This window comes from Sinohyriopsis cumingii, unplaced genomic scaffold, assembly GCF_028554795.1.
Source record: "Sinohyriopsis cumingii isolate HCF-2022 unplaced genomic scaffold, ASM2855479v2 utg002988l, whole genome shotgun sequence".
NCBI lineage: Eukaryota > Metazoa > Mollusca > Bivalvia > Unionida > Unionidae > Sinohyriopsis > Sinohyriopsis cumingii.
In genome coordinates this window covers 88705-160793 of record NW_028316359.1, presented here as the reverse complement: position 1 = coordinate 160793, position 72089 = coordinate 88705, and the positions used below count along the sequence as shown (strand labels likewise).

The 72089-nt window shown below is 36.8% G+C and overlaps 2 protein-coding genes and 1 non-coding gene across 4 annotated transcripts; 2 read left to right on the top strand and 1 right to left on the bottom strand.

Moving 5' to 3' along the window:
• Nucleotides 1-17515: 17515 nt before the first annotated feature.
• Trnai-aau (transfer RNA isoleucine (anticodon AAU)) lies at nt 17516-17589 on the bottom strand. The gene has a single exon. It is a non-coding gene; the product is annotated as a tRNA-Ile (tRNA).
• A 4442-nt stretch (nt 17590-22031) lies between these two features.
• On the top strand, nt 22032-34837 carry LOC149769939 (uncharacterized). Of its 2 annotated transcripts, none has more exons than XM_089949641.1 (3): nt 22032-22342; nt 30951-31041; nt 34098-34837. In XM_089949641.1, exons 1-3 carry the CDS (start codon nt 22324-22326, stop codon nt 34387-34389), a joined length of 402 nt encoding a protein of 133 aa, XP_089805767.1. In that variant the 5' UTR covers nt 22032-22323; the 3' UTR covers nt 34390-34837. The 2 variants fall into 2 exon arrangements, with proteins under 2 accessions (XP_089805767.1, XP_089805766.1); XM_089949640.1 differs by lacking the exon at nt 22032-22342 and adding an exon at nt 29755-29976.
• An 11060-nt stretch (nt 34838-45897) lies between these two features.
• On the top strand, nt 45898-58498 carry LOC149769938 (rho GTPase-activating protein 19-like). Its single transcript, XM_089949638.1, has 12 exons — nt 45898-46021; nt 46471-46560; nt 47705-47914; nt 48461-48681; nt 49454-49540; nt 50070-50345; nt 52067-52219; nt 52823-52897; nt 53382-53495; nt 55009-55092; nt 56314-56577; nt 58421-58498. Exons 1-12 carry the CDS (start codon nt 45898-45900, stop codon nt 58496-58498), a joined length of 1776 nt encoding a protein of 591 aa, XP_089805764.1.
• The last annotated feature ends 13591 nt before the right edge of the window (nt 58499-72089 follow it).

The window sequence follows — 72089 nt, the reverse complement described above, 5'->3', positions numbered from 1 at the left end:
GTACAAGTCCACTAAACTGAACAAGGAATGCATGAAATTGTTGACGGGAGCTACTGCTTCATCGTCTATAGCACCTCCAGTCTTATCTAGAATTTTGACTTTCAGGTACAAGTAACTGCTATTCAGATCGATGTAATCTTCGGGCTGTCCTTTGATTTCAAACTCGATGGGAGCGGAATCGGTAAGTGAGGAGACGGGGTGAAATTCCACCCACTGGGATTCTTGCATCGTCATCATCGTGGGGGGCATGGCAAACAGGTCCAGTTCCGTCTTGGAACAAGCGCAAGATTCTCGGTGCATCATTTTTTTGTCTCTTTTCTCAATAATCGAAAACGTCTAAGTCTCGAACGGTTCTTCTTTTCTTGGCCTTTCTCGCTTGAAGTCTGGTGAAAGGGTGTTTTCTTCGTCGTCTCTTTCTGCCTTGTCCTTGCTGAATGCCTGACTCGGTAGCGTGCAGGGCATTTATAGGTGTTTCTCGTTGGCCTAAAATGTCTTTGCCCGTTTGCAGCAAGACATTTTTGCCTGCCCTCATGAAGGCTTCTTTAGGGTTTTGTTTGTCGATGATGACATTTTGGAGAAATTCTTTGCCTTGCGTCAGTGCCGCATCTTTCAAGGCGTGCAATCCGCGTGTCACCATCGGTTTCAACACCGGGGCCACCGAACGAAAGGCCGATTTTAACATATCTCCTAAGCCGTGTCCTCGCTGTCGAGCAACCCCTCGGTACACTGGATACATGACTTACTTACGAGTCGTGAGAGAACCGTTTTCGAAAATGGAGTTTCACCGTGACTTTTCCTTTGGTGAATGGAATATTTTGTCCCAGATCTCCTTTTATAGCAATGTTGACCGTGTCCAAATACGACTTACTGACAGGCAAATAGTGAGGATGTACAAATTCGCGGTGGACGTGGTAAGTGTTTCCACCTTCCTCGTCAGCGCCCGTGGCAGAATCTACTTTGAAAGGAATGACACGCAGTAACGGTACGGAGGTGTGTCCCACCACGTTATACTCCACCACATCGGAGTACACAAACATCAAATTCAGTCCTTGGTTCAGTTCTACCGGGGCACGAAATAACTTGCTAAAAGACTCGTTGTCGTAAACGATGGGTAATTCGTTTTTCTTCATCATGGTCTTTCTCATGTCCATGTCTCCGCCCAACATGTCAAACAATTCAGGACAAAATAAAATGGACATGATTTTACTTCGTTCAAATTTCATCAAGAAGCGACGAGCTGCTTTGTGGTACTCCATGGTGACACTTTTGTTGACATGCTCCAAAGCTTTCAGAAACACGACATTAAACCTGGAGGTTATGGTGCTGACCAAATGTTGACCACTAAAATAATAGCCTGGGGGAATGAACAAGTGATAGGTGGTGTACTTTTGATTTTGTGTACGGGTTTTCTTGTCATATTTGACATTGCTATCCATCCACTGTTGCATTTGCTCGTCATGAACTTCCACATCAAAAAAAGTTTGATTGGGAAGGACATTGAGGACTTGGGTCGGGTGAATCATTTCTACTAAAGCCACTTCCCAATGGGCTTCGTGATCTAACTGGATGGCTTGAGGTAATTTGGCCGTGTAACAGCACAACGTGTTCTTGGGAAACACCTCCATGGAACTGTCACTGGGTAAGGTTAAGTAAAATTGGTTTTGGTGACTCATAATTCCAGAGTTATGTGGCTGTCCGAGGGGATATTACTGGACGTCAGAGGCGTGTCTCCGTCTAAAATGGGGTTCTGGTTGTGGTTGAAGTGGTGACTGGCACTGGCACTGGACACAAGGTTCCCGGGGTTCCCGTTCGAGGTGAATTTCAGGGAGGGATTGGGAAGCAGGTAACCGATGCAACTGCTCAATAAAATGGTCCACAATTGTTTGTCTCCTTGTTGCAAACTCAAATTGGCGATGGCTGCCCCGATGACACAATACACCACGAAGATTTGGCAGAAAAAGACGATTTGCGTTTTAGGCACACGTTCTCCACACCACACCCACAAGGGTTGTTTTTGTAAATCTTGCACAGAAGAACTAGGTGAAGGAGGAGTGGTCGACGTAGCTGCGTCTGCTGTGTGAAAGGGCATGATGGTCACTTCTTTTTATAGTCGATGACTTGCGAAGCGTCGATCCAAGAATCGAAACTGGGTGGATATCCTTTCCAACGTACTTTGACTTCTTTGACACGTCGTTTGCCCACTTTACGGGTTCTGCGTTCGAGAATGCTTTCGATGTCGTACACGTCGTCTTCTTTTTTGGTGACACGTTGTAACTCGGGCAAATAAAACGTTCCTTTGAGCACTTCTCCGTTCATGTCTTCCAATTTATAGACGGCAGGATGACGGCCATGCACTCGTCCAGTGACGCGAAACAATTCGGTCGTCCAGTTAGGTAAGTAACCTTTGTCGAAAGTGCGTTTGGTTTTGCCAATGCGCACCCAATGTCCTACGGCCAACATTCCACTTTTCTCGGGGACAGCCCTCGTCGGGGACGTACCAAACAGACGCTCAAACACCAACACTTCGTTGTCGGGAGTCACGTCTTGCGGGGCACGTCCGATGCTTCGATGGCAAGATTGGTTGTACGCTTGCACCAGGTGCGGTAAGATGTCGATGTACTTCAGAGTGTGGTGATGCGTAAAATATTTCCACATGCGTTCTTTCAAAGTGCGTTGAAAACGTTCCACGATGCTGGCTTTGGTTTCGGGATTCTCGGTGGTAAAAAAATGAATGTCATGTTTCTTTAATTCTTTTTGGAAAGCTTGGTTCAGAAATTCGGTGCCTTTGTCCGTTTGCCATCGAAGAGGGTGACGACCGCTTTGTTTCAACACCCGTTGCAGGGCTCGCACTAACTCGCTGCTCGATTTGGAAGTCAAGGACACGACCCAGGCAAATTTGGAAAAGACGTCGATGACACAAAACAAATATTTGTAGCCACGATTGTAGCTGGCCAAATGAGAGACATCGGCTAAATCGGCTTGCCATTGATGATCGATGCCTTCCACTCGGGTGCGACTTCTGGCAAACTTGCGTCGAATGGGTTTGTGTAAAGTGTAGGTAGCTTGTTCTTGTAACCATCGTTGCACTTGAGGTAAACGGAGACTTTTCAGTCGCGTTTTGGCAGCACGATACAATTTTTGAACTCCTGCGTAACCTGCAGGATGGGAGGGATCGTAGTAAATGCTGGCTAAGACTTTTTCCATTTTTGGTGTGTTGGTTGGTGTGTTAATAAGACACCCACTCTTGGAGGAGGCTACTCTTTTTCTCTTGGGGTATTTTCTTGGATTGCAATGCTTTGCGTGTGCGGCCAGCAATAGGTGTCGAAGAGGAGAAGGATGTCTGAGCGGGGGATATCGGTTCTTGTTTCACTTCTGTCTTCACTTCTGTCTTCACTTTCTTTTTCTCTTGTGAGGAAGAAGGGGTGGCCATCATCTTTTTAATCCATCCAATTCTGGAGGTAGGTGGTGTTGTTAACTTGCGTACTTTTTCTGGTGGAGTTTGAAACCCTTCCTCTTCTTCTCCTTTTTCTGTCTTGGTCACGGGTACTGGTGGTACTGGTACTGGTACTGGTGATGGTGCTGGACTTTTCATCAAGGTCTTAAAATCTTTCAGAGTGGGTAGAGCTGTTTCGTCTAAAGCTTTCTGGTGAAAGAGTTGCAGTCGTTGCAAGAGTTGACCGTACTTTTGCGATTTTTCTGTTTCGGACAAATCTTGGCGATCCATCAAGGACTGCAATTCGTGTTGTAACTGGGACATCTCGCTCAAATGGGGATTGGGAGGTAAATGCGGGGTGTGTTGTTCTTGCCACCGATGGTATTCCATCCATCGTTTGTAAGGTACTAAAGCTAGTTTTCGTCCTTCCATGGGGTTGTCAGGGGTCGATTCTGAGATCTTGGAACTTCCGAGGCCTTTTTATCTTGCTCCCACCAGTCCTCCCAACATGGTTCCCAAGACTCCTTTCAGTATGGGGCCTAACAAGAGAGGTAAAATACCTCCACGTTGCACTAACATCTTCTTTTTTTGACGAATGGGAATTTTCTTTTGAACCATTTGGCGAAGAACGTGACGATGTTTGCCTAAGCATTGTTTCTGGTGTTTAGACAAAGGGATCGTGCCTTTCAAAACGTTCAAACAACATTCGCACACGGTATCGATGACCTCTTTGGAGGCTGTTTGAATGAGTTTTTTTCGTAGGGGTGGAGAAGCTTTGGACAGGACAGATAACATGTCCCCATGTTTGGCTAAACGTGGTGGCAGTCCTTTCCTTTTCTTTCCTTGGGGTTTTCTGGAGGGTGACATCTTTGAGTCTTCAGGAGCACCAAAAAAAAAACACTGATACCCGACTTGGTCACAGGCCTTTTTTATACTGGAACGCGTCGCCACTGATTGTCTTTACGTCGTATTAGTTTGAGGACAGGCATGACACGTCGTGCAGGGGTACGTAACGGACTCAATCGAGCCAGTTCTTGCTTGGACAAATCCAGCAAACTTTGTAACATGCCCGATCTTTCTTGAACTTTGATTTTGGGAGAAGGTACTTTGTGAGCAGCAGCCACTGCCACTAAATTGGAAGGTCCTGCCACTGGGGAAGTTCTTTTGGGGGTCATCAACGGAGAAGTTCTTGGTGTGATCAACGTCTCCAAGTACTCTTCAGTTCTTGGTGTCATTAACGGAGAAGTGGACAAACGTGAAGCTGCCGGAGACGCAGTCACCGCCGTGGCAGGTCGTGGTTTGCGAGTGTAAGGTTGCGTCCTGGCCGAAGTGCCTCTCTTGCGACTAGTTTTCTGTGGACTTTTCTTTTTCTGGGGGCTTCCTTTCTTTTTCCGGGGTGGTGGTGGTGTCTGGTCAGAGGAGGGTCCTGCCACTGGAGAAGTTCTCCTTGGGGACCTGGTCTTTTTCTTCTTGGGGCTTCGTTGGACTTTTGTCTTGGGGATAACTTTGGGGGCATTAGGATCCCATCTTAAGAGTGAGCGAATGATGACCCCTCCTAGAGTACCGCTCCCTCCAGGTTTCAAAATGATTTGTTTTTTGGTTTGAGTGTCGATGCGGGGATCGGCCAGTTGGACCAAAGCGACTTTGTTTCGATCGAAAAAGCGTTTGGTTTGATGAGGAATCTGAATGATTCCTTGGACTAATTGACGTGCTGTCACCGTGAACCATCGTAAGACTTCTTTGAGACTAGCTTCTAAGACACGAGCTCGTGTTTGTGGATCTTTTTCTCGACTGATGCCATACAAGGCACGAATCAATTTGACGGGAAGATGCGACTGAAGGGACGTCATGTTCGCACTGAGAGTGAGACAGACGAAAAAAGGGTCTGAGGTTTTTATAGATTTTTTTATGGGGAGTGAAATGAAGTCGAGGACGGAGACGTGTACAGGACAGGCCCTCCGTCTTGGCACCAGTGGTGAAATAAGTGGGTACGAAATCGCAAATCCTCGGGAGTCGTAGGTTTCAAATCGACGAGTAAATAGGCGTGTGGAGTTTGAGTGGCATCGTCGTACGCCTGAGTCAGCCAAGGCGTTCCTAACTGTTTGGCTAAGACTTGCACTTGCGATTTATCTCGAGGGCTTTTAAACAAGACCACGTAATGCGCATTGAGACTAATGGTGCGATGGGCTTTACTTTGTTGAAACAAATTTTGGGTGATGTAAACGACACTGGCATTACGGTGATGCCCTTTGCGCGTGAACCACAGTTTAATTTCTTCTTCGTCTTCTCCTAACATGTCGTCGAAAATGACCAAATGGGTTAGACGGGAGTCAGAGACGATGCCGTCGTCTTCTTTAGGAATGCCTTCCACAAACACGATGGAATCGCCTTGACTTTCTCGCAAGAGGCTGTACGCCGATTGCCACTCTTTGTAACACCACACGATTCGTTGAGGTGGTCGATCGATCAAATGATGTTTATGTTCGATCAAACGTTTGACGAATTCGGTTTTGCCTGAACCGCTAGGTCCAGCAATGAGCATGTTAAAGGGATGGCGAAGATACAAAGCCTCCCAACTGGCACGATCTAAGTGTTCGTCGATGACTTTGACAGTAGAGGAAGAGGGAGCAGAGACAGCAGAGGTAGCCATGGTGTGAGAAATGTCACTTGTGACACGAAAAAACAAACAAGACAAGAGTTTATATACTTTTTCAGAACACGTTTATTGAATGTTTCAAACATGAATACGAAAGACAAAAATGCATAAAAGCCAAAGGCTTAAGTACAAGAATAAAAGGCACATGATAACCATGAACGTGGAATAAACACAAGTGTCTGTACAACATGTTTTGGGTAAAGTTCTAACCAGTTCTATAGTAGGGGTAAGGTCACACAAGTGTCCTCCCGAAAGGGTCTTTCAGGCCTGTCCACGACAGTCCTGTCCTGGGTGACGGGTTCTTCTGGCACCGTCACTAACACAGGTTGAAAAGTAACTTTTTTCCTTGAATAACTCTCGTGCATACTGGGCCACCTCTTGTGTCCAAGCCTCAAAACCCTGGTCTCGGTGATGTCCAACATTTGACTCCTAACCAATCTGGTTTCTTCTCCGTCAACGACATGGTAAGTTACTTCAATGAACAATGAACTATCGATCTTGCCTAGGGTTCCTTTTCATATACAGACCAATACCGACGTGACCGTACGGTAAGGTGAAGTGATTGGGAAGTCGCACTCGCTTCTGGTATACAATTTGATAGACTTTTTCCAAGGGTCGACTGACGATGTGGTGAGTGGGTAAACGTACAATCTTGTTCGGTTGATAGGTGGTCACTTTAAAGTTTCCATCCTCTCTCGATTGCAAGGCTTCTTTCAATACCCCAAAGTTGACCACTCGACTGGTACGATGATTCAGAGTCAGTCCTTTCACTTTGCACGTCGTGTGCACTTCTCCTTGTTTGTCCCGGTATTCGTAGCCGTAATTTTTGGGACCACCACTGACGAAACTTAGAATCTTGTCGTCGGGATGCTCGTCTGTCCAGGCTCCTAAACGGTCTCCTTCGATGTCAGGGTGCTGTTGAATCGGGTGATGGATGTAAATGCAACTGTCCGTGTCAAAGTACAGGACGCGTTCTTCTAACAGTTCTAAAGCTTCGTACAATTTTAAGCGAGCATGAGCTGTCACGTAAGCCGCAATGATGACATTTCCAAAAGGGTCGTCTTGTACAAAGTCCAGATCTTCTTCGTAATTGACCAAGATCAAATCCTCTCGAACGACGTCCACGTGTTTCATGTATTTGGTTTTTGTCGTGAATCATCTGGAAGTAGCGGGAAGGTTCTGTCAAATATTCCGTCTTGGGTAAACACGGTCGTTGTGCCATTTTACCCCACAAGCAATTTAACATCACTTTGGCAAACGATCGCCTGCCTTCGTTTTTTTCGATGTGGTCTAAAGAGATGCCTTCTTGTGCGTAGTATTTCTCTTTGAATTGTATTTGGTCTTCGGGAGTGTCACACCAGGAAGGATAGCCGCTGGCTTCTTGTTTCAGTTTCAAAAAGGCATCCACGTAGTCGGCGAAAATGCCTTTCTGAGTAGGGTCACCCTTGTGGTACTGTTGTGTCTTGGGAAAGTGGCAAATTTCGTACACTTCTAACAGTTGGTATCCCATGTCCAGGGCTTTGAACAATTCCACGCTGACCCAGGTTCCCGTCAAGGCACGTTCTTCCTGGCTGTGATGGCAAGGTTGGTCCTGGTTGCACGTTTCGGCACAAGTACGGCACAATGGAAACATCAGTTTGCCTTGACAATGGTGAGGTAAGACGGGATGGTATAGGTTCGTGGGAGGCAAAACTTTACACTTGATCAAGCCTTCGTATTGTCGAATGTTTTTCAGGTCGATGTGTTCCGTGAACAATTGCGGGTGCCCTACAGGAAAGCGACAATATTTGCACACGTAGGGATACAGCGAACACACGTCCAAGTATTTGATTTCTTCTCCTTTCTCTTCGTCGGCTTGGTACAGCAAACAGGTGGCATTGGTCCTTCCTCCGTACAAACTATCCCTCGGGTTCAGCGGGTCCATGAACTGGTAACTTTCCACGAGGCGTTTAAACTCGGGATCGGTTTTCAAACGGTGATCGTACTCGTGTTCCCACATTTCCACCACTTGGTATCCTTGCTGTTCTAACTTTAGGCGTCGCTGACAAGTGTCCTGGTACAAGTCTTCCATGGTTCGTTGCAAAAACTGATTTTTAGTGCGACGGTCAGGGTAACAGACGGGACATCCGTGAAATAAGCAACCGTTAAACTCGTACACGATCTTGGGGCTTTCTAAGTCCCAGCCATCGACCGAATACGTTCCGATGGTCTTTTCGCCTCCTCCGTTGCGGGCATGCTCAATCCATTTGTCTTCCTTGTCGCACAAGTAATGTAACCAACGTAGGGCTTTGACCGAGTATTGACGCTTGACATAGTGGGTTGTTTGAGGACTGATGACAGCCACGGTGTTTTCAGGCATGAATCGTTGGCGGTACACTAAGGAACACGCTTTGGCAATGGTGCAAGCTTCTTTCAAAGGATCGACCCCTCCGTGTTCCATGAACAGTTCTCGAAATTTTCCACAGCAACGCCGTAAAATGTCCACGTCGGAACGACAATACTTTAACATTTCTTCCTGAAAGTCGAAAGGGTCCGAGGCGTGAGCTTGGTACCAAGCGTAGAAAGCTTCTCGTTGTTCGGTACGCATGTTGTCAGGGTCGTAATAGTGAGCCTCAGGCAAATGGGGTAGAACAGCATGTTGATTGGCTTCCGTATTGAAAAAGTGTGGAAAGTACCCTTTAGCCATTTCTGTCATTCCAAACGTTTTAGGCATTCGGCTCAAAGGCATGGCCAAGTAACTCATCGAATCTTTAAACTGTACTTGTCCCACTTGCATGAAAATGATTTTGGCTCCGTTCAAAATCACTTTAGGACGTTCGGTGCCATATTCCGTATAGTACCTCAAAAGAAACTGTCCATCGTATCCGGAGAAATTGTGAGCCATCACCGTGGCATGACGATGACAATCTCCGTAACGTTCGATGTCCTCTTTGCTCCACGTCTTGTCGATGGGGTCTAAGACCCATTGGGCAAAATCGGCTAACGTGTTTGGTCCCCGAAAGATTTTTTCACGCCCTCCAGGAATCTTGCTGCAGTGAGGGCAATGACTGAAGATAGGTTCTTGAATGCACTTCTCGCACGCTCGATGAGCCACGCAGAAATTAGGGATGTGAATGCCAGTCTCTTGCATGCATTCGAAATCGAAAAAGATGAAATTGCCTTTCTTCTTGTGACCGTCCTCTTTCTCTGGTGGGGGTTGGTATTTTTGCACGTAGCATTCGTGTTCCAAGTCCACGATGTGGTGACAAACGTGACATTTTTTCTTTCCTCGACATACGTGTGCCTTGGCATTGTTGGTAAGTATGCCTTGTCCACAGGTTGGGCACAATCTCAAGAGCTGACAAGCACATTTCTGCTGTGAACCTTGCGTCTTCAGATGTTGCTGGTAACAGGCAGGGCTGACAAACGTACGCAGACAAGTTGAACAAGGCACTGGTTCTTCGCTCAGACAGGGTGGAGAGGCCAAACATCCTGGGCATTTCAATCCACAATGCTTGTGTTGCTCTCGATTGTTATAACCATAATCACATTTCTCACAATAATAACCGTATCCCAGGAATCCAGTGATACTGGTAATGGTATCGAAATGGTCATCGTGATGATAGACATGAATGTATTTTCCGTCCTTAAAGTCTTGGCCTCGAAACAACAGAGACCCGCGCATTTCTTGAGGGTGCACTTTCAAGGTGTAGCGTGGAGCTAGGGCATCTTGCAATTTTTGCATCTCAGGAATGCCACAGGGTGTGTCTTTGGACAGGCCAGCTTGTTGCAACAGGAGTTCTGCTTCGTTTTGTTGTTTGGTTCGGTTCGATTTTCGAATGTTCTCCCAGGTTCTTTTCCATTCTACCGTGTCGTTCTTGTTGGCATAGGTTCGTCCCACCACGATGGCACGGGCTAAGCACATCTGGTCTTGAGGGTTGTTAATTCGGACGAGACTTGTTTTGGTGTTGCGAAGGTCGTCCACCAATAACATCTTTTTGCGTCCTGTCCCTTGAGGAAGAGAGACGTGAGCCATTTTCAGTGTGGCTTTACCATCGGTGATGTCAAACTGGTCATTAGATTGTTGTACGTGTTGAATCTTGTCCATGACTTTGGAAGGGGTTAGTTCTGCGGGTCTGCTAAACTCGATCCAAACAGGGGATTTCAAACCGTCGTGTTGTATGGATAGTGTCAAGCGATCGTCTTCTTTGGGTTGACATTGTCGCTTGAGTGAGGTGAGCAAAGAATCCCACATCTCGGTGATAAACCCTTCTGCTTTCTCCAAGGGTACGTCGGCCTTGAAATCTTTAAACTTCACCGTGTAGGTGTAAGCCGTGGTTCTAAATTTTCTAGAGGAGCGCTTTTCCGTCTCTCGAATGGAATAGTACTTTTCAGGGTTGACTAAGGGTGGTGAACTTGGTTTAGAGGGTTCGGATTCTGGTTCACTCATGTCCTCTTCAAAATCACTGGCATGAATTTGTGCCAAGATTTTAGCCCTGGTACGAGGCGATAGATCATGTTTCTGCCTCTTACTTTCTTCTTCTTCTTTCTTCTCGAATGAATGGGATCGTTTCATCTTGAGTGCAAAACGTCAAATGACTCAAGTTTAAACACCACAGACTAATTTATAGTCTTGGCAAACCAGCGTATATAAAAAGGGTGTGTGTCTTGTCCTTTCACTATTCATTTCACTCTCAAGCCGAGTACAACGATGGAAGAGACTACCCAGATGGAACGTTTCGTCAGAGCTTTGCGAGGGGTCATTAGAAAATTCTCTTCAGACCAGCCGACGGACTACTCTCCTTCCTTTCGAGATAAAGTCAAGATACTTGCTATATCTGTCAGAAGAAAGGGCATTGGTCTTCAGAGTGTCCAGACCGTCAAAAAAGAACAAAAACAGGGACTAAAAGAGACAAAAGTCAAGATACCTGTTATTATTGTAAAGAAAAAGGACATTGGTCTCCAGATTGCCCAAAAAAGAAACAAGAGGAGTCAGAAGAAAAGAAGGATTCTTCAGAAGAAGAGAGGGATTCTTCGGAAGAAGAGAGGGATTCTTCAGAGGAAGAAGAGGAAGAAAGAAGACAGGTGAAGAAAAAGAAACAGGAGAAGAAAAGAAGAAGGGAAGAAAATGAGGTAAAAACGGTGAAGAAATTCAAAAAACAGAGAGACTAAACAAGGAGAAAGAAGAAGTCAATGAACTTTTAATTAAAGTGTTCTGTGGTGAATTGTGAATTGGATTGTAAAAAAATGGATAAAAGAATACATGAATGATATAAGGTAAGTGTCTTTGAGTTTTGATTTTAAAATAAGAAGCTACACTCACGCACTCATACACAGACACGTACTATAAGGGTAAAATGGGTGGGGTTTATTTTTGAGTTATTGGCAAATTGAAATTGTATTTCTTTTCGAGAAATGTGGGTGGCCCTGAAAAGGGCCTTTTTATTTTGGTGTAGGGGTGAGTTTAACCAATCAACTTTAACTGCCTTAAGCCTTTGCCACGGCCAAGGCCTACTTCTGATGATTGGGTTGAAATCACGAAGGGTGGTACGACAGGCTTAGTCACAGGGTTGGCGTGTTTAGCTCGGGAAGGTCGTATTCTCTTCGGTCGTGATAAAGAAGTCTGATACATTTGTTTCAGACTTCTTAACTCCGCTAAAATGTCCAACAGTACCGTAGCCGTTTGATTTTCACCCTCTTGTTTCTTTGCTGCTACTTCTTCTTGCTGTTGTTGCTGTTGTTTTTTTCTTACCTCTTCTTGTTGCTGTTGCTGTTGCTGTGCATTATGTCAGGTCCAAGTGGACTGTTGTTGATAGGACAGATACTAGTCAATGGATGAGGAGAGTTTACATAGAAAGACAAGGATGTCTCAAGAGGGTACTTGTGTATGGACCGGTAGTTAGAAGGAGTTTAAGAAGAAGAAGAAGAAGAAGATGTGACAGATGCCATCTATGTTAATATTAATATTAACATAAACCCAAAGGCCCTTTTCAGGGCCAGCCATATTTCTCGAAAAGAGATAGCCTTTCCATTGCCTACCCCTTTTCTAAATTTAAATTTAAATTTAAATTTAAAAAAAACTTTAAAAAAAAAATTTAAAAAAATCCCATATTCAATTCCCCTTGTCCCTAGACAAACCCAAACTCTACTCCCATGTTAATTTCCCTTGTCCCTAGACAGACCCAAACTCTATGTTAAATTCCCATTGTCCCTAGAGTGACTCACGATTTTTCTCCATGTTAAATTTCCATTGTCCCTAGAGTGTCCCAGGGGTCTTTTTAATGCTAAGTCCCATTGTCCCTAGGGTATCCCACTTAACTACTGACTAGGTTTGTTAATGGTCTGCGATGTTTAGCTTACCAGATAGCCTTGGTATCTGTCTGAATTCCGATAGATCGATATCTGACCATAACGAGAGGGGAGTAATGATCGATACCCAGTAGAATAACCGACAGAAAATTTAGGTTGCTTCTCTGTTTTAAAAAGGGAAATAGCTCACTGACGTATACAGTGACGTATCCACGTACCTACTGATACAAATATCTACGTATCTACATGCTTACGTATCCACCTACCCACACAACGTTTGAAGGCCGGAAAGAGGCGAGACAGAGGGAGGTTGGAGGAGAAAGTTGTACAAGGCAATGACATCGATTGTTCACTTAATTCTATTTATGAACCAATTCTATCATTTAAACTGATCGGCTATTTATATAAATATGTTTATGTTTGAAATTCGGTGAAAGATTTAGTTCAAAAAGAAGTGTATCTTCCTAATGTAATGTGTTATCACAATTGTTTATGTAACTGATTAAATTGTTTTCGTAAACGGGGGCTCGTGTCATTCTGTTCTATACATCTGCTCAGATCTCTATTTATTCCACCTATAAGTTCCACACTTTATATTAATATTTACTCGATCCGAGGGCGATCATCTCCTAGATAACGAGATCCGAATAAAGAGGACATCTTGTAAGAAGGTACAATCCGCCAATTAACCCACCCCCACAAGGTGGGCTACAAAACAATTATCGAAAGTGCCCAAAAAAGCCTCAAATTTCGGATCACACACTTATGACATTTTTTTAAATGAATATTAATGCAAATGGATTGGATTGTGAACGCAAATCGATCAACTTTCTGGAATGTTCGTGTTCCAGTGTTTGGAGAAACAGCAAAATCTGATTTCTTAACTAGATCGAGGAGGTATAGGCAAATCTAAACGAACGTCGTATACATAAATAAGTTATCAGGTCGAGGAAGGAAGGCAAATCTAACCGAACATCAAATTCAAAGAGATTGTAAAGGACGTTATCAGCTCGAAGATGGAAAGGTAAATCCAATAGGCAACAACACTTGATATATTAGATTCTGTGCAGACGTTTGGGTATTAATGCCGTCAGCAGACTATGAAGCTTTCATGTATATTGGTTTATTTTCATGATTGGTAACCATGGGGTTCCATATACGTCTGGTGAAACAGCCATGAAGGATGTATACACATCAAGAAGAGTTTTTCAAAACGGGTCTGTAACAAGCAACATTTACGTTACTTAACAGGCAATTATGTAATAGTTATGTAACCTTATATTAAGTGCAACATATAACATGCATTCCTTTATGTACCAAATAATAAAGTTATTTATAATATACCTAAGTGTGAAATATAGAAATTATTGGCGAAATAATTTTCAAATTTTTATGCCCATATTTTCACATGTGACAAACACATCTTATATACTGAAGGCCTACAAAAGATGTACTTGCAGCAACCCCCCCCCCCCAAAAAAAAATAAAATAAAACCCAACCTAAAAACAACACCAAAAGAGGGAGCGAGAACAAACAACAAAACTGCCTTATATTTTAGACATGGACATTAGTACTAGATAAAGAAATTTTGTTCTTCTTACATCCTGACGAGAAAATAAACCCGCTGTGCTGCATTGCTGAATCTAAGATGCTTTGTTTCCAGATAAAGTCAAATAGTTTACAAAATGTCAAAAGTGTAATTTGCTGCAACAGGTCAGGTCAATCCAGTCCTACCGCTCTCTCAAGTCACGTCAGCCTATGAAAAAGTAAAGTGAATTTAGGAAATGGGTGCCGAGGTGAAGTTATTATGTCGAAGGGTGATATTTTAAACTTCCTTTAAAATATCACATTTTATTTCACCGCATGATGAAATATATCCGGTATCAATGTAGGAGAAGAAACTATCCTCTGTTTATTATATATATATATATATATATATATATATATATATATATATATATATATATATATATATATATATATATATATATATATATATTAACACATTACAAAGGAAGTAAACTGAACCAATTTAATTATCTGTTCCTGGATAGCGAGAGAGTGCAATCAGATTCGTATGCTCGTTCTCTGTTTTGGAAGTCATAACTCATGATAAAAAGTCTGAAAGAAGGAAATAGAAACATGTATCATATGCTATATTCGGGACATTGAAGGGTGAGTTCTGTTTATTGAGATTTAAAAAAGCCAGTCAAACTTTAATGTTGTGTAAAAGGTTTCTATCCATTATATAGCGAGAAAAAATACTAATTCAAAAAGAAGAATCGAAAACTTTCATTATGAAGGCACTGCATTTCGAATCCATCCACCTGATAAGGCTCGGTTGGCTGCACCACTGCCATTGGAAAAGGCACATTGCTCCAATTTCCTTGACACTAAATAACATATTTGTATTGCTATGCGGTAAAACACAACAACCAAACTAAACAGGGAAACAAGATTACACTTAACACACACCAATATGCCAGCAATGATAAATTTACTTGGTTTAAACTGGTTAACCCTTCAGCAGCATACGTTGAGTTAACGTACCAAACATACCTTACGATCTGAGATGATCTAGCAACTCTCAAACCAATCACAGAGTCAAACGAATAAAATAACAATAATAATAATAATAATAATAATAATAAAAATAATAATAATAACATAAATAATAATAAGTATTATCCACATTTACAGTAATAATAGGGAGTAGAATTTATTTGTCAAAGATATCTAGAATTGTTGGGAGATAAGGATCTTTGTTATATAATCACTGTGCTTAGAGTGGGGAACTTGCCAATCAGGAATAATATAAAAGCATCTACTATGAGGAAAGACTGTCAAACTGGTAACGTTAAGATCAAAAATGAATTCCATGTTATTAATGCTTGTCCGCTATACGGAGAAATACGAAGAAAATATGTATCCACCCTTGTTTATACAAATCCAACTCTAGAAAGACATAGGTCCTTTAGACACAGTGATACTAGTAAATTTATGATGACTAATTTTGCAATGCTTACTATAAAAGACTTAAAGATTGAAGAAACCGTTTTCTCAACGACTCCTGCAACATAAGACTTTATATCAATATCACAAATCTTGCTCCATACAAGTTTTAGAGTTACCCTTTAATCCATTTGATTGATTACTGTGTACTATATACTTGTATCTCACCCAATTCGAAAAATGCAATAATGATTACTTTCATGTATAGGCCTATTACTTCTTATAGATACGATGTTCTTTTGTTAATAATAATAATAATAATAATAATAATAACCTAGTGTAGCTCAGTCACCACTATTGAATGTTAGTTGGTGGTGGATTTTACGAAGCACTAGCACTGTAAGGCTATATAGCGTAACACGAACGGTTATATGAGTTTAAAAAAAAAAACGCAAATATGTATTAAAAAATTCCCTCTCCAAATAGTGATAAAAGTGTCAAACCAGAAGGTTCCCGATAGTAACTTAGTGGCAAGAATGAGATTTCCAGATTGGCTTCTCTGTTGAATTTGCAGGATAAGATGTAAAGGTTGGTTCAGAAATTTGCAAAAAAAAGAATGAAATGGAGAAGAAGTAGTTCAACTTTGTTCCGCGACGTGAATATTAAAAGCCTGAAGTAACGATGACTTTGTTGTTGTTGTTGTTGTTGTAGGGTTTAACGCCATTTTCAGCACACGATAGGCTATACATGACGGCCAGTATTAATGGTGGAGGAAGAACCCGGGAAATCTCCGGAAAGAACCACCGACCCTCGAGAAGCTACTGACAAGCTTTCTCACGTACCCACCCACATTGGCCGAATTCGAGACTCGAACCTACGCAGACAGAGGTGAGATGGCAGTGATCCGTAACGGAGAGCGCTTTAGATCACTCGGCCACTCGGGGCCCCTAACGATGACTTTAAGAAGGCATTTTACGTTTTTGTTGCCTTCACAGTTCCTGTGCTAAATTTGCAAACTATTTCACTAAAATACCCAATTGGGCCGAACCTGAGACTCGAGCCCACGCGGACGGAAGCGAGATGGTGGTGATCGGTAAAGCCGAGCGCTTAAGACTACTCGGGTCCCCGCCCCACCTTTAATAAGAATAATAACAATATTTATAAGTTGTAATACCTTATGGAATATGGTATAAAAAGTTTCAAGTATAAAGCATATTAGCTGTTATACCCCAATGGAAAATGGTATAAACAGTTTCAGGTGTGCAGCATATAAGGTGTGGTACCCCCTATACGTAGTGGTATAAAAGTTTCAGTTATGCAGCGTATAAGCTGTGGTACTCCTACGAGGTATGGTTCAAATATTTTCAGCTATGCAGTACAGTAGAACAGCAGTATTCCTTCATGGAGCGAGACCGAGACCATGACGGATATGAGAATAGATGGATAATAGAATATGTACATTAAAAGTATTATACAGTATACCGGGTAATCAAAAAATCATAATATCTACATATATCCATAAATGCACATGTTTTTAATATTTTGACGTACAATGCCCTGACGGTTAAAAGAGACTGATGGTTAATCGGGTGCCGGATAATCGAAGTTTTACTGTATATAAGCTGTGGTACCCCTGTGAGGTGTGGTATAAATAGTTTCAGCTATGCAGCAGATAAATTGTGAAATACCCATTGAGATGATGCAGACATAAAAGCAGTTGTTTTATGACTACAAAAGATTTTATTAATATTTTGAAAATGCTTAGCTTGTACAATTATTGAGAGGAATGCCACGATCTCGATGTCTGCATAGCTGATGTTCGGTATTGATTTTCATCATATTGTATTTCTTGTTTGCTAATATAATTAAATTTCTTGTTATGTTTTATTGCAACAGTAATTTCCTCGTTGTAGCTTTCTGGTTTAGGTTTTAATTAGGATTCGAAATTACTATTTGTGGACTTTTAATTGATAGGTGCTGTTTAAGAACAGTTTTATTCATTATGATCTGTGTATTTCCTCTCTAGTGTCACTGTTACTGTTTGCGTGTGTGTATGTATGCATCAAGTGCGTGCGTAGTGTACATGTATTTATGCAAGTATGAATGTGTATGTATTAATTAATATGTATGTATGGAAATTGTGAAATTTGTTATGTAAAAAAAAATGATTAGAAAAAGAAAAATATGGCCACAGGGGGGATCGAACCCACGACCTTCGCGTTATTAGCACGACGCTCTAACCAACTGAGCTATGCGGCCAGTTGAAAGACTCTTCGATTGATAATTAATAAAACCTAGAATAGTATGTTTACAGCATTTATGTATAGTTCCATATAAAACTATTCATTTTAGAAAGATGTTTGCTCGAAACTCATTATTATACCACTGATAATACAAATATTAATGTAAGTATATTTGAAGATAATTGTAATAACAAACTTAGACATATTTTTAGTTTTTATTGGTGATGAACACACATCTGGTACATACTGTTACAAGAGTCTGATTTTTGTCGGTAAATTACGAAGAAAATTTGTGACAACACTAAATCACCATATCTGCACTATAGCTATTTTTTTCTAGGACATATAGGCCCTAAGGCTTTTTTGTGTTCACAAATAACTAGTTCAGAAAAGATCGCCGTCTACTTCCCCATTGTCTATCTATCGGACACATACATGGCCTACCCACTCTCAACCTAATCCATTTCGTAAACAAAATGAAATCATTTTCGCCCATTATCAATCACTCTGTCACGTACCACGTTTGCTCATCCCTCCCCCTGAAAAAAGTCTTAATAAAAGGTGGATGTAAATAACGCAGGAGCACTACTCTCTCTCTCTCTCTCTCTCTCGTAATGTCTGAATACATCTTACTGTATTTAATGCAAATCACCACACCTCAATAAGAAAATTACGGGAGTCTATAAGGTCATTTGCACGTTCTTGAAATAACAAAATATATTTCATCTAGGGCAAATAATATCCTTAGTTCCGTTTTCTTCTTTGTTATGTTCTTCTCAGACTTTATGTATTGAGACACAGCGGTTGTCGTCCAACATATTTATATACCGTACATATAAAAAGAACATGATGTCTAGCAATGGTATCTTCATTATATTAATAATACTGGTTGTTGTTGTTGTAGGGTTTGACGCCATTTTTCAGCACAAGATAAGCTATACATGGCGGCCAGTATTAATGGGGGAAGAAACCAGGAAAACCGAGAAAACCCCGGAAAGATCCACCGACCCACGAGAAGCTACTGGCAATCTTTCTCACATATCCATATTGGCCGAACCCGAGACTCGAACCCACGCACACAGAGGTGATCCGTAACGCTGAGTGCTTTAGACCACTCGGCCACTCGAGGTCCCTAAAGTAGTAGTATTATGTGGTATAAGTTAGACATGATACTTTATTACAGTTAGTCGTTACAGAAAAAAACTGCATTTGTCTAGTATGTCTCCTCAAAATACTCAAATTGACATGAAAGAAAAAAGTAGTAGACCACTGAGTCTTTTGAAAGTTCTTGAACACAAAAGAGACAACGGCCTTAAGTTTGTATGCAGGGTCTTGTACTTACGAGGCATCACTTCTAAAACACAAAAACACCTCATATGTGCACGCGTTGGTTTGTATTTATGATACATCACATTATTAAACTTAACACATGTCATAAGTTTGGGCACTGGGCTTTGTATTTAGGATACATCATAGTGTTAAAACTAACACAGAGGCCTTAAGTTTGAACACCGGATCTGTATTTACGATAGATCTAAGTGTTAAACAGAACACAGAAGAGATCAGAGAATCTGAGTTTTACACGGGGTGGGTGGGGGTGTATTTAGGATACATCATAGTGTTAAAAATAGCACAGATACCTTATGTTTTGAACACTCGGCTTTGTATTAAGGATATATCACAGTGTTAAAAAGCTCACAAAGATCTTAAAGTTGAATAATGGACTTTGTATTTAGGATCCATCCTAAATAGAGCAGAGCAGAGGTAATAGGTCCTGAGCTTAGCACGGTGTGTGTGTGTGTCTGTGTGTATGTGTGTGAGAGAGAGAGAGAGAGGGGGGATCTTTAACGTAGCAGTTTAAAGTGATGTCTAGCACTGGGGCATCATGTCGCAGACATGTAGCATGATGTCCCACCCAGTCACACTATCCTGACACTAGGCCGACCAGTCATAACACTAACCTCTTAATGCTGAGCGCCAAGCGAGGCAGATGTCTGTACCATTTTTGTAAGTCTCTGATATGACTAAGCCGGGGATCAAACCCACGACCTTCCGCATCTGAGGCAGACGCTCTAACCACTAGGCCACAGGGGTGGGGTTGTATTTAGGATACATAATAGTGTTAAAAAGAACACATAGACCTTAAGATTCAATACTGGACTTTGCACTTAGGATACATGAAAGCACTAAATATAACAGAGATCCTGGGGTTTACACGGTGGTTTTTATTTAGGATACATCAGTGTTAAAAAGAAAACAAAAAGCCTTACGTTTGTCATCGGGGATTTCTGTTTATGATACATTACATCATTAAGTTGAACAGGGGCCTTAAGGTTTTACACGGAGAGCTTGTACTTAGAATACATTACAATGTTATTTAGGGCACAATGATCTAATGTCTGTACACGGAGTTTATACGCAGAATACATTACAGGCGTACAATATTACATAACGGCCTTAAGGTTTACATCAGGATAGGTACCTATGATACATTTTAGCGTAATTTAAAACAAAAAGGCCTCAAGTTTTTTTCTACTTGGTTGTTTGTATTTAGGATACATTACACAGTTAAAAAATGCCATCCGTTCCTTAACTTTATATACGTGCGTGTTTGCAATTAAGACACATTACGGCTACTGCTGCTGTTGTGGGTTTAATACCATTTTTCAGCGAACGATATCCTATGCATGGAAGCCGGGAAAATCAGGTAAGAACCACTCACTTACGGCTAGTTTTCTCACATAACCAAATTTTCCGCGGATAGAGGTGAGATGGCAGTGATACAAAAGGCTAGTTCTCTGGATCACTCGATCAAACGGGGGCACCGGATACATTACAGAGTTATATATGACTCAGCACAGGGGCTCGTATCGTTGCTTACAATTGATCTGTCATACATGTACTATATTATAACTAGTTATTATATAGTACATGTATAACAGACAGGTCAATTTTAAGCAAGGATATGAGCCCCTGTGAGACACAGCTGCCGAAAGTTTGTTCTCGGCTTTTATTTTTTAGGATACATTACAGTGTTAAATAGAACACGACGACCTTAGGTTTGCACATACAGGTTTGCAGTTAGGATACGTTACAATGTTATGTAAGATACAGGGTCCTTAAGTTTGTATAAACGGGTTTGTGCTTCGGATACATTTAAGATTACTGTGAAATATAGCACAGGTGTCTGAGTCTGATAAATCAGTTGATTAAAACTTGTTGTTTAATGTATTATTTTTGGTGAATCCAGTATCATATTAAAATAATTTGCAGGACATATGCCAAGTTGCACACGTGATACTACTTTACAATCCTGAACTTGGGTTCATTACAAGGCGCCAGAGACGTTGTTTATTTTTAGAGTACAATGCAGATAAAAGGCTACTTTTTGTTTTTATTCATATTGATTTTGCTTGCTTTTTGTAAAAAGATTTATCCATATTTCTACAAAATTTATAATCGTCAAGTGATTCACGCGTGCCTTTTAACCTGAACTGTTAAGGCGTTGCTTCGGACGGTTGTGCAGACTGTGTCAAACCATGGCTGGCATTTAACAATTCTTCTTTGAGATGTCACATATATGTTTTGCTTTCTCTTGATTGTCTTCATAGTGCTTCCTGCATCGTGATATATATATATATATATATATATATATATATATATATATATATATATATATATAATAATAATAATAATAATAATTTTCAGAACATTTTGTTTTTTAAAGAACGCCTTTATATGCCTCTTAAGGGTTGAGGCACGTGCGCAATTGCCCCTGACCCACCCATCTCACCCCCGATTTGGACGGCTTGGTAGAGAGGCATTCAATATAGAGATCAATCATTTCTTTGCATATTTCTATCTCTCTGACTGAGTACCATGTATTTGAGCAACAATGCATGTCTCATTTCTTTATTCAGAAGGAAAAAAAAAAAAACATCTCTTATGTGCGACCGATGGGTGGACAAGGAACACCTACACCATGAACACTTTTAGATATAAACAGGGTGTCACTTCTAAGTCCTAACCAGCTGTATGTGCTGGAATGGGGCTAAGGAGTGTCAACAACAAGCAGGAAACTGGATTGCGTGTTTTCAGTCAAAACGCACACAGTGCATATTCAAGAATCACTTGGTTTAAGGCGAGGCTTGCAAAAAGAAAGGACATGTCCGAAATCACATCAAGGAAACATAAGCGTGAAATATATATGACCACAATGATACACCTTTTCCAACAATGCACCGCGCGCATTTTAATGTAAGATTTTAGGGATTGCGCATCATTCATTTTTATATATTTTTTTATTTTTCTAAGCACGATGTATTGATAGATTTTTTTTTCTTCAGTGCACAGAGAGTAATAAGTCATTTTGTTTATGTCTAGTAAGTGAATTTGTGATCCATGGCACGTAGCTATGTTTACAGCCAGCCTCTCTAAATACTGCCATTAAGGCTGTGACAGCAGCTTGACTGTGTTTGTCTTGTAAGACATTGGTGATCAAGATACACGGAAAAGTTTAGCACAGAGAACACACACGGACGATTGTGCCGATTTATTAACCATGCTGCTATATCAAAGCAAATGGTGACATGTTTATATAAATCTTGCTAACAACACTATCATAAGAATATATTCAAACACTATATTTCTAAAACGTGATTACGCCCTGGCGCCGAAATAGCTCGCATAAAACAGGGGAGAGAATCCTCCAAGGTAGAACACGGAGTCTTTATGGAGGCGCATTCTCTTTATGAAAGCACGGAGCCAATGTAAGTACTTCACTAAACAAACGACCGTCTTGTTTCGCATTATTTTAAGGATAAATCTTACTCAGTATGACATACTAAGAGGTTCTTATATACCGGTTCAAAGTAATCTTTGAGCTATTTGCTTTTGGACAAATCACGCATACAAAATCCATTTTTTTCCCTTCTCAATACATGCAAATTGACTGGAGAAATATAACTAAAAAATTAGCATGTTGCCAGAATCATGTGGTGCATAATATTTTGGGACAGAAGGCATGGATGGTTTATGAAAATAACTACTTCTCTGACGTGAAACTGAAGCATGAGACATGAGAGAGAGAGAGAGAGAGAGAGAGAGAGAATTGCGTCTGTATGAACAAAACTATCCCCCTAAAGACATTAACGCAAGTCAATTGGCTCGTCTTCCAAATAATGCCGATACTAATATAATAACAATACCACACAATGGTATATGGAGACCATATCATCCTACATGGAAAGCATATCATCCCACATGGAAACCATATCATCCCACATGGAAACCATATCATCCCGCATGGAAAGCATATCATCCCACAGGAAACCATATCATCCCACATGGAAACCATATCATCCCACATGGAAACCATGTCATCCCACACGGAAACCATATAATCCTTTATGGAAACCTGATTTAATATTTTTGTGTCGCTTTGATTTTATGCAGTTTGAATGCTTTAGGCTTACAATAGCACTTACAATTGCAGATACTAATGATGTATATTCTTATTTATTTTGATACATGATTGACAGTTCCTCTGGGACACAAACAATAAATCTATTTTCGCTATCAAAGGTACATTCGAAAGCATTAACTTAGGATTTGCTTTGTTCATTTTTACCAAGTAACAGAGGGTTGGTGTGCGAAACTGTAAAAAACTGAAACACACCGAGAAGGTACTAACCTCTGTAATTTCTAATCCGTCAGTAAATGACTGTAATATATAGTTGAAGTTATCATAACCGTTTTTAAATGCATGCATACATACATACATACATACATATCACACAAACACACTTGTTAGTATGTTGAGTTAATGTATATTTTGTACTCTCTCTCTCTCTCTCTCTCTGACCCCGAGTGGCCGAGTGGTCTAAAGCGCTCGCCTTTATCGATCACTGCAATCTCACTTCTGGCGGCTTGGAATCTAGTCTCGGCCTCGGCCTATGTGGGCATGTAAGAAAGCTGCTAGTAGCTTTCCATGGGACGCTGGTTCTTACCGGGGGTTTCCCAGGTTCTTCCTCCAAAAGTTATACTGGGTACTACAGATAACATATCGTGCGCTAACCCCCAAACAACAACAACAACAACAACACTCTCTCTCATCACCAAATCCAGTGCCGGATTACCAAATATGCCTAGGGGCCCTGCGACAACGGATCATGAAAATATTGATAAAACGTATTAGGAGATAATTTGCGAGGGGGGAGGGGATATTTCGACTGCCATAGGGCCTATGGGCCTCCACACGGTTTAATCCGGCACTGGCGAAATCTCAGCTGTTTCCTCAGTGAACGATTATATCTAATGAAGAAGTGAAGCATATTGCAGTTACCTGTTATCTAACTTCGGATGACTGCAATTAAATGATGGAGGAGATATTGTCATGTATCCTGGGGAATATGAAGATTTTTGTGACCAGGATAAAGTATAGCGCGCTCCTCCAGGCGAAAATAATAATGAATTCGATTCACTGGACTTTGTGAAAAATATCATAAAACTGCTTTGTAAATACACGTGTCATTTAGTGGAAAATTACAACTATAGTCCCCTATGCCTCCCCCACACCCAGTCCCACGCAGTGAGGAGTATGTTAAACATATCCCAACCCAAGACGCTCAGTCATGTACGTCCCTCAGACGCCCGGTCATGTACGTACCGTTTCAGTTGGACATAGTACACAATTAATTTTACTATATGTTCTCAACATTTGTTTCTCAGTACTGACCTTTCCACTGTGTGACAATCAATGCAAATCATATGTTAATCTAAAATACCTTCAAAGATGACTTCACGGTGAAGTTCTTGTCAAAGGTTGACCTGCTCTTTTTTTAGATGATTGACTGTCAACATAACAGCATGTAAACAGAACACATATTTCACTTCCGGATCATCACCAAGGCCTTATTACTCACTGTGCACTGTCGCCAAAATACATACAGACAACAACACCCTGAGCTCATATTATCAAGAATAAACAGTTACCTTTAAATCCCTACCAAAAATGCATAAATAAAACTCTTCTATCACCACCAAAATCAGAGAGGAAAAAATGTTCTAAAAATAGACTAGAACTACATTCGTGGGTACTGAACTGGAAGTATTAATTGTGATGTAATTCCAGTTGTCAGCGCTTTCACTGTCAGATCACGTGGACCGCTTCAGCGGCCTAGTGGTTAGAGCGTCCGCCTTAAATGCGCGAGGTCGCTGGTTCGAACCCCGGGTGCGTCATACCAAAATATGATGCTAACAGCCACCTCGTTAGACGCTCTGGATCAGGCTAGTGTTAGGACTGATCGGCCTGGTGTCAGGAAAATCTGACTGGGTGGGACATCTCAGAGGCATGATGCCCCAGTTCTAGACAGCGTACTTTCATTATTTATGACAAAACGATTGTATCTGTAACACATAAAAGGTGCTTATGACAAATACAAACATATTTATGATCTTTTAATAACATGTTTGATACGTGTCACTTACGTCAACGCGATGGCCAAACAGAATGATGTAAAACATATTCTGTCCTAATCCAGCATTCGGAAAATTTCCTGATTAAAAAAGACACAAAACCAAAATTAAAACAAAATCATCTCGTATTTTAGTTATTTACCTGCATATGTGAATGCGTAAAGTACAGATGTTCCTTTGCAAGACTGAGAATCATCCAACGACTTTCAGGAGCGCACTATTTTTTCTTTATTTATTCTGAACGTTATGTAATTTCTCAAGACCACTAAATATTTTTTCGTTTGATGAGTAAGTGTTTTGCATTTATTGGCCCTCTCTGATAAATATCTTCGCCGGGTGTTGGTAACCAACTCAAAATTTCCCTGTCTAGTATATCAGTGGTATAGCTAGAAATTGTATACTGTCTAGTATATCAGTGGTATAGCTAGAAATTGTATACTGTCTAGTATATCAGTGGTATAGCTAGAAATTGTAGACTGTCTAGTATATCAGTGGTATAGCTAGAAATTGTATACTGTCTAGTATATCAGTGGTATAGCTAGAAATTGTAGACTGTCAGTGGTATAGCTAGAAATTGTATACTGTCTAGTATATCAGTGGTATAGCTAGACATTGTATACTGTCTAGTATATCAATGGTATAGCTAGAAATTGTATACTGTCTAGTATATCAGTGGTATAGCTAAAAATTGTAGACTGTCTAGTATATCAATGGTATAGCTAGAAATTGTAGACTTGAGTATCAACACTTTCTTATTCGAAGTCGCGGGTTCGACCACCGGCCGAGTCATACCAAAGACTTACAAAAATGGTACTAACAGCTGCCTCGCTTGGTGCTCAGCATTAAGAGGTTAGTGTTAGGACTGGTTGGCCTGGTGTCAGGATAATGTGACTGGGTGGGACATCATGCTACGTCTGCGGCATGATGCTCCACTGCTAGACATCACTTTAAACTGCCACACTGCAGACATCGCAACGATATGACTGAAAAATTGTTAAAGCTACGTTAAAAATCGAAATCACACACACATACACTCTAATGTCAGCACGGAGTCTATGACATTATTAGGTACAGCGTAGGCTTAATCACCCCTCTTTAATTTTCACATTTTAGAGTGGTATGCACCTTATATGACAATTAACAGACACACAGCAAATTCATCTATAAAAAGGTAATTGCAATTTGATTTTCATAGTGGGTGGCCATGAATTTTCTTTTGAGCTAAAATATTATATTTTCTTTCCTCTCAAGTTAATTAACATTTATTTTCTTCAAATAATATCATGGATATAGCATGGTGTTATTTTGCTATAATTTACAGACGGAAATTAACTTGACAAAAAAGGTAAACAGTGGTACGTACCGCGGGACGTTAACAATATCGCGGTATAAAATGTTTCTTAGTAACCAGTTCTAATACATATGGACATGTGGGAATGATAGGTATGGGTGGACCTGGGAGAAGTATGGGTATGGACCTGTGAGCAGCATTGGTATGGATATGTGAGCAGTATTGGTATGGATATGTGAGCAGTATTGGTATAGACATATGAGCAGTATTGGTATAGACATATGAGCAGTATTGGTATAGACATATGAGCAGTATTGGTATAGACATATGAGCAGTATTGGTATAGACATATGAGCAGTATTGGTATAGACATATGAGTAGGATTGGTATGAACCTGCGAATAGTAAAGGTATGAACCTGCGAATAGTAAAGGTATGGACCTGTGTGAAGTATTGGTATGGACCTGTAAGTAGTATGGATAGGGACCCGTGAATAGTAAAGGTATGGACCTGTGTGAAGTATTGGTATGGACCTGTAAGTAGTATGGATAGGGACCCGTGAATAGTAAAGGTATGGACCTGTGAATAGTAAAGGTATGGACCTGTGAATGGTATTGATAGAGTACTGTGAGCAGCATGGGTATAGACCTGTGAGTAATATGGGAATGAGCCTGTGAGTAGTATTGGTATGGACATGCGAATAGTACGTGTAATGACCTGTGAGTATAATGGGTATGGATATGTGCGTAATATGGTTAAAGACCTGTAAATAGTATGGGTATCGACCTGTGAATATTATGGGTATGGATATGTGCGTAGTATGGTTAAAGACCTGTAAATAGTATGGGTATCGACCTGTGAATATTATGGGTATGGACATGTGAGTAGTAAAGGTACGCACCCGTGAGTAGTAAAGGTATCGACCTATGAGAAGTATGGACCTGTAAGTAGTATGAATATGTACCTGTGAATGGTTTGGGTATGGACATGTGAACAGTAAAGATATAAAAATGTGAGTAGTATGGGTCTGAACATGTGAGTAGCATGGGTATGGACCTGTGAGTAGTATGGGAATTGACAGGTGAGTAGTATGGGTATGGTTCTGTAAGTAGTATGAATATGGACTTGTGTGTTGTATAGACGGACAGCTGTGACTAGTATGGATATGTACATGTGAATAGTTTGGGTATGGACATTTGAACAGAAAAGACGTGAATCTGTGAGTAGTATTGGTAGCGGCCTTAGAGTAGTATGGGTATGGATCTGTGAATAGTATGGATATGGGCACATGAGTATTATGGGTTTGGACATGCGCACAAACACCGAATCAGCTTCCTGTAGTTTATTCTCGCATGCTGCTGCTGACAATGACGTCGATGACGACAACAACCGATAAGAAAAAGAGCTACAGTCGCAGCAGTAACACAACTACTACATCTTAATAAATAATAATAATAATAATAATAATAATAATAATAATAATAATAATAATAATAATAATAAAATGTATTATTATTATTATTATTATTATTATTATTATTATTATTATTATTATTATTATTGCGACTGCGTAAGAAATCTTTCCGGGATTTTCCAGGTTTCTTCCTCCACCAGCTATACTGGTCGTCTTAAATAAGCAGCCTATCATGTGCTGAAAAATGGCGTTGAAACCAAAACAACAAAAATAGATAACAAAAAAGAAACCCACCAACGTTCAATATTGGATGAGCATCACCATTTATTCAACACTGAAAATACATTGTAAGAGTTTTCTTTTTTGAAATGGATAATACTAATCTTATTTCTGCTATTAATGAAATTGTTAAACTCATCTAACGGAATGACAGTTTCTTTTCGGATTATCATCATTTTCATGATACGGAAAACCGATAATGCAACGGCCTGATAAAGACATCCTGACAGTCAGTATGTCCGCCAGTTCTGATAAGATGTCAGGATAAGCGCATATTAAATGTTAGATTAGAACCATTGTTACCAAAAACGAACTTCATGATTAAGAAATGTTGTTGCAGGCAGAGCGAAACGGAAGACTTATAAGAAAAACATGCTATAAAGAAATGTTTCATGATGTCCTCACATGTGAGCATTAGAAATGTCTAGTCAGTCCCATAGTTTGACATTTACATATGCAACAATATACTCAGGGCCTTTGACCTTTACATATGTAACAATATACTCAGGGCCTTTGACCTTTACATATGTAACAATATACTCAGGGCCTTTGACCTTTACATATGTAACAATATCCTCAGGGCCTTTGACCTTTATATATGTAACAATATACTCAGGGCCTTTGACCTTTACATATGTAACAATATACTCAGGGCCTTTGACCTTTACATATGTAACAATATACTCAGGGCCTGGTTCCTTTCACAGCAAGGCTGGATAACTTAAGCATCATTTTTCTTATTTTCTGTTTTTCGTTTTCTTGTAATCTTTGAACATCATATCTGAAATAGTTCTTTGCGCCTTGTACATTAAATGAACAAAAAGCAAAGTAAATTGGTACGATTTAATATCCCCTTAGAACCATGAAATTACATTGTTTTTATAAAGGAGCCATTTGAGTACATGAAATGACACCTTTTGCATCACACCTATCGTTTTTGAAAGAAAGCGCCGATCAGATGTCGCAATGACAGCTAAAATAAACGACGAACAAGGGTTACCAGGCGACTTGTGCAAGCTCTCTTAAATTTTCAAGCTGAAAAGCCTATTCATGGAAAACAAATGTGCTTGAAAAGAAAATAAGCAAGCAAGCAATTAAGAAAGAAAGGATACATACATACATATATACAGGCACGCATGCGTACATAATACATACATACATACATACATACATACATACATAGAGATGCTGATACATAAATAGGTTGATAGATAGATAGATAGATAGATAGATAGATAGATAGATAGATAGATAGATAGATACATGAGAGGACATTAAAAAGCAGATTTATATATGTAACCAAGCCCCTGCCAAAAATTAAAAAATATAAAACTTGGATGATGTAAACATATATATTTATTGCGCATCGTATTTTATTACACGTGTGGATATATATATATATATATATATATATATATATATATATATATATATATATATATATATATATATATATATATATATATATATATATATATATAAAACAAGCTACCTTTCGGCTAGTGTCCTGTGAATAAATAAGAAAAATAATTACAAATAGCATACGATTGATAAGAAATTGTTCAGTCTATGTTTACATTCATTGTTATCTTCCTTTTGTCTGCCTCAAATCGTTCTTTTTCACACGTATTCATACCTGGCAGAACGTTGATTATTATCTTTAACTCCCACATATTTACTAAAATTGACTTTAATTTGTATTCATTTCGCTACAAGCAGCAATTCCACGATGTCAGGGTTATATGAAACGCTTTGTTTTTATCTCTAAGGGCTGCGCAGAAGCAAAGCAGAAGTAATTTATGAATACATTTGAATTGTATTAGAGAGCTTTATAAACGATAGTTAGTTTCACATAGTTTAATTGAACCTTTCGATCCTTAAAGATGGCATCTAATCCAGAGTTGAAGATCTTTGTATTGTTACTTTTGTTTGGAGCCTTGTCAGGTATGTATCAAAACAATTTTACATTTTCTAAACTATGTTTAGTATCTTCTTGTAGCAAATCATTATTTGTTTGACATTGTATGGTCAGCCGTGCACAGTTTAATATAACGACAGATGCTTGATTTACTGTCTTTATACTGCAACAGTTGCATTACTTTGATTTTGAACCCCCCCCCCCCCGAGTATTCGGGCTCTTCGATTGCCAGGAAATGACCCTAGTTCGTCATCTCTGCTTGCGCTTGAAGCGAAATGCAACTACCTCCGTGACATAAACGTGTAGCCATTTGTCCTAGGTGTCGTTGCCTCCTCTCCTCTTTAATGATACTTGAACGGTACGAAATAAGCAATGCCTGTATAATATAGCAGTATTAACTTGAGCAGTATGAAATAAGTAATGTTCGTGCAATATTGCAGTATTAACTAGATCAGTATGAAATAAGTAATGCTCGTGTAATATTGCAGTATTAACTAGAAATGTACGATATGAAGAAAACTCGCGCAATACTTCAGTAGTGACTAGAACTGTAGTAAATGAGCCAAACTCGTGCATTAAGTATTAACTAGAGAGGCCCGAAATCAGTTATACTCGTTTAATATTGCACACACACACACACACACACACACTCTCTTTCTCTCTCTCTCTCTCTCTCTCTCTCTCTCTCTCTCTCTCTCTCTCTATATATATATATATATATATATATATATATATATATAGAGAGAGAGAGAGAGAGAGAGAGAGAGAGAGAGAGAGAGAGACCACTGTTGGCCACCCTGAACAGATCATGAGGCAAATTTGTTTTACCTGTCTTTAAAAAGTTATTGTGGCATTTAATTTTATTCACCCCAACTTGCCTTTATGTTTGACTCTGTCTACATGCTTTAGGTTATCCACTTTTCATCGAAATTCCGGTTATTTGTAAATGAAGTTTCACCTTAAGGTTGTGCTTAATCTTGGTCTAAACGTATCGTTGTAGGCTTAGACCACAAGGGAAGCGTTTTCAAAATCCTCGATGATCTTGCGAAATACGAGCATGGTGACGAAAATGTGGACAATGGAGACGAAAGGTTAGTGGATGACTATCATGAATGCACACAGGCACACATCTCTCCACAATGGGTCTGTCTAAAAACATGCCATTGACATAATATGAGTAGTTTTAATTTGTCGTTAAAATGACACAAGTTTCATTTAAAATAAAAATGTATACAGCGAGTAGAAAGATTTTTTTAAGCGTTAGCCAACTGCTGAAACACTTTTTAAAATGCGTATTAATGCATATTTGAGTACAAATATATACCAAACAGAACTGAAAGTGCTATCCCTGGATTCAACAGGAGAATACTTGGTAATACCAAATATGAAAAATTAATATTAACATACGCGTGAGAAAATTGGAATTAGTACTCTACTGAGATTCTAAGCCGGGTTCGTAGGTAAACGGCATCCATCGTGTTGCTTATACCATCTCATCATGCACGTATTACCCAAAATGATGTTACGAAGTCGGTGGAATAGGCATTCGTGCATAGCAGACACAAGTGCATGTCGACTTATTACCTAATTCTCATACAAGTATAATACAATTCGGGATTCCTAAAGCAGAAATTAGGGTGTATAGAAATAATTATGGAGCATTATAAATATACAGTAAACAGAATAGAAAGTGATATCTCTGGATTCTGAATTAAAATTCTCTAACTTGGATAATGATATGTTGTTGTTGTTGTTGTTGTAGGGTTTAATGCAATTTTTCAGCACATGATAGGCTATGCATGGCGGTCAGTATTAATGGTGGAGGAAGAACCCGGGAAAACCCCGGAAAGAACCACCGACCCACGAGAAGCTACTGACAAGCTTTCTCACATACCCACATTAGCCGAATCCGAGACTCGAACCCACGCAGACAGAGGTGAGATGGCAGTGGTCCGTAACGGAGAGAGCTTTAGACCACTCGGCCGGATAAGTGTGTGTGTGTGTGTGTGTGTGTGTGTATGTATGTATGTATGTGCGCTGTATCATTCTTTACATTTTTCATTAAAAGTAAACGAGGCTTCCAGAGTTTCCTTTAATGAAAAATGTGTACAACTAGTAGTATATCAAACATACACCGTACATAGTATACATATACTTTATGTATATCTCACACAAATGCACATACTTACATTTCCAACGCAGTTAATATTGACTAACTAAAAACTGCGTATTGACGGAATGAATGAACTCTGCAGAGCTCTGTACAGTGTGTACGCTGGAAAATGTAATTCTTCACACTTTTGCGAATAATTGCAATCTCCTTTGCTAATTGATAACATTTGCTTATGTTGGGTTTTTAACTTCTATTTTCATTCATATAGATTAAATCAATATAAGACACACTTACGATTTAAACTAGAAAGATGGTTTAAATGAAGAAAGTTGAGCTCTACAAGCACGTCAAGGTTAAATACTGGACCATCGAACGCGTTGGCTTTCATATAGCGGCTAGCATATTTTAACGAGTTGAAAATATAAACGTAGCGAAATTAGGGACCGGCAAGAGGTAATTCAAACATAAATGTGCTTGCAGTTCACCTGTGTCATTATTATAACTTAACGGGCGAAGGTCAAGAGAGAGAGAGAGAGAGAGAGAGAGAGAGAGAGAGAGAGAGAGAGAGAGAGAGAGATTGGGTTAGATATACCTACAGTTGATTCATTGCTCATCAATATAGTTCTTTACCGGTAGATTAGTCTGCTGTCTTACCTACCCTCACAATGAGAGAGAACGGCTGAGGGAGAATAGTGCGGCATTTAGCCAGCGGAAATAATAGTTTTGTCGTCCTCTTGGCTTATTGGCGTAAGGACTCGTAGTTTCCAACCAAAACTTTAAATTGCGTGTTTGTCTTCTTCTCGAATTTAATGTTTTGTCTGACTTGTAAAATGCTACTTATCTGATAGCCCTGAGCCACATTTCTTTTTTTATGGCATTTTTATAGACCCTAGAGACCACTGGTCATAGTCCGAACCATTATATTTGCGAAAAAGTATGAATATTTCTCCTAAATATCTGTATTTATCAATTATCAAAATGGTGTTCTCAATTGCTGTGTCTCTCACTTTGTTGTTGTCATTGTGTATATCACTCTCATTCGTTGGCTTGTTTGAATGGTTCGTTTGTGACTTAGTGGAACTTTATCATCTCTGCATTCAAATGGACGAAACAACTTGTTTAGTTCATTCACAAACAAATCTAATCAACCAAAAACCTAAATCGTCTACTACATTTGTGCACATTGTTTGTTTATAAAGTAGTTGCTAATACACCATGCTGTTGTAGGCTCACTTGTCGTACAGCAGGAAGCCATGTGGTAGCAAAAACTACTGAGAGATTCTGACACTGTAAAGTTGATGGAGGAAAATAATGAACATATAATAATAATAATAATAATAATAATAATAATAATGACTTTGTATAGCGCCTAATCTTAAAAGCTCTAAGCGCTTTACAACATTAGACAACATCTATAAGATAAAAAACATATAATGATATGATTACAAAAACAAACACCATGAAATTAGAAAACATTAAACAACATGCTGAGAATATTTAATGTAGGAAACATTATTAGACCTTTAAGCTTGTTCTTGCAGTCGAAATAAGTGAGTTTTGAGAGCCCTCTTGAATGTGATCACTGTGTCTTTGTGTCTAAGTTCGGTGGGCAATTCATTCCACGTTGCTGGGCCCTGGTATGCAAAAGAACGCTGTCCATATGACTTTGTTTTCATACTTGGAATAATGAGTATACGATTGTCAGAAGAGGAGCGTAAGTATCTTGCTGGTGTGTACACATGGATGAGGTCTGATAGGTATGTTGGACTGAAGTCCGTCATTGAAACGTAGCAAAGAGAACACATTTTGTGTTTGATTCTGGATCGAATGATAAATTTGAGAATACAGAAGCAGCAGTATACTGTTGAAATATAACCTATATTTTACAGGAAAATTTATATTATGAAACTTCATTGCATTTGAAATTGGCTATCCTAGAAATGAAAATCTAATACACCGTAATAGAAACATCAAGTTATATGTAGCACATATGTACATAAGTTATAACATGCTAGTGATCGTTTATCGTTCCAGTGACATTCAACAAGGAGCCCAAAATCTGCTTGAGATTCAAGACTTGCTCTTTGACATGGGAAAGGAAGTCCGACCCGTGAAGGACGTGCAGTCACGTCAGAACTGTGCGGGTCTTCTCTCCAAATGTGGGTCTTTTAATCCCTGCTGTCCACATGATTTGAAACACAAAGGTCCACTCTGCTGCAAGTACCCGGATGAAGAAGATCCACAAAAAGGAAACGAGATCTACCAGAAGTTTGGTCTTTGCTTACCGGCTTCTTTGTATTGCAATAAAAAGCCCTTTGTGCTGTGAGAAAATAATGAGAAACATAATCTGCACAAAACTGAAATTTGCATATTTCTTAATTTTTTTCTTTTTCTCATTACTTGTAAAAACTCAATCTGATATTCTTGCAGGTCATTTTACCACATGCATTGGAACATTCGTTTCTTTAAAAAAAAAATGGTTCGGCATTGGAAGAAATTGTATGCATTTCGATATTTTTTTCTCATAATACTTTCCTTTTAACATGTTTGTCACCGAGTTATACAAAATTCCATATTGATTTGCCACAATCAACGGGGCTAGTTTATTTTCCAATGTTTAAGGAAACACAAGTTTATAGCTTCACCTATATTTACACAGAACTGTCTTTTGTTGTATATCCAGAAGTTACTGATCTGACTTAGTCTATTTCCACCGCTTTCTGTGTATACTATGCATTTCATTGTTTTACTCGTAATAAAGATAACTGACAAGACTTGGGTTTGGCAAATAAATTTACCACCACCCCCGCCACCACCACCTACTCCACCACCATCCTCCTCCTTTTCTTCTTCTTGTCTGTCCTTTTTTTATAGCCGTTTACTTTTGTCGTTGTGATGTTCTGCCATTGCTTTTGGCAGTGTTATTACTCTTATTGGCAATGTTATTACTTTTATTGGCAGCGTTATTACTCTTATTCTTGCCATTTTATTTTTTGTTTATAACTATTTTTTTATGTTATTATTCAAGTTATTGTTTTTTTCATTTGCCATGCCATTGTATTAATATCTGAACAGGTCTCATTACGGTCCACTAATCTGCCCCAGAGTTTGTCCACTCTTTTTTTAAAAAAAAAAAAACCGAGATCGTTCAGTTCGTCTCCTGTGCCATGGACTGAGAGAGATAATATAAAATCAGACAGCGTTACAGTTTATGGAAAACAGTCCCAATGATAAAAATTATAAACTTTTCCCAAAGGTGATGCTTCTTTATCTTTTTAGCCTGGCTATTTTACGCAGGAGTTGACATATAAAAAAATCTTTAAGATGAAATTTAGATACCGCCGCAGGAAATACACATTGTTATCATAATAACGCGATCTTGATTGCTAGAAAGTCCGGACCATAACATGACGCGAAAGATTTAGTACTGATCCGCATTTTCAATGGTCCGATAAAATCAGCATCCTCCCCCAGTTGTGTTAATACTAATGGACGATATTTTGGTCTGATTTCACATGTGTATTAAAATGTGAATTTTGGCTGCACGCAAATCTTTCCAGAACACACACGTGTACATTATAGACACTTGTCATTATTTGATAACAGCCACATCTAACACAAACTTTAAAATGACCACTTGACAGAGGGTTGTGTTATTTCACGTGGATTTACAAGTAGCTAAACATAGAACTTGATCAGGAAATATTAAGTTAATGTCGCCAAAAGAAATATTGAAATATTATGGTGTCCCCGCCCCTCCTACAAAATGTAAAACTGAACCACCCACCAACAAAACAGGATAATACAATACTGAAAGCTAAAAATGCGTGAAAATAACAATGTTGCCATCATTCCAATTCAAAATACTCGTCCTTGCAGATCGAAATGGTTATGTATAATGCATTCGGTTGTATCATCAACAATTAATTTTAATTTTTCTGGCGCCCCTCTTGGGCTGGTGCATAACCACGTGTTCAGTGTGCTTAACGGGTAATCCGGCATTGTGTCATACTACTCCACCCTCAATAAAAAAGAAATACCTACCGGTAATTTGAAACTGACAATGAAAAATTAATTTCATTGGACAAGTTGTTGATTCGGTATTTAACGGTACAGCATCACAAGTCAGTTATTTAGTGCCAAGGAAGTAAAGTGCATTGTTCCAAAAACACGCCACGGTAGCCGACCCAGGCTACTCCGATGACACAATTAAAGGCATTGAGACGCGGATTCGAAGAGACTATTGGGTGAGTGGTGGGTGGGTGGTGTCAAATGGGATTGACATCTCATTTCCGACTTCAGCATCTGATTGCAAACATGCATTTTTATTTGTTTTGGAAAATGAGAGACTACTTATTTATGGAATTAATAAGTTTTCGACTTAAGTGCTGAGAGCCAAGCAAGGTAGCTGTTAGTATCATTTTTGTAAGTCCTTGTTGTGACTTGGCCGGGGCTCGAACTCAAGACCTCCTGCATATGAGGCGGAGGCTCTAACCACTTATTATACCGAAGTGGTGAATTTCAAACGTGCGTGAAGCCCTAGACTGAATGCCTTGATTCAAATCTGACAAACATGCTTTCCAAAAGAGCAGTTGGTTAGTATAGGAAAATATATTGTTGGACAATCTAACTCCGATGTAATTCTAAAACAAACATCCAGTGAGACTTCAAGTTCTATAGCATGCCGTAGGCTGAAGTTCTTTGATATGAATGAGTCATTATTATAGTCATTATTATTTATAGATGTTAAACGTCTTGACTTTAAGCTTTGTTTTGTTGTGCAGTTTTCACTGACGATTTAAACATTAAAGAAAAGTGAGTCTCGGAATTTCTGCTATTGTGACTCCCAAAAAAATATACCCTGTTTGTTTCGTTGTCGTTGGAAACCCAGTTTCTCTCCATCCGCATTTACATGATTTACGATAAATCTGTTTAAAGTTTTAAAGAGACAGCATCATTAATATGGATACCGTTATAATCCCGAAACCAAACGACCTTGTTTTTTTTTTTAAAACAACACATACCCACCCTTTCCCTCGTGTCAATTAGACTTTGTGGAAAAAGTAGTCAAGTCTCTTAGAAACCGATCTTAAAATAAAGTTTCGATTAATAAACAATCGATGCACAGTTTTAAGAATACTTTTTGATGAAAAATCCATTTTACAGAAACGCTATCTGCTGCGTCAATGTTGTATGCTGTCTTTTCACAGTGCCCCCCCTTGGGGTCCCGAGTGGTCTAAAGCGCTCCCCGTTATGGATCACTGCCATCTCACCTCTGTCTGCGTGGGTTAAAGTCTCGGATTCAGCCAATATGGGTATGTGAGAAAGCTTGCCAGTAGCTTCTCGTGGGTCGGTGGTTCTTTCCGGGGTTTTCCCGGGTTTTTCCTCCACCATTAATACTGGCCGCCATGTATAGCCCATCGTGTGCCTAAAAATGGCCTAAAACCCTATAACAACAACCCACCCTTTTGTATACATACCACATGATATCTCGTTGGTAAAAAATAAAATTGTAGCTTATTTATTTCATTCTAAGGGATATAATTATTTACTTCTTTATATAATTATTGTTTCGTAACTGAACTTGGATTACCTCTATAGTTGATACACGGACTGGCCGTTCATAATATTTTACCACATTAAAACAGTTTTTTTCGTTTTCAGCTTTACTTGAGGATGTTTTGCAATGTTATTACTGCCAAACTGGATTTAGAGACTTTTTGTTTGGTCTTTCTTGAGGAGAAAAGTCAGGCGCTTTATTATGTACAAGGGGCTTATTAAAGCATCGTGTGCCGTTGGAAGTTGCAATTAAGACTTACCAAGTCAAAACGTACATTGACTTAAACGTACCTAAGTCAAAACGCGCTGAAGTCAAAACGTATCCATGTCAAAAGCACATATGAACGCCGACACGTATCCAAGTCAAACGACCCATACAGTCAAATAGTTAACGTAACAAAATAACAAATTTCTACGATTTATTACAAATAAATTATGATGTTTTTTTTTTCTTCAGTTAGCTCACAAAATTAGAAGAAGAAAAAAAAATATTATCAAAGGCATAAAGTAAACCACGATAATATGGGTCAATTAGGTATTGACCGATAAACCATGCATCTAATCAGCTTGAATCAGCAGTGATAGTTTTTCTGCTGCTTCTCTTTTAGTTAATTAATGGGAATTTTAAGGAGTAATACAAAACATTTAGCTGCATTAAAACACACTTATTCGTAAAGTTAAAGGTTAACATGAATCATCAGTGCACAGCAACCAAATGAACTAGAAAAATACGATAATGACAATAATCCAGCTAAATCCAAATTAATTTTCGGCAGCTTGTGATTAAGAAAAATAAAAAAAATACTGACAGACATTATATGTTCTTGCAGCGTTTTGTACGGTAGCCCATATAAATTATTTTTTATATATACATTAATCTGATTTAGCCGAACCGAAAAGTTAATTGGAAATAAATGCTGACACACCTGCAAAATCTCATCTAAATGCAATTTATTTTGTGGCGCTTTCTCTGTTCTTGGTCTTTTCGGCATTTTTTTTAATTATCGGAAATCGTCACAGTAACCTAGTCGCGTGTACTTGACGTTGTCATTATAGTAACTGCTACACGTGCATTGCTTTGATCCAGGCGGGAAAGCTAATTAGCAAAACAAAGAGCTCTCCCAAATTTCGCTGGTAGCCGGAGGTAACAAAATATCTTAAAGGGTAGCGTGCCTGTCATATATATATATATATATATATATATATATATATATATATATATATATATATATATATATATATATATATATATATCGACGGATATTGGTGCATTTAAATACCGAAACTTTTTTTTATATATTTCTTTTCTTTTTTATACAATTTAACTACCTTATTTACTCATCCATTTTTTTTTTTAACCCGTAAATTCAATTCATTGTGCAATATGGGTCGTGCTACAAGCATGACATACTATCAATTTCGATAACTTTAAGAGTATTATTAGGAATTCCGTATGTTATTAGTACAAAAATGTACGTCAAGATAATGTTATATTGTCGAGCCAGGAATACTTATATAGTATACAATGTATTGATCTGTTTTAATATGGTATTTATTACACAATACCTGTATCTACATTTATTTGGATTTGAATATTTTGAAAATATTCCATTACATAGTATACACCGCAAAGTGAATTGGCCATCAGTGTTAATTAATAATTATATTGCTCGCATTTTTAAGTGTTATATTTTGTGTTTTTGCTTTATAAAAACTGTTGTGTTTGATAAAATAAAAGTTTTGATTGTTTAATATTCCTTCTTCATAAATCAGATCTATCTATCTATCTATCTATAATAATAATAATAATAATAATAATAATAATAATAATAATAATATATTTAAAAAAACTATTTTTAACGAGGATAACACATTTGGTCATGGCTGACCCATCTGCCATGTGGTCCTCAGTTTTTGTAATCGGCTATGTTAAAAATTTTTTTTAAATATTTAAAACAAAATGAGAAGAAAAAAATAAACAAAATAAAAATAGAAGACCATGCACATAACCAGGTATCGTCGCACACTCATTCGTACATATTTAACATGAATGACTATGTGTGACTATCTATCTATCGATCTATTTGTCTGTCTGTATATCTATATCCCTCTCTACCTACCTACCTATCTATCTATCTATCTATCTATCTATCTATCTATCTATCTATCTATCTATCTATCTATCTATCTATCTATTAATCAAATGTGTGCATGTTCCAAACTAAATTATAAAAAAGGGCTCTCAATATCAAAGGATGCTTCAAAGGCCAATATGTTTTACAAATGTTCAATGTCTCTTTTCAACAATGATCAAACAAAAGCAGTTTAAAACCATACCCATGCATGTTAACAACTTAGGGAAAAGCTGTATTTATTGACATACAGAACTTTCAACATATAAAACAAAAGCATATTTCCGAACCTTAGCGCGTTAGTACTTACCTTAATTTGGGTACGTGATAACTTGGTTACGTTTTGACTTGGGGGAAAGTTTGGGATTGGGTGCTTTTTGACTGCAGTACATTTTGATTTTGGTACATTTTAACTTGAGTACATATTTGATCTACTTTCTGGAATACAAGTACACCACATATACAATCCAGCATCCGCTTTGTTGGTTACTATTGAATCACACCTTATATACAATCCAGCCTCCCATATTTACGATATGTTTTGATGCACACGTATTGATTCAAGAGACAATGCTGCAATACTCCCAAAACCATAGAACGGAGAACAGTTTTTTTAAAAAAAAAGGGGGAAAAAAAAGAAAGAAAAAAAAAACGTTATTTTCTTCTAACTTAAAAATATATTTCTTGTGCTTTGGAGCTAGATCATAATATAAGAAATTTCCGTTGCTCAACAGGTCGGTCTCTATCATATGAAAGACAAAGCACTAAAATTTTTACATTATTTAGAACGAGTGTGGGTCATGTTTTGACTTGAATACGTTTTGACTTGGGTAGATTTCGGCTTGGTACATTCTGACTGGGTACGTTTAGACTTGATCACGTTACGGTTTAGGTACGCTTTGACATGTTCCCTTCTCACATACCCACATTAACAAAACCCGAGATTCGAACTCACGTGGACAGCGAAGGCGAACGCTTTAGACCATTTGACCCCCTCCCCCTCCACGGGGCCAGTACGTGTGGTAAAAGTATGCCTATGACCTGGTTTTTTAAAGATTACAATTTGACACAAAATTACTGTCACATGCTAATATTTACAAGTTTTGAAATTAAAACTCATATTTAGAGAGAGGAAATTGAATGTTCCCATCCACGTGATAATCAAAAAGTGTTTCTTATATCACTTTAATGGTTCTGTTTCCATGTTAAGTCATTCAATGTTTGTATCCAGGTTGTAGCTCGTTAGCTGTTTAAAATATTAGGAAGACTCTATGTATATCAATACAGGGGGCGTTGGATACCATGTTTTATGTCATTTCTCAAGTTCATAAGCATTTTCTGGTGTCATGTTAATAATTCTATGGAAAATATATGTAAAAACTATATTCGTGCATCCTCCTGTCTACATTTGTTTGTCTAGCCCATGACTTTACGACAGCTGGAGTGATTACCCGAAAGTATGTCCATGTTTTATCTCATAAATTAAGGTAAACGGATAAACATCCACTCAAGTCGTTTGCGCCTTAAATTACCATTCTAATTTGTCACGTGGCCAATTTTCGTGTCCACGTGCTCTATTTTTGGACAAGGAAAGCCATACGTACATCGTAGTTTGACCGTCTTTAAGTGCGATTGTCAGCTTTTATAGATAATACAATGAGAATAAAGAAGTGTGGATCTTGACTCGAGCACAGCCTATCTATTTCTAATTCTAGCACTTTTTGCGAGGAACGACACGGATTAACACTCGAATAAAACAACAGAATTTGTCTTCTTCTTCATAACCTACTATATTGCACCGTTCCGATCGCCAAAATTCTAAATTGAAAATAAATTAACGGAAAATAACATAAAATATATTTAAATGGATTCTAAATCCAAAGAATTGAAATGAGACAACTGGGAAAAAAACTTGATTTATACTTGCTGTCTCAAACATACAGAAAATATAGCATACACACAATATAGCACTAATACACATAGAAAGCACTGAGACTTAGGCGACCTCTAGCAAAGGTCACACAATTTTCAAAGGAAGGGACTTCGAGCAAGGTGAATAAAACCAGGCTCGGACGAGCGACCCTATAGATAACACTAGGGAAAAATAAATACCCCATCAAAAATCTAAATTTAAATTTTTGATACAAAATTCTGTTTAAATAGAATATACAACATATCTGAGGGGGAAACACAAACAAAAAATACTTTTTAAATATTTATTTTGGAAATGGGATGGGGTGGGGGGCATCTGTCTGGACCCCCCCCCCCCAAAAAAAAAGAGTTATAGATTGCAAACTAGCTTAATTTCAAGCTATTTTGATATTCAGAATCCAATAGAAAAAAGAAAGTAAAGTAAATGTTTTTAAAATGGTTAAAATAGTGCTCCTTTAATTCATTTCAGTTAATTAATGGATTAAATGGTTCTGAATTGTAAAGGTTAATTTTGAAAACTTGAATAAGTCCAGTTTATATCATATTTAATGCTCATTCATTCAAATCACGCGAGAGTTTACAACTCTTATTTTTAAAGATAGTTCATCCCTTGCAATTTTAGTTGGAGTTGAATTTGAATGGAATATTTTTCCCCCCTTCATAATCTTGAATAGAGACTATACATAAATACACACACACACACACACACACACACATATATATATATATATATATATATATATATATATATATATATATATATATATATATATATATATATATATATATATATATATATATATATATATATATATATATATGTAGGAGTAACTAGAAGTTATTTGACAGTGTATATGCAAATATCGCTTTTTAAGCAGATCTTGAATTTTTTAATAACAGTGATGTTTTATCATGAAAAAAATTTAATACTCTTTGCACAAATAGTTAACTTTCGAAGAATTAACAAAATATAATGTATATTAAAGACCTTGTTGAAGTGTGATCCATGTATACATTATTATGTATATAATATATATTTCATTTCTACATTACTATGCATACAAAATTTATTCAACACATAATTGCTATGTATTCCATATACATATATAAAATGTTATGTATACAAGATATACACTATGCCGTATATAAATTAATATGTATACAAGACATATTCAATGTATACATTTATATGTATACAGGATATATTCCGTTCACCCCCCCCCCCTTGTTAATGACACCACTAAAAAGGCTTTATATATTTTTTCAGCAAGTTTGCTATTTTGCGTTAAAAAATATAGTCAATTAAAAAAATAATAAGTCATTGTTACCTTGCAGAAAATTTCCCACGATTTTGTGGTATTTTTTGCAGTGAATGTATTTAAAGTTGCATTATAAAGGAAATAAACATTGATTTTATTTCTCGTATCCAGAGATGACAAAACTACTTAATTCGTGTCTAATAGACAATGAGGGCTTATATTTAAACACATTACATTTTGATATAATCAAATCAATCAACAACTGTTTTATATTGCATAATCTATAGTTACGATCATTATAGATACATTATGATCCTTCCAGAGAAGAAACAGTAAATATTCATTAATAAGACAGTTATGTTTGAAGCGATAAATATACCTTAATTAATTAAGGTGTAATGTTTGTGTTTAAAGTAAATATTTAGAGAATTCGTGATTTTAATGTTTGGCAGCCACATTTGATTAGGATTAAAAATCACACATATAGTGGTCATAATTAGTACTTGATTGGTTTACTTTTCTTTTAATCTCTCCTTATTGTCTTATTTAACAAAAAAAAATATAAAATCTAATTTCAAGCTATTATTGTATCGGAATTTCTGAAAATTACAGTCTTTAGCTAATGAGTATAGTGTTAAATGTTAGAGATTCCCGTTACTGGTGGGTTGTTTTTTAGTTAGATAATACACCTAGATATTAATAAGTTAATATACCCGTGCTGCATTGCATGTAAGTTAAATATTTAAAAAAAATATTTTAAATATCAGGTTTAGATACTACTACTACTACTACTAATAATAATAATAATAATGAAGAATTTAAAATGTCCAGTTTATAGTGATTGATTGATAGAAGTTAAATGTCCAGTGTAGAATGGTTAATTGATAAGCAATTCTAATGTCAATTAAATTATCAGCAATGTTGATGCCTAATGTATGTGCACGTATTGTGTCCATTTCAATGACTCAAATCTGTTGCTTTCATTTACGGTCCCAAGTACACTAACACGCTTGTTTTCATTTACGGTCTGTTGGTTTAGTTTTAAACACTCAAGAAACAACTCATTATAACAGTAATTAAAAACTCCGCCGTATCCTTTAGGCACCCAAAGCTTTGTTTTTAACAAGCTTGACCCTTTTGTCTGGGATCAATTGTTGCGGCATTAGAGTTGAGAAGTGTCAAATTCTTGTACTTGAACAGTGACTGGTCAATCTCTTTAATTCTCTCATCACTCAAAGCAGTGAGTTCAGTTCAGTAGGGACGATGTATTTAAACCGTTGATCGGTTGTCTTATGGGTTATTCCTTACTTGGAAAACATCTGTAGTGTACTAGAGTGGAAATGTTTAATCAGAAATTGGAAGGCAGTCCGTTGAGTACGTATTTGAGGAAAAGAGAAAATTATCTTTTGGACAACAGAAACACTGCATGTTTGAAAGATATTTCTTCACTATGTAAGTACATATTTATTTATTTTAATTTGTTATTTATTTATTTATTTATAAAACACCGTTTAAACATTAGGACAACATTTTCCCTGTTAGGATGATTAGAAATGATAACAATAATTTGTGATAATATGAAAATATACACTGCCGTTTCTTTTTTTTGAAAAAAAAATAGATATTCTGCTTTTTGTAAACTTTGTGATTTTTTTCTAATTATGATGTACTGATTTCAGTTTTGGAACCATTTCTTTCTTTCTTTTCATTCTTTCTTTCTTTCTCATCTCACTTCTGTCCAGATGGGCTCGTGTTGTGGCCTCGGCCAATGTGGGTATGCGGGAAAGCTGCCAGTATGTTTGTTGGGTCGGTGGTTCTTACTGTTGTTTTCCTAGGTTCTTCCACTTATACTGGCCGCCATATACAGCCTATCTTGTTCAATAATACAAATAACAACAGGAGAGACCTCATTAGTCTTTACAGTGAAAAATGTTAGAGCCTGCATACATATCTAATCACTTTTGACACGTTTCTGGTTTTATTATCTATCTTTTCGTAGATACCAGTCTTGGGTTACGTTTTCTATAAAAATATACAATATCATTTTGAGATACCAGTCATGTGGTTGATTATACTACAAAATGATACAATATTATTCTAGGAAGTATACAATATTCCAGTTTTTGTTTTGGCAAATGGTCTAGTATTTCAAGACCAGATTTATGGTATACTCTGTAATATATTTCTGCACCATCAGCATGACCCCATTATCCGTAGTTTGATTTTTTAAAACCACAAATTGTGATCATATGCAGCACATAACAGTTTCTTCTTAAATGATTGTTCAGTGAATACCCATCTACAGTAATATGGATGGTCAGCGCATTCTAGGATGCAACACACGTAACAGTAAACCGAACCCACGTCAAGGGAGGTAATACAATGTCAAGTGAAGGAATACAGTTAATAGTTTAATACAATTGAACTCTTCTTTAAGGTTAGAGGTATATTGCCAAATTTTGTCAGGAGTTCAATACTATTTCAAAAGCAGATTTATTTTTGCTTATGCAAATCATTAAAAAAATTAACAAATTTACTTGCTGAACATTTCCACCATATTTGTCCTTTAAAATTAACATTGTGCATGTAGGTACTGTCTTGGCTACATCAATAAAAGACAGATTCTCAGTATCAGTTCTTATTCATTGATATGGATTCCTGACATTATTCATTAGTTTGTATTAATGACATTATTTTAAAAAAATAAATTTCATATTTTTTTAATTGCTAAGCACCTGTATACCTCCTAGAGGTATTTAAACTGTTCTGGAAGTAGGAATAAATAAATAAAACCTCGTAACATGTTCCAGAAACATCTAATTTCTTCCTCTTTTTCATATTTCAGCCAGAGACATATCCTTATCAGGTGTTTGGCACCACCAGATGGAGGCAGAGAGGAACGTCAATCGCTTACGGAACTGTCTGCCTGAAAAGTTTGAGGATTTTTGCAAAATGCACCTATCCTTTCTTCTAGATCGCAGTGTGACAGAACTTGAGGAACTCTTTGGTGACAGTTCTTCAAAACACAAGGATCCCATAAAGAAAAAGGCTCCCACACCCTTTTCCAAGAAAAAAGGTACCTTTTTATACACAATTTACATCAGTATCTTTATTTCCATTATTGAAAGAATGGATATCTGCTTTTGCAAAACTTTAAATAAGGGGATCATTGGATATTGTTATCAGTATCTTATTACCTTGGTATTCTAGTGCAATGAACTTGGTGAGAGACTGGATGTAAAACGACAGAGTGTAACAATAATAGTTCTTTCTGTCTCATATTAATTTTAAATATCATTATTTCATGAATTTTGAAATGCTCCTTCATCTACTACATTAAGTACAAAAGGTGAAAATTCTATTTACTAATTGTTTCTACAATGCTGTTCTTTAATAAGGATGCTGGATTTAAAAAATATTTACAGTGAGTTTTTATATTGTGAATATGCTAAATATTATGATTCAGATAAATGAATGATGCTAAAATAGTGTGATTCATAGAGTTTCTGTCTGTATTATTCACAGAATCCCCGCCACAGATGGCTAACAGATGTATGACTCGGGAACAGGTTGCTCAGATCTATCAGTTGTCTGAATTCTTACAGCGACCAGAAAGTAAGTGAAAAAGTTCTCATCTTTAGCATAATCATTATAGCTTCTTGTTTTGGCTGTTGAATTTCTGTGATGTAATGATACAACTGAATCGTTAAAGTTGACTAAAAACATGCATTATTTCTGACACTGCTTAGGTAGCGAGTGCAACAATCTTATCAGTATTATTTCTGAAAGGGTTAGACAGGTAGTATATCTAGTCAGTATTATTTGTGTGAGGATATATAGGTAGGTAGTATATCTAGTCAGTGTTATTTGTGTGAGGATATATAGGTAGGTAGTATATCTAGTCAGTGTTATTTGTGTGAGGATATATAGGTAGGTAGTATATCTAGTCAGTGTTATTTGTGTGAGGATATATAGGTAGGTAGTATATCTAGTCAGTGTTATTTGTGTGAGGATATATAGGTAGGTAGTATATCTAGTCAGTGTTATTTGTGTGAGGATATATAGGTAGGTAGTATATCTAGTCAGTGTTATTTGTTTGAGGATATATAGGTAGGTAGTACATGTTGTCAGTGTTATTTATTTAATTGCAGAATAATCCGAAGTTAGAAAGTTTTAGTAGGTGGGTTTAAAGCTGTTACATAGTGTTGTTGTATTTTCACATGAACCAGCCATCGAATCATCACCAAATCTTTTGAGTTTTACCTGGGGAACTTCATGCGTGAGAGGAAATTAAATTACAAATATAGAAATGGCCTCAACATTAGACACAAACAACTAAAAGCGTATTAAAAGTTACCATAACACAGTTTCAACAGTTAACTCTTATTTTGCCAAAATTATTACATACACTGCTAAGAATCGGAAAAAAGTATTTGAGAATTTTACAAATTCTGTGAGAATAAATCTGCAGCTCACTTACCATATTAACCAATAATACTGAAAATGTGTGAAAAGCCCAGATTGTCTAGATTTCCTCTACTGTTTAAGTCTGCAAACAACAAAGATCCTTATCTGCTGTAGCATGATGCTCCTGCAGCTCGGGGTCTATGTTGATTACTCCTAACAAACTGCACAGACCCAGATATGTCCACACATAATGCACTGGTGGATCTGAGTTTGGACTCGGTTGATAAGTGAGTACAAATGGTAGTTCTAATGCTAACATTTCAATGTATCACATCATTTTTAAAATTTTCAGACATAAGAACGGAGGGTTTATTCAGAAAAACTGGTAATCTGGCCCGTCAGCGACTTCTGAAAGAATGGGTGAACCAGGGTGCCAATCTTCGCCTGGACGATGGATTATTTTCTCCACATGATTGTGCTAATGTGTTGAAGAATTGCATCTGCGAATTTTCGGAGCCACTTCTGACAGTGAAACATTTTGAAGCCCACTGCCAGATTGTTGGTAAGTGTTCTGTAACATTCATGGGAAATGATAACACATAGTTTAAAACTGTTCGTTTCCCATAGGATTCATAGGAAATGACAATACAGTGTTTAAGATAAGATTGTCGTATAACATTATACAAAAAATAATGCCAAATTGGCAAAACAGTAACAAGATATATGAAAATGATTTAATATATTTGTATTTAATTAAAAACTAGATTTATGAATGCATCCATAACTGACAAACAACTGGCATTTACATTTTGTTAATTAGAAGCTACAGGCAAAACATGTTTTCTAATAGTCTTCCTGGCTTACAAACAGATAACAAACAATGTTTTATAAGTCTTCCTGGCTTATAAACAGATAAAAAACATTGCTTTGATGGCTCCTGGTTTTTGTCTCACCTGTACAAACACTTTTTTGACATATGTATGACATTTTTTCAATTTCATTAGTGGTAGCATTTGTGTTCTTAGACATGTGGAATGCATAAGCACAAATATACAGGAGAGGCAGCTGGGTGCTTACTTTCATACTTGTAACATTTGACCATTTTCAGATATGAGTAACAATGTGACACCAGGTGAAGACAGATCCAAGGTGAAGGACAAGCAGATAAAGGCACTTCAGCTGCTGTTTCTCCTGATCCCACGTCAAAACGCCATTGTTCTTGAATGTTTGCTTGACCTTCTACACAAGGTCAGCAATGTATCGGAGAACCTGATGACTGCACACTCTCTTGGAATGATCTTTGCTCCAAGCTTGATCTGTCCAAAGAAGGTAAAAATCATATTGAATGAACATCCATTTTTAGTTTTGGAATAATTTGCATGATATCTCTCAGAAGGGGAAAAATAAAATGAATGCTTAAACATCATACAAAACAATGATTTCCCAGGTAGCAAATAACTGATTTTTGTCCAAATACAGTTTCAGTTCCAATCTTAATGTATTTTTTACTTTTAATTGCACAGGTGACTTATATTATGTCAATAAACACAAAACAGCAGAAGATAAATGGCAGACCACCGAGAAAATGCCAAGAAAATTTGCTTGCTACAAAAATTGAATGGCTGATATATTCCATCTCGTGGGTGAAAAATGCAGAGTTTTACACCCACTCTCTCGCTCTTTCAGAGGCAGTCTAAGATGATTCATATTATACAGTATACCTGTTATTTAAATTGTTCATGTTTGAAGTTGTGTGCTTGATTCCTAATTAATTAGGAGATGTGAAATTTGTGTGCTTGAAATATTAAGGCGTGTTTGAATCATAATTAATTGGGACAGGTAAACGTTTTGCAAGTTTTTCTAATTTTAATTAAAAATTAATAGTTTCAAAACCATAACTGATAAAATTATGCTCAGAATACTTACATTTTAAAAAATAAAATATTTATTAAAATGACTTAATTGTATCCAAATTTATCATTCAGTTGATACAATATAGTATTTTTCAGGCAGTTATAATGATGTTATTTGCATTTGCCATACCAATAGTGCAAAAGCGATTAAAAAATCTATTACATTAGTCCATGATTTCCTTTTTCAGTTGACTTCCTTGGAGATACATTCCATGTCAGAATTATTCACCAAAGCTGTCTCCTTCATGATAGAGAGCACACCATTTCTGTTCAAGGTATATATTACAAGGTTATTGTTAAACTGATTTACCATAAATGGTCAAGATTTTGTTTTGATTCAAGTTTGAAATTGTAATTCCAGTTATTCCATGCCTTTTAAAATCTGTCATGGTTTTAAAGCTTTGATCAATCAATTTTCATCATCACATGAGGAATTGTGTTTTATGTCCAGTAACAATATTTACAAGATATTTCTTTAATCCAGTATTGTAGGTGGTCACCCATTTTTGTATTTTATGGTTAAATTTATCCACCAGTGAAGGGTTCATAAGAGGGGATGCCCCCCCCAAAAAGTCTTTCCTTTGTCATAAGTGTACTATTTTATTGTTGGGTACATTGAATAATCATTTTGTACATTTTGTGTTGGCCCATCGTAACTAAAATTATGTGTGCTGACCGGGCTGGGGAGGGGAAGGGTCTGTTTGTTTCTTCTATAGTGCCTTTTTGTTTGCTTGTGCATAGCGTGAGGACCACTATGTAAAATTTGATATTTAAATTGATATATTCCGTTTTTATTATCTAAAGATTCCAAGAGAGCTTGCAGTGGATGTAGGAAATTTCTGGCGAGAAATGGAAGAGCCCCATCAGAATGTGTTTACTGAGGAGTCTGTTCCGCAATACACAAATGTTCATCTCAGCATAGGGAAAGCAAAGGTATCAATAAAAATATCAACTAAATTGAATCCACCATTGAATAATATGAAAGACTCTTCCTGGGTTGGTTATTATCATTGTCACATCTCCGGCACAATTCAAGATAGGGACTTCAGACACAGGGATGGGTGTTGGGTTGGTGGCTTGTAATGTACACTATGCTTTTTGAATTTGGATCTACCTCCCTGGGGTAGGAGTAGATGAATGGGGTCAACCTCCTTGGGGTAGGAATAGACAAATCAGGTCATTTTATGTGAGATTGAATGTCTTGCATTTATTTGAATAAGTAGTGACCCATCAACCAATGTCAGAATGGACTTTGTATGATATCAGCGAGTTATGTGCCGGGGAAAGGACTTGATGTTATTGATCTCTTTCCTATAACTATGTGCATTTGTGTGTGTGTGTATATATATATATATATATATATATATATATATATATATATATATATATATATATATATATTTACACACTTGGTACATAAAGAGAAATTCATATATAGTCTGTTTGTGGAAAAAATAGGGGATACCTGCAGTTAACACTTTTCTTCTACATTATATGCCATCTTGGGACAGATAAATCTGTCATATTATTCATTTAGGCTGTGCAGGCAGAATAAACCTAACTGACTTGATCTGTATTATTTTGTTGGCATTATCTTTGACCTTGTCTCTGACTGATTATCAACATTCGGATTGACTGATGCAGCTGGCACGTGAACATAATGGAGGGAGGTGCATCTATTTAGACCCAGCAAATGAATATAATGGAGGAAGATGTATCTCTGTTAGATTGAAATAAAAATAAGGGAGGAGGGTGCGTGTGATCTGGAGCTGATGTATCTCATTCTTTTGCTTCTGAGCCCATGTTCTTTACTTGAGCAAAATAGTGAAACACCGCCCCAGCTCTGGAAAAAACACAAAAAAGAATATTAAGATATCTTTTAATTTTGTAATATTAAGGAATTAAAATTTCTTCATTGAAATCCTTTATTTATTGTGAACATGAATATAATTAATTTTCTTAATTCCGAAGCTAAACATAAAACTGTATTGATCACACATCTGCTTCGTCTGCATTATTTGATTGGCATATTTTGGTAGTATCCATAGTGGTTGTTGCAGCGGTTTGGTCTCATTAGAGCGCATCTCATTTGAGTGCCGCTCAGTGAGGCGCTGAATTTTTTTTTTCTCATTAGGGCTAATCCCATTAGGGAGCAAAAAAAGTCTTACTGGAGCGCATTCACAATAGGGTGCGAAGAAAAAAATTAAGTTGAACAAAACTGAACTCCCATCACGTTTGATATAATATGTACAAAAACAGCGGTCTCATCACTATTAGAAAATAATTACTAGACAGAAACCAGAGAACCATCAAAACACATAATTTTATACAACTATTATACCTTACAATGGTTTATTCTTTTTTGTACGCAAATAAACAAGTAGATAAAAAATGTAATGCAAATTAAAATATATAAAGTGGTCATTCATAGCACAAACACGATGTTATATGAATAAAACAATATATATAAAATAAATATAAAGTTACAGTTAACACATGTGTTTTTCATTGTTCGTACTCTAGTGATACTAGTTCTTCGCGCTCTAATGGGATGCGCCCTAATAAGATTAGCTCTAGTAGGACAAAAATATTTTTTGCGCTCTGTGTGATAAGCTCTAATGGTTTGCGCTCTAATGAGATGTTACCGTTACAGCATCAACATAATATTTTGTCTTAAATCTTTGATCTTGAAATATTGCATAACAAATGGCAACAAATCATTGCAGGATGAGCTGATTAACTGCTTGTGAGCCATATTAATCCACCTATTATGAAACCATATTGTCTTTTTGTCATTTCAGCATTATGGTGCTAATGCTGCCAACACATTTGCAGAGAGAAAATCCTCAGATGAATTGGAGGCCTCTCATGAGACACAGGTGGCACAGGAACAGATGTATGCAAACATTCAAGCCACACCCAAATTTTCCAACAAAAAGAAATTGCTCAAACAGGTTGGTTTTCATTGAGTTATATGCACAATGATATAAATTTGTATGTGATTGAAGAAATCTCAAAAGAGGTTGTTGTTTTGGTGTTTTATGCCATATCTCAGCACAAGATAGGCTTTTATATGGAAGCCAGTATAACTGGTGGAGGAAACAACCAGTAAAACTCGGGTAAGAACCACCAGGGGCTCAAATCCACATGGAATAACGTGAGATGGCAGTGATCGTTAAAGGTGAGCATTTTGGAACACTCAGCCACTTGGGGCCTCTCAAGGAGGTAAATCTTGGATTAAAAGAAAACATTGCTATGCTGAAATCTCTTTTGAGAGTCTATTCAAGTATGTACAACATATAATTTTGTGTTTAGCATATCAAAAAGTAGTGAAATGGAAGACAAATTTATTCAATAGCTATAATTAATACTGCATTAATTTTGGGAATATAGAAAACATAATATTACCATCATCAAAATTAAAAGTAAGAATTTAAATGGGCAGGTAAAATGTTGTAAAATATGAAATTTATTACTTATTGATAAAATGGAAGGACACAGTGTTTGTTTTCATGAATGCTGAATTTGTTTAATTAATGTTTTTGCCTACATTTCAGTTTAACAAAGGAAATCGGATTTCTGCTAGCAAGGGAAAGCACTCTAGGAGCCGTTCATTTGGAGATTCTCTAAAGGTAAAAATCAATTGATTATTGAGTTACCATACTGCATATTATAAAATGTGGTGTCATCATAATGGCCAGGATAAAAGATATGATTCATTTAGTCAGAACACTAAGGAATCAAAATAAAAAAATAAAAAATAAATCCTTGGCAAAATATTTAAAAACATAGCTTACATTATGAGTACATCTACAGTATTTAAATATCGAACCCTAATTTTCAAATGTTTCAATGAGCATACACGTTTTAACCAGGGCAGGTAGCATTAGACCCATACACATGTGCATGTACACACACAAACACACACAGTTTGCATGGAGATAAAGTTAGCATTAAAAGTCAAACCAGTCAAATAAGTTCTAATTCAACATCTATCTCTGTCAATAAAACGAAAGTGATGAAAACCATTCTATCAAGCACTAATCTAAGTCTCAATGAAGCATGTTAAGCCAAAATCTTTTCATATCTTATACCAGTACATTTTTTATCTTCCAGAAACATTTTACGCTGCTGAGCAAACATAAATACCACAATGCCTCTGATGAGGAAGTGGAATCCTGTGGTGCAGGTCTCAGCTGCGACATTAATCTCAGCTGCGACATTAAAAAGGTATGTTTTCAACTGAAAATGATCTTTCCATGCCTTATGGCATCAACCACAGCCACTTCAATTGTGCAATTTTGTTTATGTCAAGAGAAATGAAAAAAATGCCCCTGATGACATGGACTAGAACCATGATTATTTTTATAATAAATTCATTGGGTCTTTTGATCATGGATAGTTCTGCTGCTCATGCATACTGGATTTAAATTTCTGTCATATCAAATTTGAAACTGTTATTATTATAGTGTTATGCTAACTGAACATAGAATAGATGTAGCTTTTTAAACTTAGTGTGCTGCCCTTATGTGGGCAAGATTAGATGTAGTTAACAGTTCTTGAAAATTAAAACTTCTTCCTTGAAAATGTCTTGAACATTCTAATGAAATGTCTGTACATACCTAAAGAAAGAAAATGCACAACTGATAAAAATAACAATACATTATATGCATTATGTAAGAAGGACAATCAATATTATATAAATTGTGCAATCAAAAGAAAGTACAAATACAATATTCAATGACGATGTGAAAATAAGAAAGAATTTATTGGAAAAATCACCAAATTATTTTTTTGTACTTGTGTAGTTGGTGCCTAGTCAACATGCCTTGTTTAACTAAATATAAAAAAGAGTCACAACATTTATACAAAGGGAAATCATGGAAAATTAAAATAGGCACAATTAGATATATTTTACTGAAAACAGTATAGTCATTATTACAACATACGGCAAACGGTAGATAGCATAATTACAGCACAATGCAGACATTCGATAGCATAATTACTGCACACTGCAAACAGTAGATAGTCATTAATACAACATGCTGAAAACAGTAGATAGTCATAAATACAACACACTGCAAACAGTAGATAGTCATAAATACAACACACTGCAAACAGTAGATAGTCATAAATAAACACTGCAAACAGTAGATAGTCATAAATACAACACACTGCAAACAGTAGATAGTCATAAATACAACACACTGCAAACAGAATAGATAGTCATTAATACAACAAATTGCATTATTGGCAATAAAGCTGTACTCGGTAACCTCTAGATTCTTGTGATGCAGCACAGCTCCCATGAGCCTGATATAATAATGTCCAAATGGTCCATTATGATGTATTACAGCTCCGAGGAGCCTTATATGATAATTTTACAATGGTCCATTATTATGTGGCACAGCCCCCAGGAGTCCGATTTGATAATTTTACAATGGTCCATTATTATGTAGCACAGCCCCCAGGAGTCCGATTTGATAATTTTACAATGGTCCATTATGATGTACCACAGCCACCATGAGTCTGATTTGATAATTATACAATGGTCCATTATGATGTATTACAGCTCCCAGGAGCCTTATATGATAATTTTACAATTGTCCATTATTATGTAGCACAGCCCCCAGGAGTCCGATTTGATAATTTTACAATGGTCCATTATGATGTAATGTTAAAATGGTCCATACTTAGAAGATAAATGATTTCCATCATCTCACATCTATAATTTCATTTGCAGACAATCAATTTTGATTCGAAGGAACTCATGTCCACCTATGTTAAGACGCCAGAAAAGATCATTGGAGAAATTACGGCAAAAAATGTAAGTATTGATTTTCTGGATCAAGCATTTTTTAAGGTGCTCATTGTTTAGGACACATCAGATAAAATCTTTTCAGGATTTGTAACAATTGTCCACTTGTTGCTGTATCATTTTGCATTTTCTTTCTTTTTTCAATAACGGAAAGATTTCACAATCACATATTTTAATTTCCTTTGCATACAAACTTTGAGATGTGGATGAAGATGACTCTATACAAATTGAAACATCATGACTGGTTCCCCAAATCTTTAATATGAATTGAAACATCATTAGTGGTTCCTCAAATCATTAATTTTTCAAGACATCTGCATCCTAATAAGGCAGAAATACATGGATCATTCCTCTTATACAATGTGTTCTCATAACAGTGTCATATCTATATACATAATGTGTTTCATAACAATGATAGATAGATAGATAGATAAGATGGATAGATAAGATGGATAGATAATAGATAGATAAGATGGATAGATAATAGATAGACAAGATGGATAGATAATAGATAGTTGGATAGATAATAGATAGATAAGATGGATAGATAATAGATAAGATGAATAGATAATATATATATATATATATATATATATATATATATATATATATATATATATATATATATATATATATATATATATGATGGATAGATAATAGATAAGATGGTTAGATAACAGATAGATGGATAGATAATAGATAGATAAGATGGATAGATAATAGATAAGATGGATAGATAATATATAGATGGATAGATGATAGATAGATAGATGGAAAGATAATATATAGATATGATGGAAAGATAATATATAGATATGATGGATAGATAATAGATAGATAAGATAGACAGATAAGATGGATAGATAATATATAAGATGTATAGATAATAGATAAGATGTATAGATAATAGATAAGATGTATAGATAATAGATAAGATATATAGATTAGATAGATATATAGACAGATATTGCTTTATCTTTGGTTTACGCTTGGGGGTGGGGATTTGTTGTATGCATTTTGCAAGCCTGCCATGGAATATTTAATATGCTATTTAAGATTAAAACTTATACAATTGGAGGTGCTGATGTGCTAATTGCAAAGATGATTAAATTTATTTGAACTAGTTATGGTATTGAGGGAATAGTGATGTAGTGATAAAATGACAAAACCTATAAACATACTGACTGCTGCATATCACAATGTAATGAAACATTTCCTATTCCATTACAGACTGACACGCCTGCAGCTGTTCAATTTGCTGAGTTCAAAACTTGCCTGCAAATGCAACAGACCCGTAAAGTACCAAATACAAATAATGCGACCTGGCAACAACAGGAAGAAAAGAAGAACCTGCCACAAGTGCTCATGTCCAGTGAGATGGAACCAGACTACATTTTTGAAGTTGTTCGAAAAAAGAATGTCACACAACAGAAGCCCACTGCTGTTGTATCTCCAATCACTCAGTGCATTAAAATAGCTCCAAAATCAACACAGGTAGATTAAATTACTTTATAAATCTTTTTAATCTTTTTTCTGTTCAATATTTACTTCCAGTCCCTTGTTTGCACAAATTCTTTAATCATATTGGCTATTTATTATCTCTAGCTGGTGAAAAAATACTTAGAATGCTTCATTTTATGGTTTATAATCAATCAATAGTAGTCTGCAACAGGCTTGACATTTTGGAAATCCCCATTCTAAAAATAGAATTTTCCAAAAGCCACAACTCTTTTTTTTAATTTGATTAGCTGTAATATAATGAAACTTTTCTTTGTTGTTTGGACTAGTGATCATGTACTTGTGATCATTGTCTTGAGATCAAGAAAACGTGCCATGTCTTATTGTCATGTTAGGATTAATAACGGAATTCTTACCTCATTGAAGACTAATTTATGGTTATTCAGTGACTGATTTGAAGTTAATAAGTGGTTATTTTGACTATGTATTCGAAAGATCCCAGTCAGGAAGGCATGGTAAAAAGGATATTAACATTGTGACATTTCTCTCTATAATGGCAGATTCACATTTTTCCATCCATTTCTCTCTATAATGGCAGATTCACATTTTTCCATCCATTTCTCTCTAAAATGGCAGATTCACATTTTTCCATCCATTTCTCTCTATAATGGCAGATTCACATTTTTCCATCCATTTCTCACTATAATGGCAGATTCACATTTTTCCTTCTCAGCATTATTACCAGTAGCAAACCTCAATTTTCATGTATGCATAAGCAGCTTGTGTTGTCATGGTTTAGAAAGAGAATTGTGTCCTATCTTTACCATGCTTACCAACAGATGGCCCACCTTTTGAAAGGTCATGGACACTTGACCCCAATATCAGCATTTTCATTCATGTAGAAAAACGGCTCTGCATGACTGTTGCTAAAGATTACCACATATATTTACATACATAAATCAGAGTCTGATTTGGACTTTTAATGTAACGGTGTCTGCAGTGTGGCAGTTTATAATGATGTCTAGCATTGCTTTCCACAGATTTCATTTTCTACCCATAAAATATTTATGTACCTTAAAGTGACCAGTATGGGATGCAAGCTTCCCCATCTGCAAAAGTGAGTGAGAACGTTGTTAGCAGCAGCACTGATTACAAAACTGGATAAAGTTAACATTCCTATTTAACCGCTCCGGTGGCCTAGTGGTTAGAGTGTCCGCCTCGGATGCAAGAGGTCGTGGGTTTGATCCCCAGCAGAGTCATACCAAAGACTTATAAAAATGGTACTAACAGAGCAGTGCCTCGCTTGGCGCTCAGCATTAAGAGGTAGTGCTAGGACTGGTTGGCTTGGTGTCAGGATAATGTGACTGGGTGGGACATCATGCTATATGTCTGGGGCATGATGCCCCAGTGCTAGACATCACTATAAACTGTCACACTGCAGACATCGTAGCAACATGACTGAAAAATGATAAGATCTACATTATAAATCCAAATCACTTGCACACACACGCACACACATTCCTAATTAAAAGCTAATGAACCGACCTATAATCTATAATAATCTCTAATAATTATAAAAATATAATCCAAAAAGTGGTGGTCTAGATCACCATTACTGATCACTGCCATCTCACCTCTGTCGGTGTGGCTGGGCTAATGTTGATATGTCGGAAGTGCCTTCATAATTTGCCTGTCCCTTTTTCACTTTCCGGCAGGTGAAACATTTTTCTCCTAATCTTTCTAATATCAGTATGCTTCTAGTACGTTTGATTGTTTTAACCTTTGGCATTTATATTTTCTTAGATTCTACGAAGTTCCCTATAAAGAAAAAAACATCAGAAGTGTAATAAATAATCTCATTTTCCTCATTATGTTACAGATGGCATTGATGACACCTGGATCAAGGATTCCTGTAATATTGAACTTTCCCATGAAATATCTGGAAAGTGATTTGTGAATGGTCTGTACAGTGAAGAGTGTTCTATCTATGTATGTTGAATAAAGCTTAAACAAAGGACTTTGACATGACTCTGAGCATCATCTCTCAGAAATGTGAACTTAAATCTTAAATATAGAATTTGGGTGTGACCCACTGAGCATCATATAGGACTTGGGTGTGACCTACTGAACATCATATATGACTTGTGTGTGACACACTGAGCAGCATCATATTGGACTTGGGTGTGACCCACTGAGCAGCATCATACTGGACTTGGGTGTGACCCACTGAGCAGCATCATATAGGACCTGGGTGTGACCCACTGAGCAGCATCATATTGGACTTGGGTGTGACCCACTGAGCAGCATCATACTGGACTTGGGTGTGACCCACTGAGCAGCATCATATAGGACCTGGGTGTGACCCACTGAGCAGCATCATATTGGACTTGGGTGTGACCCACTGAGCAGCATCATACTGGACTTGGGTGTGACCCACTGAGCAGCATCATATTGGACTTGGGTGTGACCCACTGAGCAGCATCATATTGGACTTGGGTGTGACCCACTGAGCAGCATCATACTGGACTTGGGTGTGACCCACTGAGCAGCATCATATTGGACTTGGGTGTGACCCACTGAGCAGCATCATACTGGACTTGGGTGTGACCCACTGAGCAGCATCATACTGGACTTGGGTGTGACCCACTGAGCAAGATCATATAGGACTTGGGTGTGACCCACTGAGCAAGATCATATAGGACTTGGGTGTGACTCACTAAGCAGCATCATACAAGATTTGGGTATGACCCACTGAGCAGCCTCAAACAGGACTTGGGTGTGACCCACTGAGCAACATCATATAAGACTTGGGTGTGACTCATGAGGATTATATAGGACTTGGATTTGACACACTCAGCATCAGTTAAGACATAATCTCTTGCTTGAAGTGAAACACAGGAATAGTATGATCACTGGGATAGTATTTATGCTTGTACTGGCTATGCTTATGATGTGCTGGATATGCTGGATATGCATATTGTGTACTGGATATGCTTATGATGTACTGGGTGTGCTTTTTATGCTTCCAATGTGTTATATATACACAAAATGTGCTAGATCATGCTTATGATGTACTGGATATCTGTATGATGTACTGGGTATGTTGGATATGCTTATTATATACTGGATATGCTTATGATATACTGGATATGCTTACGATGTGCTACATCATGCTTATCATATACTGGATATGCTTACAATGTGCTACATCATGCTTATGATGTACTGGATATGCTTATGATGTACTGGGTGTGCTTTTTATGCTTCTAATGTGCTATATAGACACAAAATGTGCTAGATCATGCTTATGATGTACTGGATATCTGTATGATGTACTGGGTATGTTGGATATGCTTATAATATACTGGATATGCTTATGATATACTGGATATGCTTACAATGTGCTATAAATATTTACAAAGTGCTACATATATTTACAATGTGCCAGATATTCTTAAAAGCATATTGAATCATTAAAGAGATAACACAGAATAGGACCTATATCAAAATCCATATGAGATTGATAAACAGAGACTGTAAGACATTAAAATCCATATGAGATTGATAAACAGAGACTGTAAGACATACATCAAAATCCATATGAGACTGATAAACAGTGACTGTAAGATATTAAAATCCATATGAGATTGATAAACAGAGACTGTAAGACATACATTAAAATTACTTATGATCTCAAACGTGATCATGTTAATCTTATTTTTCTTTTCTCAATCCCCGCTTTTCTCATTAGATTGTAGCAGGAGTACTGGTATTTCTCTTTGTTGCTTTACCTTTATTTGAATAATCGGTCTGTGGATTGGTCACTTTCTTTTGATCTCTGCTCATCTATTAATTGTGATTTGTCAAGTAATTTGTTATGTTCAGTTATAAATGTTCTTTATGTGCTTGTTGTGTTAAAATATGTATTTTATTTGTCTCTTAAAATGCATTTTCACTGTTAGTTGCTTCAAATTATTTCTAAAAAAATGGAAGTGAAAACTGAGGTATAGACAAATTAGCTGTCAGGATCTGGATAGCTTGTTGGAAAAAGGGTTGACTTTTGGTTATGAGATACTTAACTTTACAGTGGAGGGGTTCACTTTTGGAGGTAAACAACTGGTCTTAATTTTTTGAACTGCTGAATTGGGTTTTATTAGATACCATGTAATCATTATTATGTTTTCTTACTCGTTCTAGATGAAAATTTGAATTCATGGACTTGGTGATTCATAGCCCATTCATAGGAATATACATTTTTGTTCCTAGTGACGTAAACAAGGTGGACGTGTCATTTGCGGAAACAGTATGTTTAATACTTACTTCTGGCTGTGAATGGTTTTAGAATTTTTTTTTTTATTGCAGACAAGCCAAAAATGTTGCATAAAAGTACTGAACTATATGAGACAAATTTGTTGTATCAAGTACCAGGCACTAGGGATCTACTTCTTTGTATTTTTCCTAGGGTTGAAATTTCTAACTTCAATCAATAAGACAACTGGATGTTGTTATTGAATGGTATAATGCTAGTGGTTACATTTTTATATGGAATTCAAAGTGGTATCCAGTATATTGTTTAGTTCAGTATAATAACTCCATCATTCTGGACTAGTCTCCACCACTGTATTTCTTAAAAAAGCGGCCTTAACAGAACATTGATTGCAGCAAACAAAGATGATGGATTTTGTGTAAATGATTAAAACATATTTATTTCTTTGCATATGTTTACCACATTTTAAAAAACTTCTGTGCTCATTTGTAGTGGAGATACATATATAGTTTATCTTAGAGCTCTATTTGTTATGCCTTTGGTATGTTTTGAGTATCATTTTCAGTGGCAATTTCTCATATGCTTACTTTAATGCATTTGGTATGTTTTGAGTATCATTCTTGTTTATTATGCTTTTGATATGCTTTGAGTATAATTCTTATTGGCTTACTTTATGCATTTGGTATGTTTTGGGGGCTTCATTCTCTTAGGCTTATATTTGTGATTTGGTATGTTTTGAGTATCATTCAGTGCTTACAGTTGAGATGATACTGGAAACCTTACAAACAATTAATAACAGACAGCAGATACAAAATATTCCAAGCACAATAAAGAGTATGTACATGTACATAAGACACTTATTCAATGATTAATGTATACTGTAAAACGAGTACACTTGTATATAATAAATGTTTAACTTAAATAGAATTTTGTTCTTCCTAAATAATCCTGCTACATACAGGGTCATCATGTATGTATGTGTGTTTGTGTGTGTGTGTGTGTGTGTTTGTCCTACTGTCTCTGTGGCAGTCTTTCCTGTTGGGATGCTTTCTCTTGGAATGAGTGCATATTTGCTTACCAAACTATGGTTGTGAAGGATTTTTTTAAATATTAAAATTCAAGTCTCTAATTTCAATATCCCTTGTCATTTATTTCTAACTTCCTTACACAGCAGGGTGAAAAGTGCATCTCCAAGTGTGAGTTGGGCACCAAAATGGGATCAATTTACTGATACAACCCATAATTTAGTTGAAATTCCTAGAAACTTAGGTCACTTATTCTATTTAAGGTAACTAACTCATCTACTGGCATAACAATTATATTATAACATCCTGTGATGAACGTGTTTTGTGTAGCAGATTTATTACAGACTGATTTTAAAATCCTTGTTGCAATACCTTCAGCTTCATAGCGACCAAAAATCCACCAAAAGCCCATCTTAAGTTGGACATGTGTCACAAACCGAGACTAGGTGTCACTGTTACCTATTTTTCCTAATTATTCAAAATTCAGTTCTATTTCTGCTGTCTACACTACAGATCTGTTTTGACCTGCTTTAATTTTTAAAAAATTATTTCCAAAAAAAAACTTTCCAAGTTCGAATTCAACATATATCTCACTACATTTATAATGAGCATGTATGTTAGAACAGACACGTGTCTGGTAATAAAACTGGGTCACTGACCTACTTTCAAGCATTTATTCCAAATTGCAGAAATATTGCATCAGCATCCATGTCTAAAAGGCAAAAATAGTGTTTATATTTACACCATCTGGACCAAAGTGGAAATAACTAATTACTGAATATGTTGTTTTTAATTAGTTATATTAGGGGGTCTACACTGATTGTCACCAGGGGGTCACAAACACAGTTAACATGGTGATTCGAATCAAACGGTCGCCATACTTGCTTGGGCCAGTTTATATTTTCAAGCAATATACTTCACCATTTTTGATCATCTCAATAATTCCTTACAATTTGGAATTTTATATCTCTTCAAACGTATGTACACAAGAGTTCCTCCTACTTATATGTTCAATTTGTTTGTTGAAATAGAAATAACTAGACTTTGCAAAAATTGGAATCAATTTTTTTTATGAAAGAGAGAAACCAGAAACGGACAGAAGTAGTTTGTCTGCTTGTTTGCATCGAAACGCCAATAGTTCGACGGTGTTAGGGACCCCTTGATGACCGTCAGGTTAGAATCAATGAATGAAATAAGTTATGTTATGTGCATTATATATATATATATATATATATATATATATATATATATATATATATATATATATATATATATATATATATATATATATATATATATATATATATATCCACGGTGCTTTTGATTTTTTAAATCGTTGCTGGGGTACAAACAAACGCGAGAGTGTGCTAATGATTAGAACAGAATTGGACGTGATTACTTTGAATTCATTATCTCCCCACACCGTCAAATACATTACCTAATCATATTAACAGTAGGATTAGTCGCTGAAAAATGACAGAAAATTATTTATGTTCACAGATCGTAGACCAAGGGAAGCAACTCTTACAAATTACGTCTCTATTTGTTACCGTTTATACCCTTACGAAATTGATTTTCAACTTTTCACCTCCCGGAATCATATAATTTAAATTAGACAATCCACTTCTTTATTTAAACAGTACGGTCAGTCTTAATGAGAGTTTCTGCAAACATGGATCTATTTCCGTTTTGATTTAAACATATCCAATATTAACATTTCTCCTCACCAAAAGAAAGGCCACTGAAATTCATACCCTACGTCACTGTTTTGTTCTTCTCAAAAAACAAACAAACTTGGTATCCCCTTGAACAGGGGTCGGCAACCTATGGCACGTGTGCCATAAGATGGAACTTCAAAAAGTTGTGGCACGCGAAGGGCAGCCAAAAATCTCTAAATTAACAGTGTCACGTGCTCGTTTATTTTGTAATTAATACGGAAAAAGTGACACGCTATGTAAATTAGGCTACCGATCCTAAATCTAGAAGCTAAATCATAAAACTATGTCCAGTGTTTATCCAAATTTACTTTGGCAACTCCTTAATGTATTTCCCATAATAATAATTGTGATTCAATCATAACTGTTGAAATAAAGTGTTTGATCTTGTTCCCGTTGTTTACTTCAGGATCATTTTTTTTATTGTATAACTGGACATTACTTTTTAAGGTTAACTTCCAGTTAACTGGATGTCTACTTTGTTTTACTGTGCATCGAATTTGATATATAACAAAATTTCAGACGGACCAAATACCCCCAAAACCAAGCTTTATGTCGCGCAATCACTCCGGTGACCTAGTGCGGGTGAGGGAGGTCGCGGGTACGTACCTCAATCGATTCATATTTATAAAGTAAAAAACGGTACTAGCAACTGCCTCGCTTGGCGCTCAGCATTGCGAGGTTAATGTTAGGACTAGTCGGCCTGGTGTCAGGATAATGTGACTGGATGGGACATCATGCTACATACATGCGGCATGATGCCCCAGTGCTAGACCTCACTGTAGACTGCCACACTACCATTATATCTGCAAAATTGCAAACATATTTTGTTTCTGTGGAACTGTTTCTTTTCTGGATGAACAGGTGATCTCGTTACCGCATCAATCGCCGCGTGCAGCCCAGAGTCAGCTGTCAAGAAATGCCAAGCAAATTTTGTGACTACATATATATATATATATAAATGTAGTTGGAAAAAAAAAAGACAACTGGCTTTGTTAATTGAAATTAGACCAGAAACAATTACCTCGATTTAACGTGCTACAAGAAATGACTGCTTTTTAATGCTATAGTAGGAATTACTTCTATTTTTTATGCTATTGAAAGAATGACTGATATTTAATGCTCAAGAACTAATGACTACTGTTTAATGCTATAATAAGATGACGGCTATTTAATGCTCAAGAAAGAATGACTGCTATTTAATGCTCAAGAACAAATGACTGCTTTTAATGCTATAGTAGGAATGACTACTATTTTTATGCTATTGAAAGAATGACCGCTATTTAATGCTCAAGAACGAATGACTGCTGTTTAATGCTATATTAAGAATGACTGCTATTTCATGCTCAAGAAATATGGACTGTTGTTGAATGCTCAGAAACGAATGACTGCTATTTAATTATCAAGTAAGAATGACTGATATTTAATGCTCTAGACAAAATGACTACCTTTAAATAATCAAGAAAAAATGACTGCTCTTTAATGCTCTTGAATAAAAGAATGACTGTTACTTTATAAGTCATCCAGTAACTAGTGATGTGTATTTGAGGTCAGAGCCTTTTCAAATCATTTGGTGCAAGACGAGATCGGCAATCAACACGGTAAAGTAGTAGAAGTCTTGGTCCTGATATCATTAAAGTCACATGTTTTGAAAGTCGTGGTGTCTTAAAAATGCTCATATCAGAGTACTATTAAAATTGTATGGACAATTCCTTGATTACGATACCATGTTCATGCGTTAAGTACACATATGCCTTTGTAAGACTGCATAATTTTACATAGTTTCTCAAGTCCACTGTATATATTCTCCTTTGTTAAGTGTGTTTTATGTTTACGGACCATCTGGTGAATAAATTGCCCGGATGTTGGTATCCCACTTAAAGTTTCCCTGGTTATTAGGTCAATAGTGCAGCTAGTAAATTAAATAAAAGAACACTTACTATTTCTATTAAAAAATACCAAATGTCAGCACAATGTCTTTCACAAGGCATCAGCTACAATGTAAGCTGAATCAACCCACTTTTGTTACATATTTTACTACCATATACTTGTGGTGGGAGTGGGGTGCGTTTGCTATCGAGCTGAGATATTTTTTGCTCTTCGATCTCAAGATAAAAAAAAATTCCTCCAGATAATATAATGGATACAGTAAGGTGAGTTTTTCTTTAACTTATAGCAAGAGAGCTTTGTCCAGATATTGACAAAAGAACATTACATTGTTGGTCACTAAAATAATGCCTTATACATATTGTGTTGTACTACGATATCAATTATCTAGTTTTTAATAACATCATTATAGAAAAGTGCCCAGTTGATCAGTTGAGTCTCTTGTTTAAATAAAGTTATTATTATTATTGTTATTATTATTATTATTGTTATTATTATAGGTATTGAGAAAATGGACTTACAGACATATACATGTATATAGGTTAATACATGGATAGGATGATAAGGATCTTGGGAATATATTTTTATAATAGAATTTTATAAAAGAGACAGACAGACAGATGAACAAATATTTAGGTAAATGAACCGATTATAAAACATATTTTTATTCTAAAAAATTAAATTTGCCAAATGGTATGTATGTTATCGGTCTCAGGTAATTATCACGTAGACAATAGATAATGAACAAGTTTGTTAATGCCATCAAATGTGCTTTAATTAAAATCCAGAGACAATTGCCTTTTAATCCCAAACACACCTTTAAAAGAAATTCCACAATCTTTAGAATGACGCACTCTGATTATATATATTCAATCAATCCCAGAGAACAATAGCGTTCATGTTATTTCTAACATGAGAAATATCAGTTATAGCTCTCTTGCTATAATAATAGCACGTCTGTGTACATGCACCTAAAATAAAATTCAAAAATAATACTTAAAAAGATATTCAAATTTTGTGTTTGATGTGAAGTATATGTCCAACGTAGCCGGCCCTATTATGTTTGAACTACAATAATTGATGTGTGATGCTAATTTGTGCAGCAGCACAAGGTACTGTAATTTATGAAGCTACTTCCCACCCCTTTGAAATGTGAGGGAAGACCTGACGAGAGTTTGATAAATACAGCTGAGGGCGTATAGTTGAAGTGACAAAATATAAAGATTACCACCTGAATCAGATTGGTTCAGATTTGATAATCACTTGAGCACAAGCAAGTTGTGCGTCGAGGTTTTGTTGTTGTTGTTGTGGGGTTTAACGCCATTTATCAGCACACTATAGGCTATACATGGCGGCCAGTATCAATGGTGGAGGAAAGAACCACCGACCCATGAAAAGCTACTGGCAAGCTTTCTCACGTACCAACATTGGCCGAATCCTAGACTCGAACCCACGCAGACAGTGAGATGGCAGTGATCCATAACGGAGAGCGCTTTAGACCACTCGGCCACTCGGGGCCCCACGCGTCGAGGATTTGTCAACGACTAAGGTATGCTATGCGTGCTCGTTTAATAGAACTCTATCTCAAATGTCGATAGTAGTAATCTTCGTTAATCCAACTTGATTTCAGAAGTCGATGGTAGTAATCTTCGTTAATCCAATTTGATCTCAGAGGTCGGTGGTGGTAACATTCGTTAATCAAGCTTGATCTCAAAGGTCGGTGGTAGTAATCTTCGTTAATCAAGCTTGATCTCAGAGGTCGATGATCGTAGTCTTCGTTAATCCAGCTTGATCTCAGGGGTCGATGATAGTAAGCTATTTAGTAAGAATATGACTACACACTAATTTCTTTCCGTCATTCTGTTCATCGTCGACATTCACGTTATGGTTAATCAGTAAAGCAAAATCACAGAATCTGACCTTATGTAATAGCAGGTATGGAGCGGTGTCGTTTGAAGCTTAACTCGACTTACAAGCAGGTATAGACAGTACGAAAATCTATTAATCTAACATGGTTATACTTTGCGTCCACAGACCTTTCCCAGGCAGGAGACCCGAGTGGCTGAGTGGTCTAAAGCGCTCTCCGTTACGGATCACTGCCATCTCACCTCTGTCTGCGTGGGTTCGAATCTCGGATTCAGCCAATGTGGGTATGTGAGAAAGCTTGCCAGTAGCTTCTCGAGGGTGGTGGTTCTTTCCGGGGATTTCCCGGGTTCTTCCTCCACCATTAATATTGGCCGCCATGTATAGCCTATCGTGTGCTGAAAAATGGCGTTAAACCATACAACAACAACAACAACTTTCCCAGGATGTATTATTGCACAAGTCACATAACTTGGAATACAGGTGTATAATAAAGAACATTACATTAATGAGTGACAAGTGTGGAAAGTTGTCTTTCTGTAACTTGTGTTTACCATTACGTTGAGCTCGGCTTTCCTTAAACGGAGTTTGCGTTTTGATAATTTTTTCAGAAACGTTTGTTCCTAGTGTCCCACGAGTAGGTATTAATATGTGTCAGTCTTTGGTTCAAAGCAGAAACTTCACAGTTCCTGAGAAAACACAAAAAAATCGTTAGGAATCGTTTACTTGATTTTAACTCAAGAAACATGTTTCTAGGGGATTGTAAGGAGCTCTAAATCAAGTGCGCTCACTAGGTCAAGGGGGCAGGGGCCAGTTATTATGTACAAATTTAATGCCGCAATCAGCGACCTAGTATAAAAAAAATAATAAAAAATCAAATACACTGGTGAGGTCAAAAAGGTCCATATTTGTAGATACCTATATCAAAACAAAGCATAAGAATATTATTCACTTTACCGGAGAAGTCAATGGCAGTTCATAGCAGAAGAAGTTTATGCACCCCACCCCTATTTTATACATGCATTTTTCACTTCCAAAAGGCCATGTTTGACAGCATGTGGTGCTCACAGTGCAAACGCAAGCCATTTCCCTGGATGGAAATTTTGAAAAACATTGTCTACTAAATAGCTTGATGCAATTCAGAATAGTTGTCATTCAAGCCGTTTTTGAGATATTCTACTTGCCTTGAACTCACGTATCTACTGTTTATGGGAGGCTAGCTCTTCTTCCTAGCCGACCATTGGTATTTCACTATCAACATACTGCAGATATTTCACTATCAACATACTGGAGAGCAACTTTGGAATGCGTACATGCCTGACATCAGTTTCAAAAACAACACAAGCCCGAAACACTTAGTTCACAAATATATCCAAATCTATAAATATTAAAGAATACTATCTGAAAAAGTCACACCATAGCCTTAAGTTAAGAAATTTTCCAGGGGCCAATTTACGAACCTGTATCCTGCCACCCAAGTAAAGCGCCTCGGCCACATGCGATCCATTATTGGCTTTTTATATTACCACTCTCTCCAACCAGAACGGCGAACACGTAAACATGTATGATTGAACCAAAATAGTCCTTCACACTTGACTCATTATCTTTGTTGTTATGATATACTTAATTCATAGTGGCACATGTTTCGATTGTTATTTTGAACAAAGTAAAATTCTTCGTAAAAATGTGTTCACATTTGTTTTTGTGAAAACTTAAAATAGTACATATCTCACTGGAGCACTTCCGTTGTCAAGCACTTCAGTTTTGGAGGTATGTAGTTCTTAACAGTAGTCATATTCTTTAATTTCGGAGGTAAGTAGTTCTTTCAAGTTATCTAGAATCCCTAATACAAGAACGGAAACGATAGGTTAATTCTTTTTCATACAAAAAAAAAAAATCATCGAAAATTTGCACGTTTTGCACGCACAAGTTTTTTTATTTGCCTATTGATTTTACCAACGTCGTCCTACTATTTCATTCCAGGTACTAGCACGTGGTAATCTGAAACAACCAGATGCATACTAGGTTTACAACCTGCGGAAGCGACCGTTTCACCTTGGCTTTCAAAAGTTCAGTGATCCTGACATGCTTGTTCATACCCCGTAAAACCATTCAGACCGTGTTTTTGTTTAGGTATTAAACTTTGTATTATTATTATTATTATTATTTTATTATTATTATTAATGTATGAAAATTAAAGATATATCACAATCACCACCAAATGCTGAACCACCACCATCAATAATAATTGTAGTAGTATTGTTGTTGTTCTAGGGTTTAACGCCATTTTTCAGCACAAGATAGGCTATACATGGCGGCCAGTATGACTGGTGGAGGAAGAACCCTAGAAAACCCAGGGAAGAACCACCGACCCACGAGAAGCTACTGGCAGGCTTTCCCACGTACCGACGCTAGCCGAGCCATGGACTCGAACCCACGCAGACAGAGGTGAGATGGCAGTGATCCGGAACGGAGAGCGCTTTAGACCACTCGGCCACTCGGGCCCCCTGTAGTAGTATTAGACATAGACGTAGTAGTAGTAGTAGTAGTAGTAGTAGTAGTAGTAGTAGCAGCAGCAGTAGAAAGTACCGCACTTAGTCAGTTAAATCAACGTTTCGATATAAGACACAACTCATGTGCTATGTAATGCAAAAACCAGCATAAGAGTCACAGATAGCATTGAAAATTATAGACATGTATTAAGCCATACTTACATGTACACTATGCAAACATTACAGAAGTAAAACAGGCCACTTTGATTAAAAACAATCACCCATTAAGTCTTGATGGGGCTTATTTCCAGTGCAATCCTTGCAATGGTTTAAGATACAAGGGGCACAAACTTTAAGAGCAACATATCAGAAAAAGCCTGTCTTGAAAGACCACTGTTATGTGAGACCAACTGTTATGTGAGACCAACTGTTTTGAGAGACCATATTCTCAATGCCAAGAATTATTGATTATAGTCTTATGACCTGATATGGGCAAAATGTTTATTAGAGACGGTCGTTCAGATATTTTGTTTTAAAAAAAATAGCTAAACAAACGTTAAGCATGTTAGTGGACACGAGAAATAACATAAAATTAAAAAAGAAAACAACCGCTCTCCTGAAAATTTAGGATGATTATCAGTTTTTCAAACTATAAGACGTACTAAACACGTTAATATACGTTGATGAATAAGCCAAAAAATAAAAATGATATTATTAATTTTTAATCTGAATTTTTTCCTAAAGTTGCATTTGACCCAGATATCTTTCGCTACTTTCCATTCGGTCGCAATGTTGGTATACGTGGCACCTGCCAAACATGGGATTATAGGTTTACAAATATAATGAAAGTTTTAATGTTCGAAATTAGTGAAAATATTAATAATTGTCGTAATTAATTTATCAAGAAAAATGAAAACTTGCCTTTAATGTTATTTTTGGTAATAAAATTACTCGGGAATTGCCGTATATTACTTACTGACGGAAACAACCGAAGTACCGATACAGTGAAAAGTAAAATAAAAAAAATACCGTGATGATAAGTAGCATCAGAAAAAAGCACCGTGGTAAACCGGTATACCAGTAATACCGCGCATTTCTAGTACGTGGCTATACATACCTCAAACAATATTCGTTTTCAGTCCCAATGTTGTATTAGAAGCTTAGGACGAAACCTAAGAAAATACCTAAATTGCCGTTGAGGGGTACTTTTAGCAATTTGGCGGCCGCTTTAGCCCGTCATAACTTCGTTACTTAATTAAAAACAAATGCGCAACAAACTTTGTACCCTTTCTTTTTTGTTTGCACACTTGTCTATATGCATGCATTTATTTGTGTTAAGAATCCATTATCCCATGTACGCTTATTTTCCTATTCACTCATTCTCCCTGTTTTATGCTTGTATGTATTGTATTTTCCAGGAATCAACACGTGTCTGACAAATCAGTATAAAAAAGTATATAGGTCATCAACGTTTACTATTGCCTGTTACCAGGTTATATTAATAATAATAATAATAATAATAATAATAATAATAATAATAATTATTATTATTATTATTATTATTACTATTATCATTATTTGTTATCACCATCATTATTAGCTAATACAATTTTTGTTACCTATTACCATTAGTATTACTTAATACCATTATTATAACTTATCACCATCATTTTTACCTTATACCATTATCATTACCGATTACCATTATTATTGCCTAATCCCATTATTGTTACCTATTACCATTATTATTATCTATCTCCATAACCATTATATATTAATATTAATATTACATATTACCATTATTATTACCTGCAACCATAAATATTATATATTACCATTACCGGTGGCCTAGTGGTTAGAGCGTCCGCCTAGGAAGCGGGAGGTCGTGGGTTCGAACCCGGCCGAGTCATACCAAAGACTTACAAAAATGGTACTAATAGCTGTCTTGCTAGGCGCTCAGCGTTAAGAGGTTAGTGTTAGGACTGGTCGGCCTGGTGTCAGGATAATGTAACTGGGTGGGACATCATGCTACATGTCTGCGGCATGATGCCCCAGTGCTAGACATCACTATCAACTGCCACACTACAGTCATCGTAGCAATTTGACTGAAAAACTGTTAAAGCACGTTAAAAATTCTACTCACACACACACCATTAATATTACCTATTACCATTATTATTACCTATTACCATTAATATTACCTAATAATATTATTATTACTTTTACTATTACCTATTACCATTAATACTATTATTATTATTATTATTATTATTACCATTATTATTATTATTATTATTAT

Excerpts from the sequence above, each read along its gene's own strand:
- LOC149769938 (XM_089949638.1), top strand. The coding sequence starts at position 45,898 with ATGCACCTATCCTTTCTTCTAGATCGCAGTGTGACAGAACTTGAGGAA. Across the intron at positions 46,561-47,704 it reads ATTCTTACAGCGACCAGAAA|ACATAAGAACGGAGGGTTTA; the intron begins GTAAGTGAAAAA and ends TAAAATTTTCAG. Across the intron at positions 49,541-50,069 it reads GCACACCATTTCTGTTCAAG|ATTCCAAGAGAGCTTGCAGT; the intron begins GTATATATTACA and ends TATTATCTAAAG.
- LOC149769939 (XM_089949640.1), top strand. The coding sequence starts at position 29,916 with ATGGCATCTAATCCAGAGTTGAAGATCTTTGTATTGTTACTTTTGTTT. Across the intron at positions 29,977-30,950 it reads TTTGTTTGGAGCCTTGTCAG|GCTTAGACCACAAGGGAAGC; the intron begins GTATGTATCAAA and ends GTATCGTTGTAG. Across the intron at positions 31,042-34,097 it reads GTGGACAATGGAGACGAAAG|TGACATTCAACAAGGAGCCC; the intron begins GTTAGTGGATGA and ends TTATCGTTCCAG.